The sequence below is a fragment of the Miscanthus floridulus genome, chromosome 1, assembly GCF_019320115.1.
Source record: "Miscanthus floridulus cultivar M001 chromosome 1, ASM1932011v1, whole genome shotgun sequence".
NCBI classification, from domain to species: domain Eukaryota; kingdom Viridiplantae; phylum Streptophyta; class Magnoliopsida; order Poales; family Poaceae; genus Miscanthus; species Miscanthus floridulus.
Genome location: NC_089580.1, coordinates 180,874,220 through 180,935,167, shown reverse-complemented (window position 1 = coordinate 180,935,167; position 60,948 = coordinate 180,874,220). Strand labels below are relative to the sequence as shown.

General features: G+C 46.4%; 3 protein-coding genes and 2 long non-coding RNA genes across 6 annotated transcripts; 1 reads left to right on the top strand and 4 right to left on the bottom strand.

The window, feature by feature from the left end:
- Positions 1–6,408: 6,408 nt before the first annotated feature.
- Positions 6,409–16,396, top strand: LOC136550144 (26S proteasome regulatory subunit 6B homolog). Its single transcript, XM_066541635.1, has 6 exons — positions 6,409–6,995; positions 10,864–11,094; positions 11,941–12,099; positions 12,412–12,564; positions 15,176–15,259; positions 16,056–16,396. Exons 1-6 carry the CDS (start codon positions 6,495–6,497, stop codon positions 16,188–16,190), a joined length of 1,263 nt encoding a protein of 420 aa, XP_066397732.1. The 5' UTR covers positions 6,409–6,494; the 3' UTR covers positions 16,191–16,396.
- A 1,412-nt stretch (positions 16,397–17,808) lies between these two features.
- Positions 17,809–23,954, bottom strand: LOC136504121 (uncharacterized). Of its 2 annotated transcripts, none has more exons than XR_010770778.1 (9): positions 23,571–23,954; positions 22,858–22,981; positions 20,170–20,425; positions 19,960–20,062; positions 19,609–19,674; positions 19,464–19,499; positions 18,889–19,023; positions 18,287–18,557; positions 17,809–18,175 (listed from the first exon to the last, which is right to left on the bottom strand). It is a non-coding gene; the product is annotated as an uncharacterized lncRNA (long non-coding RNA). The 2 variants fall into 2 exon arrangements; XR_010770777.1 differs by having other exon boundaries at positions 17,809–18,191; positions 23,571–23,951.
- A 3,518-nt stretch (positions 23,955–27,472) lies between these two features.
- Positions 27,473–32,323, bottom strand: LOC136504110 (beta-glucosidase 6-like). The gene is made up of 13 exons (XM_066498979.1): positions 32,056–32,323; positions 30,727–30,793; positions 29,927–29,985; positions 29,750–29,825; positions 29,520–29,591; positions 29,335–29,422; positions 28,991–29,246; positions 28,767–28,882; positions 28,449–28,672; positions 28,318–28,349; positions 28,122–28,224; positions 27,919–28,027; positions 27,473–27,844 (listed from the first exon to the last, which is right to left on the bottom strand). The coding sequence occupies exons 1-13, from the start codon at positions 32,200–32,202 to the stop codon at positions 27,670–27,672; spliced, it is 1,524 nt and encodes a 507-aa protein (XP_066355076.1). The 5' UTR covers positions 32,203–32,323; the 3' UTR covers positions 27,473–27,669.
- A 1,804-nt stretch (positions 32,324–34,127) lies between these two features.
- LOC136504107 (uncharacterized) lies at positions 34,128–35,435 on the bottom strand. The gene is made up of 3 exons (XR_010770773.1): positions 35,387–35,435; positions 34,270–34,644; positions 34,128–34,180 (listed from the first exon to the last, which is right to left on the bottom strand). It is a non-coding gene; the product is annotated as an uncharacterized lncRNA (long non-coding RNA).
- Positions 35,436–39,961: 4,526 nt separating this feature from the next.
- LOC136504098 (beta-glucosidase 6-like) lies at positions 39,962–45,431 on the bottom strand. Its single transcript, XM_066498966.1, has 13 exons — positions 45,116–45,431; positions 43,503–43,569; positions 42,584–42,642; positions 42,397–42,472; positions 42,190–42,261; positions 42,020–42,107; positions 41,655–41,910; positions 41,441–41,556; positions 41,139–41,362; positions 40,923–40,957; positions 40,716–40,818; positions 40,503–40,611; positions 39,962–40,397 (listed from the first exon to the last, which is right to left on the bottom strand). The coding sequence occupies exons 1-13, from the start codon at positions 45,308–45,310 to the stop codon at positions 40,223–40,225; spliced, it is 1,575 nt and encodes a 524-aa protein (XP_066355063.1). The 5' UTR covers positions 45,311–45,431; the 3' UTR covers positions 39,962–40,222.
- Between the last annotated feature and the right edge of the window lie 15,517 nt (positions 45,432–60,948).

The following is a 60,948-nucleotide window of genomic DNA, read 5'->3' as shown; positions in this document are numbered from 1 at the left end:
CTAACCAAGTCGCGCCAGTCATGGATTTGCGAGGGAGGGAGATGCTCGAGCCAGGCTCGTGCCGAGTCCGACAAGAGCAAAGGGAGACTGTGGATGATGAGCAGGTCATCGTCCGCGCCACCTAGCTGGCAGGCCAGGCGGTAATTGGCGAGCCAGAGTTCCGGGTTGGTCTCGCCGCTGTACTTCACGAGATTGGCCGGCTGTCGGAACTGGGCGGGGAAGGGAGCAGCGCGGATGGCCCTGCTGAAGACCCAAGGGCCTAGCGGCTCAGGGGAAGGACTATGGTCCTCACCGCTATCGTAGCGACCGCCTCAGTGTGGGTGGTAGCCCCGAGCGGGCCCCCCGTTGTCGTGGCGTCGTCGCCTGCTGACCACCTCATGGTCTCCCTGCACCTCGCGTCGATTGCCGAGGCGGTCCAGAAGCACGGGGACCCTGTGGGCCATTGGCGCTCGGTCGGGCTCGGGACGAGCTGGGGCTTCCCTATCCTGCCGAGGCGGTGCCGTGAGAAGGTTCAAGGCGCCCCCGCGCCATCGGGAGGCGGAACTCTCGGCCTGCTGAACCACAGCGGTCTCTAGGAGATCGCGGAGCTCGCCGCGGACCCGCCGCCCCTCCGTGGTAGAAGGCTCGGGCATTGCGCAGACCAGCATTGCCGCAGCCGCGATGTTCTGGCTGGCACAATTGAAGACTAGGGGTTGCTCGCTCCCTTCATCGTCATGGATGCGGTGATGCACATCGCGGGCTCTTTGTCGGGCTCCCCCGCCTTCGCCGCGGCCTCGCTGTTCCTGTTCGAGAGAGTCTCGAAGCTGCTACAGAAGGAGTTGGTCTTGCTCGACCTTGGCCTAGAGCTCACGGAGCTGCTCTAGGTCTGGGCGCTGAGGTCGTGCAAGAGCGACGTTCTCATTTCGTGCGGCAGGCAGGACATTGCGTGGGGGCGTGACGGCGCCCGCCCCTGGACGGAGTGGGGAGCAGCTACCTGCCCCCTCATCCTCTTCGCCTGCCCTCGGCATCCCGAGCCCGACGTGGAAACACTCGCGAGTGGGGTCGTAAGTGCCTTCATCGTCGGAGTCGGAGTAACCGAAGCAGTAGTCGCTTGCGGCCAAGAACTGGCGCAAAATCCCAGGGTCATGGAGCCCGGAGAAATCCACTCTAGGCCATGCCTCGTCCTCCTCCGAGGAGTCGGCGTGGGTGCTTAGGTCGAGACCGAAGCACTGGCAGTGCTCTGAGGGATCCTCACGAGCGGCAGCGTAGGTGTAGGCGTAAGAAACAGCGGCATTTCTCAACCCAAAGGGGTATGGGGATGGTGCCGTCGCCAGATTCTGCTCTGCCGGGGTCAGTTCTCCAGGGAGTGGTGGAGTGGAGCTTGACGACTGGGCACCATCGCAAGCCACCGGTGTTTTCCCTTTGTCCAAGCTCAGGCCAGACAGGTCCCCAGCCAGGGACCCTATACCAACAGCTGGTCGTAGGGTATCGGCGGGGAGTGGCGTGCCGCCCTGGGTTTGCGTAGCATCGGGGTGGCCTTGCTCGCATCGTGCCTGGCGAGCGCGGCGAGAGCGGCCGCCCGGGCGCCGCCTGCGCCTGGGCTACCGGTGCGTAACTTCATCGTCGGACGGTGGGGCTCGAGGAGTGAGGAGTACCATGTCGTACTCATGCCCTAGAGACATGAACTCCTCCCGAACCAAACTACGGTGCCGAGACGCAATGGTCGTGCGGGGTCTGCCATCCGAAACCTGCTGGGATGATGAAATCGACACACAGTTCCCCTACCTGGCGTGCCAACTGTCGGTGTTTCGGCTTGGGGGGTTCTCAACCGACTAGTGAATTTGTTCTACGTGATCCCGAACCGGATGGTGATGCAAAGAGACACAAGGTTTATACTGGTTCAGGCAATCGGTGCCCTACGTCTAGTCTGAGAGATCGAACTTGTATTCCTTGCACCGAAGTGCTCGTAGTAGGGGGTTACAAGCTAAGGGAGAGAGGGAACTAGTCCCAGGTCTCGGCAGGGTGTCATGTGGACCGTTTGAGACGTTGCTCTCAAGCGGCTGGAATGTGTGCGTGTGTGTGTGTTATCCCCTCTCTTTTCTCCCCCCCTGAGTGGCCCAAGTCCCCTCCTTTTATAGTTGAAGGGAGGACAAGGGTAGTACATGTATTACTATGCGGCGTCGTGCCGACAGGGGCGGCATGTCCGCGCCCTGTGGCCTGTTCCTGTGGCGGCGTGGTCATCGGAGTGGTCCATCGTTGGAATACTGGGCGGCGTGGTCGTCTCATCAGATCCTGTGCGTCGTGGGAGCCCCGGGAATGTCTCGGAGCAGACGTGGCGGCGAACGTGCAAGCCACGGTGGACAGATTGTGCGCGAGGCTGAGGCCTGGTCGGTGCCGAGGCTTGTACTGCGGTGGGGGGTCTCGGCAGGCACGAACCCCGAGACTGTCGAGGCCCTGGTGTACAGTGCTAAGGCCTCGAGCGGGCGGTGGGTCGTGGGCACAGTGGCCGGTAACCCCCGTCATACCCTGTGCCAGGCGCTGATCGTGGGCATAGTGTTGGGACATAGTGGCCGGTAATCCCCGCCGTGCCCTGTCCTGGTCGGTATGGCGCTGATGCGACTTCGGGTCGCGTCGGCCATTCTGTGACGTTGAGCCGCTGTCCGGCTAAGATTGCGGGAGTGGTTGAAAGTATTAATGAGACGTGACGCGCTGTCGGGAGGGTCGGCCGAGGCGTGGGGCGAGGGACCGCGGACGAGCTGGCCTCGAGCGACACGGAGAATGCTCCTTGCCGAGGCCTCATGCGAGAGGCCTCGCGCGATACGGAGAACGCGGCCTCGAGCGAGACGGAGATTAGGCTCCTTGCCGAGGCCTCGCGCGGAAGGCCTCGCGCGATACGGAGAACGCGCCTTCTGCCGAGGCCTTCTGTGGAGAGCCTCGGGTGAGGCGGAGACGGCGTTCCCTGCCGAGGCCTTCCCTGGGGAGCCTCGCCAGGATGCCGAGACCTCCTTCTTGGGGCTCGAGGCGAGGAGGAGGAGGACCCAGTGGGCCTGATCGCGACGGGGAGGGGCCCACGACTTACCTTTTTGCTTTTATTATTTTTTAGATGGGACTTGGGCAACCCATTTGATGTTTTGCTTGGGGTACCCCATTCCAAGGTACCCGACAGAGCGATTCTAGTGCGATTGCATCGTGAGGTTGCATCGAGTGGTACTAGGTGACCGAGTTGCAAGCCGGTGGTGCTTGTTACTCTTAGAGGTTGCCACCTCCTAGACGGCTTGGTGGTGGTCTCCGTCGAAGCCCGCGAGAAGCTTGTGCGGCGCTCCGGAGAAGTACTTTGTGAGGGGCATTGTGCTCGCTCCGCGGGAGCCGCGAAGAGCAACTTTAGTAAAGCGTGTCATTGAGCTACCCTCACTTCTAGGGTAGGTTCTTGCGGTGCCTGATGTACGAGCTTGGTGGGTGATACTAATTAACCGCCGAACCACCAAGTGAGCGGTCGACACAATGGGGACTAGCGTATTGGCAAACACGTAACCTCAGGAGAAAAATCATCGTGTCAACCTTATTCTTCCCGTTGGTTTGCATCCCCGTTATACAAGCTTGCGATTACTTTAATATACATTGAGCTTATGTTGTTGCTTTTATAATTAGTTAGCTTGTGTAGCTTACTAGTTACCTTCTTGCTTGTGTAGCATAGAAGTAGCTCCCTTGTGTGGTTAATTTGGTTTGTGTAACTTTGTTAGTCATATTGCTTAGTTTGTGCAGCTAAGTAATTACGCTATCTAATTTAGTATTGGTTGCCTTGTTATTGAGCATTACTAGTGAGCATTAGGTGGCTTTATGTTTTTGCTTACTAGCATGTGTAGGAGCTCCCTTGTTGCTTAAAGTACTAGTGGTATAGGTTTGTGTGACCTTGCTCCTAGAATTGGTTAGGAGAGCTCTAGCTAGCCCAGCACCTTTGTTGCTCAGTTAGTATCTTTGGAAGGTGCTAGAGAATATAGATAGTGGGGTGTAGTCTAGGCTAGACCGATAGTTTTAATTCCGCACTTATTTCGGTTAGTCAACGTGATTAATTTTAAAAAGGACTATTCACCCCCCTCTAGTCGTCATCTCGACCCTTTCAGCTGGTCAGGATCCGGTAACTGTTCGGACACTGAACAGCGAAATGACCGGACTCTGGGCACCAGCGTCTGGTCAATATCAGTAATGTTCCAGAGAGCAGTTTTCATGACCAGACGCAGGTCAGAGTCCGGTCACAACTTAACGGCTCTTTGGCGGGGATAACTAACCGGAGCGTCCGATCACCATGAGCGGAGCGTCTGGTCACCCCGCAGAGTGCTGACTCAACCTCCTAACTGTCCGTTTTGAATGAGGGGGTATAAATACTTCCTCTATTCATCCAAGGAAGATCTCTTACTCATTTATTTAGCTAAGAAACACCCTTGAGAGTGCAAAGGAGAGCAAGAGCCTAGTGAAGTGATTAAGATTTGAGAATCCAAGATTAAGACCTCATTAGTGCAAGGAGAGTAGCAAGTGTGCATCCACCCTTCTCATTAGGCTTGTTGTGGTCAAATGAGAGTTCGTGTTTGTTACTCTTAGTGATCGCCATCACCTAGACAGCTTGGTGGTGATCGGGAGTTTGGTGATCATCCAGCAGAACTTGTGGATGACCCAACTCAAGTTGTAAATGGTTGTGGGCGATTCACCGCAACGGGGTGTCAAAGAATCAGCCCGTAGAGAGCACTTGATCCTTGCGCGGATCAAGGGGGAGCTACACCCTTGCGCGGGTGCTCCAACGAGGACAAGTGGGGAGTGATGACTCTCCGATACCTCGGCAAAACATCGCCGCGTTCTTTCTCCTCTCTTTACTTTAAACATTTACATTTGAGCAATTCAATTTTTGTCTTTATATTCTTATAATTGCTATGCTTGAGTAGGATTGGAACCTAGGATACAAAACTTTTGTACGGTAGAATAATAGGAACACATTCTAGGCATAAGGGGTGAAGTGTGCTAAGTGTAGGGTTTAATTATTATAAATAATTTTAGAATTAGCCTAATTCACCCTCTCTTGGGCATCTTGATCTTTTCACAAAGTTCATCGAGTAATAAGCCAGAACCGTAAGTGGGTGGGCAAGGATGGTCGGCCTGCAGTGTCTGCCTGTCGGCTAAGGCCTCGTTCGTTTCGCTAAAAAAACAAACCAAAACACTGTTCCGGCTGATTTGTTGCGAGAGAAAAACACTGTTCCGTCTGAAAAAAACAAGCTGAAAAAGACGGATTATAAGAGAAGTGAACATGGTCTAAGAGGTCCCGACGGTTGACTGGGAGGCACCAGGTAGCCGGTCGTGTCTGGCTGTCGTCGGTTCCTGCAAGCTAGAGGTCGGTAGGACGGTCAATGGAGGCGGTGGCGACCTAATTGTGTCGAGGGATCGCGACGTGGCGCCAAAAAAATGGAAGAAAAAAGTGTGTGGGACCATAATTTTGATATTTTGAAAGTTAAATTTGAGATACTCTTAGAGATGATCTTTTTTTTTCTTTCCATACTTCTTTGGGAGTTGACAAAACAGCATGGGAAAAAGTCTACTTAACCCCCCACCTATCAACCATGGTCTACTTCACCCCAAACTATAAAACCGTCTATTTTACCTCCTCGGGCGGTTTTCGACGATGGTTTTGCTACAGTAACGGTGGTTTTGCTACAGTGATGGTTGTTTTGTCTTTTTCTTTTTTATTTATTTCTGGTGAATCTTTAAAAAATCATAATAAATCACAGAAAAAATTATAAAATGGAAAATCTAATTTTGTTGGACTCCACATGAGTAGATCTACACAATGAACATATAATATGATATGCTTTAGTACAAAATTTTTGCTGTAGTTTTAGATTAATTGGAAAATTCAATTTTGTCTGTAATTAATTGAAATAATTCATAGCTGCAGCTTCTGTGGTCCAATTATGGTGAAATTTTTATAGTAGGCTAATTATTGTATGCTTGAACTATAGTAAAAATTTCGTACTCATTGGACCATGTATAACTTAGTTATAGATAAATTCCAATTAATTACAGACAAAATTAGATTTTTCAATTAATCTAAAGGTACAACAAAACCTTTGTACTAAAGCATACCACATTATATGTTAACTATGTAGATCTACTCATGTGGAGTCCAACAAAAATTGGATTTTCCATTTTATGATTTTTCTATGATTTACTATGATTTTTCAAAGATTCAGCGAAAATAAATAAAAAGAAAAAGATAAAACCACCATCACTGTAGCAAAACCAAAGTTCAGGGGGTAAAATAGACGGTTTTAAAAAGTTCATGGGGTAAAATAGACGGTTTTATAGTTTGGAGATGAAGTAGACCATGGTTGATAGGTTGGGGGTTAAGTAACTTTTTCAAACAGCATGAAACAAATTTTGGAGTACTCATGCTCTTAGCCTTCAAATCGAGCTCCTCCCCGATCCCCAAAGTCGAAGCCACCAAGTCGAAACCCTAACCTTCGCCCTTCTCGATGTCGGCCGCCACCACCGGCCCAGCCCCTCCGGTGGCCACTCCGATGGCGCCCCCTCCGTCCTACCCGGCCTCCTCCACGGCCTCCGCCGCCGTCGCGGCGTCCGTCGAGGACGACGACGACCTCTATGGCCGCCTCAAGTCGCTCCAGCGCCACATGGAGTTCGTCGAGATCCAGGAGGAGTACGTTAAGGACGAGCAGAAGAACCTCAAGCGCGAACTCCTCCGTGCGCAGGAGGAGGTCAAGCGGATCCAGTCCGTACCGCTCGTCATCGGCCAGTTTATGGAGATGGTCGACGGCAACAACGGCATCGTGGGCTCTACCACGGGCAGCAACTACTACGTGCGGATCCTCAGCACCATCAACCGCGAGCTGCTCAAGCCGTCAGCGTCCGTCGCCTTGCATCGTCACTCCAACGCTCTAGTCGACGTGCTGCCGCCTGAGGCCGACTCCAGCATCTCCTTGCTGGGATCGTCGGAGAAGCCCAACGTCACCTATAACGTAAGTTTATCCTTGAATTTGCCGGATCCGCATGAAGCCCTTGGTTAATTTGACTTATTATGGATTTGATGATAAAAATAACTTGGTCGTTACATTGTTATCCCGAATCATATGTGCTTATTAGTTTATATATCCGTCAGGTTGGGCCCTAGATCTTTCTATGTTTCCATTTGCAGTAGAGTTCTGCTTCTTCATTGGTCAGGCTCCACATATCTGTCGATGTTATTGATTGCAGTGGGCGTCTTCCTTGTTACGGTATACAAATAGGCAAAATCTAATTTTGAGAATTTACAAAAGGCTGCATCTTTTCCTATTATCGTTACTAGCAAACGGTGTCCATGTGATGCAATGGAACACACATGTTATTGCGCACACCTGAATGACTTGTGGCTCGTATATTTATATAAGAGTTAAATACACTGGCGGTCCTTAAACTTGTGGCTCTGTGCCACTTAGGTCCACGAACTCTCAAAATCGAAATTCGCCTCCCTAAACTTGTTAAGCTGTGCATGGCAGGTCCATACCCTTTGGGAGCATGGTGACTAGGATAAAATTTTTTATAAAAAACACCCTGCCATGGTCAACTTCTACCTTAGCACTCCTTCCCCACCCCTTGGGATACGCTGTACGAGTACGACGTGAACGCCATGATGGCCATCCTTGAAGAGTTGGCACTATGGCAGCGACGGCGAGGTACAGGAGGCAAGCCCGCCGCACGCGCGCGGGCACATACAATCGCAGTCCACATGCTCACGCTCCTCGACCTCACCGGCTTCAGCCTGACCATCGTCGCCACGCCCGCCACAGCTCCTGTCTGCACACTCCCACCGACGCCGTTCGCGTGCTCACGCTCTCGTTCCCCTCCCACCATGCCCTGCCCACGGGCGTCGAGAGCACCAAGCACCTGCCCTTGGCGCTCATCGTTGCCTTCGCCTGCTCTCTGACTTCTTCTGCGGCTAGACGCAGCTGCTGGAGGCCTCCGCCCTCCGGCGGAACTACCTCTTCGACGTCTCCGAGGGCCTCTGGCGGAACTACCTCTGGAAACCTCGATGGCTCCGGGTTCGTGCTCAACTTGTTCCGCCGCCTCGAGGGAGAGGTACTTGGAGGCCACGCTCGTGGACATGGGCTTTTGGCGTGCGCGCGGTCGGCCCGCTGTGCTTGACTGATTGGTTGGATGGACGCCTCCGCCGCACTGGAGCCCCTCGCGACGGACAAGCTCACATTGAGGTCGACCACGAAGTCCACTCCTCGGCGGGCCACAAGAACTGCAAGTCTGCAACGGGATGCGCTCCTCCTGGTTCAGCACCTCCGCGTCAAACACCACAAGCGTCACCATGCCGGGAACCAGTGGTATCACTATCAGAAATCCTTTCCAAGGATCAGTAAGAGTGCTTGCTGATGATCTCAAGAAAATGAATGTCTGCCAACGCCATGCTGCAACGGCAAGGCTGCAGCAGAGCAGAGCACATGTCCATGTCGGCATGTCCATGCCAAGCAAGACGACAGCACAGGACTAGCACTACAACCTGCTGCTGCTGCTGGCGCCCTTGCGGGTTGGCCCCATCTCCTTGGCAAGGTTCCGGAGCACGTACTTCTGGATCTTCCCGGTGGAGGTCTTTGGCACGGACCTCGACCCCAACCCCTCCTCTTTGAGTCTCACGAACACGCACGGCGTCTCGCCCCAGAACTCGTCCGGCCTCGCCACCACCGCCCGCCTCGTTCACCGTTTGGTAGTCGTAGAGCACGGACCCCACCTCGACTCTGCTGATGTTCTCCCCGCCGCTGATGATCATGCCCTAGTGGCCTTCTCGTCGTTGAGGTAGCCGAGCATGACACAACCCGCCGCGGAGCACGATCTCGCCCATCGCGGATCCGTCGCGGGGCACGCTGCGGCCGGTCTCGCCGTCGACGATGTTGACCTCGGCCATGCCGGGCGTGCGCACGCCCTGCCTCGCCTTGATCCGTGCGCGCTCCAACGTGGGCAGCTTGTTCCACTCCCTCTTCCACGCGCAGCGCACCATCAGCATCGCCGTCTCGGTCAGCCCGTACCCGTGGGTGACCTCGAAGCCGATGGACTCGGTGCGGTGCAGCACGGCGGCTAGCGGCGGCGCGCCGGCGGGGTGAGAATGCGCACCTTCCCCGGGAGCAGTAGCCGCGTGGCGTGCGGGACGTTGGCCAGCATGTTGAGCACGACGGGGAAGGAGTGCTAAGGCAGAAGATGACCATGGCAGGGTGTTTTTTATAAAATTTTTAACCTAGTCACCATGCTCCCAAGGGGTATGGACCTGCCATGCACAACTTAACAGGTTACGGAGACGAATTTCGATTTTGAGAGTTCGTGGACCTAAGTGGCACAGAGCCACAAGTTTAAGGGCCGTCAGTGTATTTAACTCTTTATATAATGGTCGAGTCATCAATATGTATTAGAATTGGACTCCCTACCATCACTGGACGCACCAACACACGCGATTCTGACTTGTATAAGCAAGGGTCATGAGTCTTGTCCCAGACGAGACAGAGATGTGCAAGGGCATTGTGGGAAGTAAAAAAGACTGGACGGAAGAATCACTAAAGTTTTAAACGACATCAAATCAATCAACCTGGAGGACCACAGAAAACAAGTTTTCGAGCATGCCCTCAAACAACAAAATGGGGATGGTTTCACTTGGTTCTGTGCCAATTTGTAGATACTAGCAGGTTTTATTACGACCTCAATAGATGAGTTTTGGAAAATGGTGGAAATTTGTGCAGAAACTGGTTCAATTTTCATGTAAAATATCACGGTTCTGCTGCAATGGAAACCATATTGATTTCTTCTTTTTTGTAGGTTCAGTGGGTTTTAAGTATATGTGCCGCACTAACGTTGGATCTGTGCTTCAATTGTTTTAAGAATTTCTTTGAATAGGAAACAAAATATGGCTCTTTGCGGTTTTGTTTTGGCATCTGAAGTGAAACGTGTCTCCTAATTTCTTGAGTCAATTCCTTACAAGCCACTAGAAAAGTTTTGAATTCCGTCTTGACCACTGAAAAAATTCATGTCTTCTGTGCCATCATTTCATTTTTTTGCACCCTTGACCCTTCTATGCCATTGTTGTCATGCTCTAGTGTAACGGTCCTAACGAAAGGACGAAATGTCCATTTTACCCTCAAATGAATGTGGCCATGGATGTTTGGGATCATTGCAACATTGGCAGTGGTAAGAACCAGAGAACAGGAGAAGCAAGATTTGATAAGACTAGTGATTCATCGTCAACATGAACGGCCACATGAACAGGAGAAGCAAGTTGTAGATGCCGCTGCTGTAGCAGTCCCCAGTGTTGAAGAACTCAACGCTGTGCTGCATGACGTGGCCATGCGGCATAGTGACCTTGTCTGTCCCTTATGTGGCTTGTCAAGTGCGCGAATCGAGCAGGGCGACCCCTGAGCTGCTCCCCGGCCCTGACGCCTCCCTCACTCTTCTCAAGCGGATCTCCATCTCAAAACTCTAGAGCAGACGCTCCGCAGGCGGAGCTGGTAGGATGGCAGATTGATGGGAGCAGAGGGGGAGTGGGGAAGATGAGAGAATGAGTGAAGATGAAACAGACTCTAGGCCTCCAGTCATTGCTGGGGTTAAAATGGGCATTTAAAAAAAACTGACATCCACGTGTGTCGTAACGGCATCTTCAACTAACAGACAAGACAACAGCGGCATAGAAGGGTGTGAAAAAAAAATGAAATGATGGCAGAAATGACATGAACTTTTTCAGCGGTCAAGACGTAATTTGGAACTTTGCTAGTGGCTTGTAAGGAATTGGCTCTAATTTCTTGAAGTATATCTATGCATTTAATTTCAGTGCATTACAATTTATTGGTTTCTTATGGTTTGCAGGATATTGGAGGATGCGACATCCAAAAGCAAGAAATACGGGAGGCGGTTGAGTTACCCTTGACTCATCATGAGTTGTACAAGCAGATTGGTATTGATCCTCCAAGAGGTGTGCTTCTGTATGGCCCTCCGGGTACTGGCAAGACCATGCTTGCCAAAGCAGTTGCACATCACACCACTGCTGCTTTTATCAGAGTCGTCGGTTCGGAGTTTGTACAGAAGTACTTGGGTGAGGTAATTTGGGAGCTATTACAATCCCAATATGAATTCCTTTGGTTTGGATATAAAATGTAGTGAATTGATGCATGTTATGAGGTTAATGAGTTAATTTATGCCCACTCATGCTTTTTGGATAATAAAATATAGTTGCTCAGTTCTTCTGGTAGTGTAGATACTGCTGTCATTGCTTTTTTGAAAAAGGTTGGGGAGAAACTGATGGGTATCTATATGCATCCTCTATACTGAAGTAAAAACATCAAGTAGAAAGGTGTTCATAGATTCTCTAAGTTGTCCAGTACAAGCTTGAATGTGCTCTAAGCTGTGTCAAAATTATTGGATTCTGGTTTCATGCTAGCTTTGAAACAGTATCTGTGATGGTCCATAGAGCTATTGAATGGGCTCTTCATCTGTGTCAAAATTGTTGCATTCTGGTTTCATGCTAGCATTGGAACTGTATCTGTGATAGTCCATAAAGCTATCTCCTTAACCCAATCTATATTGGGTACTCCATATAATGTAACCAAGGTAACTGGTACTTCCCTGTTCCAAATTATAAGTTGTTCTGGCCTTTATAGATACACAACTTAAACTAGTGTATATCTAGATGCCTAGCAAAAGCTATGTATCTAGAAAAGCCAGAATGACTTACAATTTGGAACAAAGGGAGTAATATTTTATTATTTTTCCTGTATCATGTTTGACTAGTACAAGCATTATGCATGCCTTATTTTTTTTTGTATGATTAGTGGTCACTCATAGATACTTGTCGTCGACGTAAAAATTTGCAATTTGTTCTTTTCGGCTGTTCAATATTTGTCAGTCCTATTCTTGGCGCGTTATGGTCTTTGTACTCCTTTGTAGGGCCCTAGAATGGTGCGTGATGTGTTCCGTTTGGCTAAGGAGAATGCCCCAGCAATCATTTTCATTGATGAGGTTGATGCTATAGCCACTGCTCGTTTTGATGCTCAGACTGGTGCTGACCGAGAAGTTCAGCGTATTCTTATGGAGCTACTCAATCAGGTAAAGCTTAGCTATTATAAGACCAGGATGAACTTTTAGGGCTTAACAGATTTATTATTTTGTTAGAAAACATTTAGCAACAGACCTGAAACATTGAAGAACTGGTTATTTGCAAGTTAAAATAACCAATTTTCATTATATTATTCAATTTGAGAACCTCTATTTTATTAGAAAAGAGAACAATGTGAAATGAATTTAGAAAACAACTCTTTTCTCTAAAAGCTAACTTGGGGAATTCCTACAGTTTCCTAGATTATAGTTCCTACTAGTTCATTTTATTTCTTGTTAGTAATGTGGTTATTTATGTTGCAGATGGATGGGTTTGATCAAACAGTGAATGTGAAGGTTATAATGGCAACTAATCGGGCAGACACTCTAGATCCTGCTCTGTTGCGTCCTGGTAGACTTGACAGGAAAATTGAGTTCCCTCTGCCAGACCGGCGTCAGAAGAGGCTTGTTTTTCAAGTAAGTTATGTTTTGTGATAATGTTACAAGAGCTGAGTTATAAGTATTTGTTGATTTGTATAGTATTACTATGTAATTATTTGGTTCTTGCTCATTCACATGTGGTCATATCATATTGCACTTCAAAGGGATAATAACATAAGTTTAAGGGAAAATTGGTTTCATAGCATCGAAAGATCACGACATTCAGAAAATACCATCGAAAGACATCCGTTACGTAAAATACCACCGAAAGAATGGACTGTTACCTTCAAATAGCATTCCGTCACGGTGGCCGCTTTTGCCGTGAATTCCTCCGTTGAGGCACATTTGTTCCCCTATTTCAGAGAAACAGAGCACACACGCCGACGTACAAGCACAACCCGATTCGCCCTGGAGAGGGCACAACGGCCGTGACTGACCAGTCGGCGGCCTTCGCGGTGGCCGGCCGCACCTATCGATGTCAGTGGCGTGGCCTGATATAGCTCATAGGAGCATGGCCCCGTGCCCGCGCGGCATGCAACACGGGAGACGGCGGCGGCATGCAGCAATGGCGAACCCGACGACTACAAGGTCGGCACGGGTACACGTCAGGTGCGTGGGGGTGCTAGAGGGGCTGTTCTGGGCATGGCTTGTGCGGGGTTGAGTAAGAGCGATGGGGCGGCTCACCATGCGGAAAAAACAAGCGTCTACGGCCGGCGTCGAGTAGGACGGAGGCGGCCTGCGAAGCAGGGCTGCCGGCGGAGTTTCGGCCGAAGGAGGTGCACGCGGTGGTGGTGGACGCGGCAGTGTAGCTGGCTTGGTGGAGGCGCCTTCGATTGGAGCTATCCGCGGGAGTCCCCCGCGCGGCGGCCATGGCGAGCAGCTGGAACAACGCACCTGGCGGCGGCAGGATCCAGCGTCCCAGAGCGGATTTGCCCAGTTCAGGTGAGCTGTGGTCGGAAGAAGTCCGGACGGACGTGGTGGTACGCTCGGCCGAGACGCTGGTGGTCTACACCCATGGGAACAGCGACGGCGGACTGAGAGCCGGCCATGGCGGCGGACGGCAACAGTTTTGGCGACATGGCGTGGCTCTGGCCCGGAGTTGTTTGCTATCGTGCACAGCGGTGAGAACATGCTGGCGGAGATGGTGGGGCACACGGCTCGGCACGGTGGTGCCAAAGGTGGGGAACGGTGGTGGTGAGAGCTAAGAGCAGATCGGCGGCTCCGAGCTTGGCGTCCAGGCACAGGCACAGGCGAGTGGACTAGGCACAGGCAACCGTCGTCCCAGGTCCCAGCCATCGCGAGTACTCCTATATGCATGCACGCAAACTCGATTGCTCTTGCATGCGCCGTGAGCTCATTGATAGATGATCCATGCACGTACGCACAATCGCACACAGGGCATTGGTCTCCTGCAGTGTCCACGGAGGTGAGGGCATGAGGCAGGTGCGGCCGCCGCTGTGCGGACCCGGCGCGCAAGGGCCGTGCGAGGTAGCCACGCGACGTAGGGCATGTGTCGCTGCCTATCAGCGTGTCCATGCCCAACCAGGCAGCTGGGTTGAGGAAGAAAGGTGTCTCGACGGAGGAATTCACGGCAACAGCAGCCACCGTGACAGAATGCTATTTGAAGGTAACAGTTCGTTCTTTCTGTGGTATTTTACGTGACAGACGTCTTTTGATGGTATTTTTCGAATGTCGTGATCTTTGGATGCTATGAAACCAATTTTCCCTAAGTTTAATTAGGAATAAAGAGTTCCTTTGGATACACGACCAACTTTGAGCAATCTAGATGTATGAGTTGCCTAGTGTTAATAGCTATTTATTCTACACGGAATTATTTATGGAAATAACCATGCATCCTATTACGTTTGTCCTAGATACGATTGCTATAGAGTTGCTTCCTTGGTGGGACCATGTGGATAATTTCTGAGCAGTGTTAGGCCAGTTCCAGTGGGAGTTTCATTCCCATTTAATGAGGTGACCATCAGCAAAAATGTTGACGTGGCATGGGAATTATGAGAGAGGATATGAGTTTTATCTAGATGAAACTCAGCGCACACCATTTCCAATGCATTGGAAATTGAGTGAAACTCCACCAGGAGCGGTTTGTTTCATCCCTGCCTGTTGGAAATTGAGCAAAACTCCACTGGGAGCATCTCATTTAAAAAAAACATGCAACATTTTTTAAATACAATAGGCCTATGAAACTGTGTATTGTGGGTCTTATTTAATTTTAGCACCCACACCTCACTCTTGGAAACAGTGCAATAGAACTTAGCACTGGGAAAGGCTTTATTGGCTTCTGTGTTATGGGTTGTACATGTAGCATTTTTCATTACTCTATCTGTGATAATTATACATGTAGTGGGATTGTCATACCAACAACAAGACTTGTGATGTATAGATATGTACCATCTTTAAATTATCTTCATGCTATAAAAAGTAACAGTTTACTTGTTTGTTTCTGTGTTATGGTTTCTCTATCTAGGATTTACAAATAATTCCACTTTATTACAATTCTGTTTTACCACTTTTACGTTTTACAAATTCGTTTGTCAACTCATGCTGTTTGGTTTTGGTTTTCTGGGCCGCTAGATTTTCTCGTGTCATCTATTTTTCGCACTTGATAGTTAGCTCATCTAATCTTCAGGTTTGCACTGCCAAAATGAACTTGAGCGACGAGGTTGATTTGGAAGATTATGTTTCCAGACCAGATAAGATCAGTGCTGCTGATGTGAGTCTCTTTTCATTGTTACATTTTAAATTAATAGTATAAATACACTTGAAATTCATTGCGTCCGATGCCACTTTCCCCCATAGTTTTTGACATGTAATTGGGTGCTTTTGTGATTTCTATTGCGTATCTAGTACACTTATATCCTACTCCCTCCTTTTCTTATTTTTATTAAAGGTGTGTGTGCAACACAGTATTCCAAAGCTTTTTAGATTGTACCATACGATTTTACTATTGTTTAATTCATATTAAAAGCACTTTCATATGATATCAATTTCATGGTTATTAGAGTTGTAATACAAGAGATAATAGTGTTCAAAGTGTGGTGTTAACTGCACCACTTCAAGGTACACCTTGCATTTTGAAAATTTAAAAGTGAGGTAGTATTGATGAAATCTATATCCAGTAAACCTTGGATCCAATAATGCACATGATTTGTTTAATGGGGATGGCCAAACCACATTACAATGGTAATGCTTATGATCCTAGATCTTTTATTGTTCTTAGCATGATAGACCATAGTCATGTAAACACATATTAGTAAATTGTTTTCCTCCTTACCTCTGCAGTAGCAGTAGATATATTTTCTTAGGGCATTTGGTGATGTAAATCAGATAATACTTTTATGCCAATCGCATTAGTTATTGATAATTGATTTGATGATGTTTAATGAGATAACCTTTTTTTCCCTGTCACCCTCAATGCTCCTCGCATTAGTTATTGATTTGACGATGTAAAATCAGATAATCTTTTTTTTCCTGTCACCCTGAATGCCCCTCGCATTATGCTTTTACAGATTGGTGCTATATGTCAAGAAGCTGGCATGCATGCTGTCCGTAAAAACCGATATGTCATCCTCCCCAAGGACTTTGAGAAGGGCTACCGAACCAATGTGAAGAAGCCCGAGACAGATTTCGATTTCTACAAATGAGCCAACCTGACTGTTGAACTGGTTTCTTGCAATCGAATATCTTTTAGCATCAAGATGAAGTTTTAGGATAACTGCCAATATCACGATGTTCAAGTTGCTCAATGGTGATATGTGTTCTGTAATGAATTTCTGGATAGTTTGCCTGTCGCAATGTTTATGGTGATATGCTTCATCAGATTTGGAGTCAAATGTTTTTACCTGGTGAAGCTACGTGAGTGTTATGGAAGTTTTGATTATTTAAAGTAGATTAACCTTTTTACCGGCTCGGCAGGGCTTGGCCTTAAGCCAATCCTCACTAATCAAACTTGTAAGATTATGCACAAGATAGCCCAATCCTCACTAATCAAACTTGTAAGATTCTGCACGAGATAGTAGATTGATTATCCGGGATATGAGGTTATATATATGAGAATTTGTTGAATGTCATTCCACACACTGCCCTGGGGCGCTCTCCCTTGAGGTACTCTATGGTCGCGCTCCACGTCATTTCGGTATTTCTCATGACTCTGTTTCCCCTGTCCCTGATGTGGCATCTATGTTGGTTGAGCGCTCCACTATGCTTGCGGCGGTGCGCCAGCATTTGCTCCGCGCGCAGCAGCGCATGAAGCACCAGACAAACAAGCGCGGCGCATGAAGCACCAGGCAGACAAGCGCGGCTCTAAGCGGTCCTTCAACATTGGTGACTACGTCTACTTGCGCCTCCAGCCGTATGTCCTAGCTTCCTTGGTGCCACGGTTGCATCACAAGCTCTGCTTCAAGTACTTTAGCCCGTTCTATATCGTCGACAAGATCAACGAGCGTACAAGCTTCAGTCGCCAGCAGCCTTCCACGTATCCCTGCTCAAGCCGTCGACCGCTTCCTCGCCAACGATCTCCGCTTAGCTTCCCGAGCCTGACGACGCCTATCAAGTACCAGAACGAGTGCTGCAGCGGCGCCTTCATCCTCGCCGCTCTGGATCCGTGCCTCAGCTCCTGATCAAATGGTCAGGCCTCGACAACAGCCTCACCACTTGGGAAGATGAAGTCGATATGCGGCAGCATTCCCGCTGCGGCATGGGGACGTGCCGCGGCCCAAGGAGGAGGGGATGCCAGCAGCCCACACCCAGGTGATCCAGCTAAGCCCAGGAAGTCAGGAAGAGCCAAGTCCAAGAATGTGCGTCTGAGTGGATCTAAGTGGGCTTGTAACACTTGTAATGCGAGGCCCAAGAGAAGAGAGGATAGGTAGACTGGGAGAGAGAAGCTGTACTCAAGTTTAAACCTAAGAACAATCCGACTCTTCTATGGAAGAGGCCCTCTGCCGACGCTTTATCCTCTCCTCTGTCCCTGCTCTGCTCTTCTTCCTCCTATCCGATTCTCTCCAAGCGTCGCAGCAATCGCGCGGGGCTAACATGGGGCCAAGCGGCGACCATGTCCCCGACAAGGTGGGTGCGAAGACCGACGTGCGCTGCGTCATCCGCACCTTCGCCACTTTCTTCATTTTCTTTTCACAACGACCCAATCCCACGCCGAGGAGGGAGGAGCGTGCGGTGCCCCTCACCTTGTTTCAGACATACTCCCAAAATAAATATCATTCTCGTTTTCCGAGTTGTTAAACGCTTTTTACTTTGACCAACTATATATAAGAAATATATAAATTCATTAAATATATTGTTGAATCTATTTTTCATAATAAACTAATTTGAAGATACAAATATTAATAATATTTTTTATAAACCTAGTCAACTTAATAAAGTTTGATCGGTACAAATACCGTCGCGACACTTTATTTTGGGACGGAGGAAGTAGCTCGCAGAGCAAGGCCGGGTTGGTGAAGCTGCGAAGCCACCGGCGGCATGTCACGGCGAACATGAAGAGATCCTTGAAGTTGCCCACGCGGAAGAAAATCCCGTGGAGGACGTGCTCCGGCAAAGCCGAGAGATGCCGCCGCCTGTGCATGTCCGCCATCTCTTAGCAGCCGCGTCCAACATCCGTGTAATGTAGTTCTTCCTGCAAGCTCGCGCACCTTTTTTATATACACATACAGAGAAAGTATATAAGACTAGGAACAGGTAGCAAATCAACCTCAGGGAGGGAGGACAGTCTGTTCCCGTTGCTTACCAGGATAGGATAGAGCAACGCGCGGAGACACGGTACCTCCCGGCGTAGAGGCGGCGGCAGCGGAGTCCTCGTTGGTGACGCCGGGAATCCGGACGACGGCCCCGCTGGGAGCTGGATATATACTGTCTCCTCTCCTACCTAATATATCTGTATTATAATGTGGCCATCGAAATATGGAAAGTAATCATACCCTGATCCTTCCTAATTTTCTGGGAACGGGGGTATAAGCCACGCAGCCGCCGATGATGGCTGGCGTAGTGATTGGTGCGCCCTGGACAAAAAAAAAAAAAAAAAATCAGAATCAGATCAGAAGAGGCAGAAATTTGAATGAAAAAAAGAAACGGCACAGGTCACATGCAGATGCAGCCACCCTCGCGAGGATGGAAACTGAATCACGCAGGTGGGGCACGGGTCACATGCAGATGCAGCCATGCATGCAGGTGAACCGTGGCTAACTTGCGCTAATCAATCTGGCTACGACGCTAATTAACCTAGCCAGCCCCGACGCGAATCGGGGAAACATATATAGCACTAGCAGGAAGCCCCGCGCAGTTGCGCGGGCTAGGAAGCATCACAATATGCAATGTTTTCATTATAAGTACCCGAGGTGTCATAACGGTTCTACGCCTGTCCTCATGCAGATGTGGGCTGTTGTTATGAACAATATTGAACACTTGCAATCAAGGACGATGTAGATGAGGTTTTCCCTGGACTGGTGTTCGCCATGGGCATGCGAGCTGTTGTGTGGATTGGCACATAAGGAAAATGTTTTAGTAGGTAAATAATATTTCTGATTAGAAATGGTACGCCACAGATAATCCTAGTCGTACAGCTGACCACTGTACAAATTGATTTAAAATGATTGTAATACGTACCACATCATGAAGAAATGATTAATTCTATCATATGGCAGAGATATTCATATGGATCCTCTAACTAAAGAGGATGGAATCATAAATGACATTGGTAGGGTGATGGCAGCAAAGCGCATATCCGAAAATGGGGCACTAATGGTGTGTTGTAGGGACATCATTTACGAAAAGGACCTATACAGAGTCCATGTATATATCTATACAGGGATTGTTGGTTTATAGTCCTACAACGGTACACATGGCAGGTAGTAAAATTAAATAAGCAACTGAAACACAGGAGGAACAACAGCAAGTTAGGAGCTTACGACGGTGTCGATTGCACAGCAAGGGCGCCGAATTCTCTGCAAGTAATATATATGTGTGAAGGAATACTGATAAAAGAGGAAGTGTTGGCGGTGTGTCATGGAAGAGCAGTGCTGGTTGTTTGGCTGGTAAATTATGAGCACGTACCCTTTTTTGCTCCGGAAGCTATAACGGATGTACGCCTTTTGCGGCTTTCAGTGGCAATGAACGACCCTGGGCGTGGCATATGTATTGCAAAGAAATAACAGAGATTGGTCAGTATGATGACATACGTAGTCTGTGCTGGCATAGCTTGACGAATTTTACTGACTATAGGAAGAATCATCCTACTGATTGTAAAAAAAAATATATTTGACAGGTCATAGAAGAAGCAGGCAGTAGTCTCGGCATGGTTTGCAAAAATGTGAAACTTGACATCCGAGACAGGAAAGCATTAGATATGATATACATAGAAGTAGGCAACATCACAGGGGACTAAATATTAAATTCTAGAATCACCTAGCCGGTCGCCTGACCAGGTGTGTTTGTGAGACTGCCATTCTCGAATCCGAAGGTGACATAGAGGAAGCGTCACAACGTAGTTGTCCACTGGTATGTCCAGCTATATCAGAAAGGGAAACTAATGAATGCCTATGTATATGCCTATGAAGGCAAACACTGAATCAGCAAAGCAAATGGAAGCAGCAGCGTTGAGAACGACAACATTACCTATATGTGTCTCATCAACATGAGCAGGCCCGCACTTACGGCCTTTAACCATAACTGAAGGAACTACGCCACCGGGAGTGGGAGGGCGACGAACAGCACAGTAAGCAGACTGATAGAGTGTTTGAAATAGCAGGCTGTTCTCACAGCTAGTGGATGAAGAGACCTAATAAACTCTGCATGTTTGTTTGATGGAACAGTAAACATATTTCCGTTCGAATCATTTTCATCTCTGATATGGCCTCCAACAGCGCAGACCCTGTACATAGTGCATGCAAATGACATTTGCATATCAATACTAAGAGTACTATAGAAGGTAGCATCAAACTCTTTGAATGAAACCTGTACTGCCTAATTAGAACTGATGTAAAAAAAATTCAAACTCTGCATCCCTGTAACCTATTTAGGGGAATAGACATTAGATCATGTGAAATTGGTTGCAAAGGAAGATAGAACTGGTTTACGTCTAGGTGTTGAACAGGGATTCAAAAGTATTAAAAAAGGATGTACCCAGTTGAAAGCTCTAGTTTGGTTTTGGTCAATTGATGAAACCCTAAGTGCTAACCTAGTTTATCAAGATGATTATGAGATAGGTAGCACTACTCCAAGTGATGAAGCAATGGCGAAGATCATGACAATGGTGATGGCATGGTGATGGTCAAATGCTTAAACTTGAAAAAGAAGAAAGAGAAAAACCAAAAGGCTCAAGGCAAAGGTATAAAATGTAGGAGCCATTTTGTTTTAGTGATCAAGACACTTAGTGAGTGTGATCACATTTATGATAGATAGCCGTACTATTAAGAGGAGTGAAACTCGTATCGAAATGCGGTTATCAAAGTGCCACTAGATGCTCTAATTCATTGCATATGCATTTAGGATCTAGTAGAGTGCTAACACCCTTGAAAATGTTTGTGAAAATATGCTAACACATGTGCACAAAGTGATACACTTGGTGGTTGGCACATTTGAGCAAGGGTGAAGGAGATAGAGTCGAAAAGGAGTTAATCGCGCTGGTTACAGAGTGACCGGACGCGTCTGGTATGTGACCGGGCACGTCCGGTATTTTGGCGGCAGACTCAGCGACTGGACGCGTCCGGTCGCCACACCGGACGCGTCCGGTGTGAATCAGAAAAGGCAGCAGACGGCAGAGCAGCCGATCGGACGCTGGCAGCGTCCGGTCCGGTACCACCGGACGCGTCCGGTCGGGCGTGGTTGCTTACTGTACTCCACCGGACGCTACGGCTCAGCGTCCGGTCATTTGTGACTCTGCGTCCGGTGTGAGCGTCCGGTTGTCGGCAGAAGGGGCAGCAATGGCTAAGTTTAATTTGAACTAGACACGTGGCAGTCTGGGGCTACCGGACACGTCCGGTATGCCGACCGGAGCGTCCGGTGCAGTATGACCGGAGCGTTCGGTCGACGCGCAGTCAGCCCGTTTTTTTGAGCCAACGGCTCTATTTGATGGGGGCTTCTATTTAAAGCCCCTTGGCCGGCTCAAGCCACAACTCTTGCACATTTTCATTGACATAGCAACCTTGTGAGCTTAGCCAAAGTCCTCCCACTCATCTCCATCATTGATCCATCATCATTGTGAGATTGGGAGAGAATCCAAGTGCATTGCTTGAGTGATTGCATCTAGAGGCACTTGGTATTCGTGTTGCGCTGTGGATTTCGCTTGTTACTTTTGGTGGTTGCCACCACCTAGACGGCTTGGTGCAGCGGTGGAGGATCGGCACGAGTTGGTGATTGTTCGTGGCTGTCTCCGGTGATTGTGAGGGGAGTTGTACCTTCCCCGGCGGAGCGCCGAAAGGTAACTCTAGTAAATTGCTCGTGTCTTTGAGTTACCTCACTTGCGGGTCGGTTCTTGCGGTGTCCTATCGTGTGGACGAGGTTTGTGAAACACCTCTTAGCCGCCGAACCACCAAGTGTTGATCGACACAACGGGGACGTAGCGTGTTGGCAAGCACGTGAACCTCGGGAGAAAATCGATTGTCTCTTGCCTTTGGCATTCTCCCGGTGATTGGCTATATATTCATCTTGTGATTGGTTCATCCCCTACACGGCGGTATAATCACCCTACTCACTTATTTACATTCTTGCAAACTAGTTGATACAAGCTCTTTAGTGTAATTAGAATTGAGAGCTTGCTTTATTATTTACATTCATCTAGTTGAACTCTTTAGAGTAGCAAGTTTGTGTGCCTAAGTAATCATTGCAACTAGAATTGTTGGATAGGTGGCTTGCAACCCTTGTAGAGCTAGAGCAAGTTTGCATTACGCTATTTGTCATACTAATCAAATTGCTCTAGTTGGTTTATAGATTTTTAAATAGGCTATTCATCCCCCTCTAGCCATATTAGGACCTTTTACCAGTGCAGAGAGCTCCCGCTCTGTGCGGGGTCTGGGGAAGGGTGTCAGTGGCAAGCCTTACCCTCGCCTGTGCAATGCGAGGAGACCACGACTCGAACCCAGGACCTTCCGGTCACAGGCGGTAAGACTCTACCGCTTGCACCAGGCCCGCCCTTCCCGGGACTCGAACCCGGGATTCAAAAGTATTCAGAGGGAACAAAATCAGTAGGAAAATATCTATATGACATGTCAGAGGCTTCCCTTTTTTTGTGTCCTATCTTGAAACTAATTGGTAAATGTAGAGGACTAAGGGTCAACTGACAGAAGTAAAGTGCTGACTACTCACCAGCTGGTTTCACAGTTGATGCCATCTCTATTGAATATGAAGATCTGTTGAGCATGGACAGCTAAGGATTGAGGTTGTAGTGTGAGCGGGAGGAGACATAGGCACCGACCGGGACTCAGCAGTCCTGCTCATTTAGAAGATATGATAGAATTAATTAACAGGAACATGTAGATTAGAGGAAATTTTGTTCTTGAAAGAGACAAGAGAGACCTATGAAGTGTGCTATACCAAGCACATGAGAAGACAGATTTCATGACAAATTTTGAACTGCCTAAAAGGCTCGAAGGAAGATCCACATTACTGGCAGGAACTCATTATATAATATATAATGTAACACTAACAAATCTTACAATTTTTTAATCATACGTTATTTGTACCAAGACCCCAAGAGTCTTTTTTCATTAGATAAATTGGAAACATAATGTCATACTATGTTCTTTCCTTCTTGTGGAAAATGTGGAGCTCTTCGTAGTGAAGATGTAACCTAGAATATCGAAGACATACAAATCAAAGTAATGACGGAAGTAGGAAAAATATGCAAGGATTAATTGCATACTGACACACTGAAAGTTTGGTTGTGCAGGTGACGGCTGTATAGGCAGCATCTTTTTCTCCGTTCATTTTTTTTGTTTGGTTTGGCATTCCATCGAGCGATGGAAAGGCAGAAGACAGAAAGGTGAAAGACGAAAGAGAACAGGGATTCAAGGCCTTACCGTGTATGGGGAGGAGGAAGAACGCGGAGCAGGGCTGCCCCTCAGGCTGGCGCGGCCGTGAAGCCGGTGGAGATGGACGGCGGCGGCGGCGGACACCTGTTGTCTGAGGTTTCCGGCAGGGGTTACATCCCGTCGTCTATGGCCGCGAAGACGAAGGGGAGACGGCAACGGAAGGATCCGGACGAGCAGGTGTCCGCGGCTGTCGGTGGTGGCGCGGGCGTCAGCAGCCGGCGGCGTCCGCCAATGAAGACGGAGGTCGCGGTGTTGCTGCCTGCTCTGCTGTGCCTATGTGTGCTTAGACTCTTTCTTCGCATTGGTTTGTCATTGGGTGTTTGTCGTTGCCGCTGTCGTTCGGTTCTTTGCGGATGTTTCGCCGCTGTTGCTGCTTGGGGCGGATGCTTGGCCACCCCGTCGCTTCGGTCTCCACGCTCATTCAGCTGCAGAGCGTGTGATGGTCCTCATTATGGATGCTTCGCCGTAATGGTTCTTTTTCGGCGGATGCTTGGCCGCCGTGGTCGTTTCTCGTGCGGATGCTTTGCCGCTGATGTCGTGCCGGCTCCCTTGGCTTCCTATGGATACTGGCTATCGCGGCTACACTATATCTTAGGCTACCAATGTGTTTTTGTCTTCCTCTGATAGGCTTAGTCTGTAAGGGTTTGCTGGTGGAGGCCCCTCTCTCCCGTGCTTTCTTACTGTATCGTTTGTGCTTGTGGGATTACGCCGATAATTCTAGGATTACCGGCCAGTCCTTTCTAAAAAAAACTCTGCTTCTGGTTAATGAAATCCGTGCCTGAGGCACCTTCGAGAAAAAAAAGACGGAGGTCGCGGTGAGGGGAAGGAGCCGGCGCGGCATCGCAGCGGGGATGACCGGAGCGACGGCGGCGCTGGCAGGGGCGGCGAGCGGCGCGGAGGGCACGCAGGCCGTGGGACAGCAAGCGGCGGAGGGCACCGGGGCGCGAGCGTCGCAGCGGCGAAAAAGAGGCTCGCAAGGCAGAAGTCCTGTTGACCGTACATGAGGTGTGGAAGTATGAGGTGGAGGCGATGTTCTGCGGGCCATTGATTGAAAATCTAATGGGCAGGGAGAAGGGGCGACGTGGCCGCTTGTGGGTTAAAAAAAGAGAGTATAGGAATAAGGGTAAGGTATAGGCCGCTTGTGGGTTTAAAAAAGAGAGTAGGAATAAGAGGCTTTTACACGTACGTCATTAAAAAAGTTTATAATTATACACAAGTTATTAAAAAAATTGATCGCACAAGAGTGTCATCGTTCTGAACTTCTTTGCTCTCCAAGCCATCCCGTCGGTGTTATGTTCGTTTTTCACCGTTTGGGAGTACTGACAAGTGGGTCAGGTCAGTCAAAACGTCCATAATACCCCTCTCATCCCTATCCTCTCTCTCTCAAACTCTCTCTTCTCGTGCGTGCGGGGCGAAGCTCGCCCGCGCCTGCGCCCGTGGCGGCTGGCCGGGGCCGAGCTCGCCAGCGCCCGCGCTTGCGGCGGCACAGCGCGACGGGCACGTCCACGGCCGTGAGCACGAGCGCTGACGAAGGGGATGACGGCCGCAAGCTCGAGCGCGAGCTCCGCCGAGCGGGGCTCTGCCGGCCGCAAGCGTGAGGGGAAGCCCGGCGTGGACGAGGACGCCGCTGCCGGAGGGGATGGCGGCTGCGAGCGCGAGCGTGAGGCCGGGCGTGGACGACGCTGCCGCTGCCGGAGGGGATAGGCGAGCACGAGGCCGGGCGTGGACGCCACTGCCGCTGACGGAGGGGATGGCGGCCGCGAGCTCGAGCGCGAGCTCCGCCGGTCGCGGACGCGAGCGGTGTGGACTAAATAAGCAATAGGATATGACGAGAGAATGGTATTTTGGACCTTTTTACTGACTGGGCCCACATGCAACGATGAAAAACAAACAGAACACCGAAGGAATGGCTTGAAGAGCAAAAAAGTTCAGAACGATGGCACTCATGTTCAATTAATTTTTAACAACTTACATATAATTACTAACTTTTTTTAATAACATATACGTAAAAGCCTCTACGAAGTCTCTACGAATAAGGGCCGTCAGGCAGGAGCTGAAGGTCCGGTGTGAGTGTGACGGCCCTGACCATGGACCGGTTGCACGGGGCCCCATCCATCAGCAACAAGTCAGTGGCCAGCAGGCTCCCGAGGAAGCCGTGCGGGTCGCTGTACACAGCACGGCGACTAACAAGGGAGACGTCATCATTGACTTCCTTGGCATGGTGGTCCCCCTTTTCTACCTCAGATGGCTGTGCATTGGGTCCAAATCTCTTCCCAGATCTCCCTCGGTCCTTTTGACTTTACAGGCCAAGACGTCCACAGTGGAATTGTCAGCCAGCAGGTCCGGCTGTGTTTAGTTGTGAATTTGGATTTCGGGGTTACTGTAGCACGTTCGTTTTTATTTGGTAAATAATGTTCAAACATGGACTAATTAGGCTCAAAACGTTCGTCTCGCAATTTCCCATCAAACTGTGCAATTAGTTTTTCTTTTCGTCTACATTTAATGCTCCATGTACGAGCCGCAAACATTCGATATGACAGATACTGTAGCAACTTTTTAGAAGTTAGAAGTTAAACTAAACAAGGCGCCTGGACATCCAGGAGATGCGCTTTCTGCGCCTGGACATCCTGCCCGTCAGCGCGTGGGCTAGCGCGCTCGGCACGGGGCCCCACCTCGACGTGTCGTCCAATGATGAACGGACACAATCGAGGCCCACGGCCACGCGACTGGCCGCCTCCGCCGTCAAGGCTGGAATGATAACCGTTGTAGTTGCTACTACCAGAGTCATCGTCATCCCCGGCACCTCCGCCGTGGCCCTCGTCGTCGGCAGAGGACGGCAGCGGAGAGTTCCAGTCTTGGTACTCGACAGCGCAGCCCAGGCAGCTTGTCGTGGACGATCTCATCGGCGTGGAGGTAGAACGCCTCCCCGGCGACGCACACATTGGGTTCTGGGATGAAAATGATCTTCTCATCGGGTATGAACCTCGGGTGTAAGCACCAAGCAGCGACAAAGAATTCACGGTCATCATCGGCCGGGGCAACATCCGGCGGAGCGAGCACGACGCGGGCGCATGCCGACCCCAGGATGGTCCGCGCCACCGCCACACTCCTCGCGTGCAAGGGAACGCGCCGCATACCAACCAGCACCCTGAAATGGAACGAGCCGGCAGATGCAAGCGACGTCCGGCGCCATGGCCGCCAGATCAGGGAGAACGGGGCGCCATGGACAGGAGTGCGTAGCACCACCTAGTCCTCACGGCGTGAGAACCTCACGACGAAGTCCTCCAGGTCGTGGCGCCGCACGGAAGCCGACACCCCACCGATGCCGAGGTAAGTGGCGAGGTAGGCGCTGACCATGGCAGGAGACACCGGAGGTCTGGTGCCAGCGACGACAGCAACCAATGCAAGCCTGAGGTCTGCTCCCGCCGCCTCAAGCTCAGCAGAGCGAGGCACGACAACCAGCTCCATGAAGCGCCGCGACACCCGCGCGTCAATGGCAGCCTGCTCCTGCACCGGGGCGTCCTGGACAGGGCTAGGAGACCCATCAACCGGGGCCGGTGGTGGGGTAGGCGGGGCACAGCAGCGGGGCACTGATGGCGAACGGCCCGTTGAAACAGACCGAGCGGAGGCCGTGTCGTCCGCATCAACCGGACGCCACCGGGAGGACGATCAATATAAACAGACGGAGTGAGTAGATTCTAAATATCAAATTCGTGTTCAACATTTTAAAAATTTAAATTCTAATTTTGAGCTTTTAGATTTCAAATGCTGAATATTTAAATGGTCAAAATTCAAGTGTTTAAATGTGAGAGCCAATTTTTTAAACTTTAAATTCTGTTTTTTTATTATTTTTTTGAAAATATAGTTCACATGTAAATTTCATTTTTAAATTTTGTCACTGAATTGAAATGCTTAATAACCCGGAAAAGGTTCTAAAAACATGCACACTGCAGCTCGGCGTGCTCCATCCTACACAAGTACACATGGACCTGGGTACGGCACAATGTACATGATTTGAGATGGCCGCTTGGCCAGGCCCTGAAGAAGAAATGGCAATGCGAAACAGAGCAAGCCATATATCCAGCCGTCAGCTAGAGCCCAGCAAGTTTTTGAACCACTGCACCGAGCTCTTGGGGTATCTCTTGAGGTTATCCTTGTAGTCCACGAAGTAGAGCCCGAATCTGGAGGAGTAGCCAGCCGTCCACTCCCAGTTGTCCAGCAGCGACCACGCGAAGTAGCCACGCACGTCGCACCCGTCCTCCCTGCAGACATTCCTTGTTATGATTATGAATGCCAAACAAGTTAAGGAAAAGCCCGTGATCAGTTCTTTGAGTACTTTATGGAGGCAGCCAGGTTGGTGAGGTAGCCGTTGTGGTACTTGACCCTCTTGCTGTCCTTGAGCGCGTCCTTGATGGAAGTGAAAGGGCTGTTGCCGTCGTCCATCCCTGCATCAGAATTCGGTAGCGCAATTCTAGAGCACCCATATGATGTAATCCAGCAAAGCTAATATAATACAGGTTTCACAGCACATGGCCTTACCGTTTTCGGTGATGTATACCGGTGGGCTGTTGTACCTTTCCTTGACGTAGTTCATCAGGCTCCTCATCCCGCTGGGCACGATGTACAGCCATATCGAATTGGCCTGCGCAACGCGGTAACAGTTTTTTCTTTTCACATAAAATGTCTACACCATATTGCTCTTCTATGTGCAAGGAGGATGTGCTGTCGAACTCACCCTGTCACCGATGGCTTTCCCGTTCCTGAATGCTGCAAAATTGCTGAAACCGTCAGCAGGGAGTTCTTAGGTTTCATGTCAGGTACAAGTGTACAACTGTACAAGATCAGGCGAAGAATATGGCAACTCACGAAGGCTGATGGTCCCGGTGTCTGCCAATGTGTTATGCAGCAGGCGGCCCACGAGGTTGGTGCTGTTGTGCTTGGTGTAGTAAGTGGTGTAGTGGTTTATGCCAACGAAGTCGAGCGCCCCCTTGACAAGGGCAGCCTCATCCGCTGTGAACTTGGGGAGCCTGTCCCCGACCCGTGATCTCATCGATGCAGGGTAATCGCCAAAGAAAAAAGGATCCGCGAACCTTCAGTATATTTAATTTTGCCAACTCAGCAATCAATCATCCATGTATAGTTTCAGAACAAACATTTCCTGCCAACTGGAGTTTATAGGCTCACCATCCTAGCTGAAACTCTTGCCCTCTCTTGGCAGCTTCGATATCGGCAGTAGTATTCGTCATCGGTTCGAACCACATGACGTCAAATGCTATCCCAAGTTCTCCATTCTGAGTTGCCTACAATTCCATGGAGGAAAGATCAGCAACTCATGAGCCTTGTCTTTTAGACAAATCAAAGTGGAACTGTGTAAGATTTTTATAACATGTGTAGAAAGATGTGCTCACCTCGTAATTCCTTCTGTAGATGTCTGAAACCGTCGCGTGAGCCAAGATGAAGTTGTGGGCGACAATGTAGGGCTCAGTGCCTGAATTCCCTGACTTGCAGTAGAGATGGAGCAGCAAAGAACAGCGCCCCGGTGCCTGAAGCCCGGCGTCGTAGCCCTGAATGGCAACCGTGTGCGGCTCGTTCAGCGTGATCCAGTGCTTCACACGGTCTCCGAAAGCCTTGAAGCATGTCTCGGCGTATTCGGCAAAATCATTGCTGCATGTTGGTCATGAAAATGGTTACTAATAATTATGTTAAGAATGATCAACTAAGGAGGTGAGGTGACAAAAGTTAAGGGGCTCACACTATCTGCCTGTCCAGCCATCCGTTGTACCTGTCCTCCAAGGCCTGGGGGAGGTCCCAGTGATAGAGGGTTACATATGGCTCAATCCCTGAAAGATTTCACATATGTCACTAACCTAAGTCAGCAGCTGTAGCCATTTATTTGATTTAGTACTACAGCAACAGTATTTCTGTTTTCCCGTTTACCTTTGGATAGCAATGCATCGATAAATCTGTTGTAGTGGTCGATGCCGGCCTGATTGACTTGGCCAGTACCATCTGAAGAACAAACGACAACAATTGAAGGATGAGACTAGTATCACAACGGTAGCTGAAGAAACTGTTAAAACCAAAGAAGATTCTTTCTGCACCAGCCGTCAAGATCAGTCTGAAATCATCGGCAGCGTCGCTATTTCTTTCGTTTCCCAAAAACTTACTTGGCAAAATCCTCGACCAGGCAATCGAGAACCGATACGCATCCATCCTCATGTCTGCCATGAGCTGTATATCCTCCTGCCAGGAGCCATTTGAACATGTCGAAATAAACCGATTTTTGTAATGGGGCATTAATGTTATCAGGATTGCAACGTCAGGCAATAGAGCCCAGTACTCACCTCGAAACGGTGGTAGTGATCGACTGCCACATCAGCATTACTGAAGTCGGCAACCTTCCCTGCACAATAGAAGAGGAAAATGGAAAAAATTAAAAGCAAAACTTTTGGTTGTGGCTCTGATCAACTTGCTGCAGCCTCTACCATCAGTAGTCCCAGATCACTAGATCAGTCAGTAATCCAGTGTCTGAAGTCTGAACAACTGCTAATATAAAAGCCACGCATGGAATTCAATGACAGTAATTGATTGATTGTGATAAACTGTTTTAGTCCAGATGAGTGACCAAACCAAAATGCAAAAGCAAATGCGTCTTATCTGTTCCTCCCGATCACTGGCGTGCATATGCTCATTGCAAATGGTTGGTGAGATATATCGCTAGCACGATTGCACGAAGCATATGAGTGCACAACCATGGTCTTGTTCTGCTCCACTATATGCCCAACTTTAGGAAAAGAAAAGGCATGATTGATGCATCAGCATATATCAGATATGTAGTGGCATGGTCAGAGGGAACTACTGTCCTAATCTGCTAGAAGACACGCAGCTTAAAAGTGTTATGGGCCAATGATGGCTATCTTGGCCTGTCAGGCTGTCACCTTTAGTGCAGTAACATATATATGTCTGTAACATGTACTGCCGTAACTGACTGTAGCCCAAAATGGGAAATTCTGGAGTACTGATAACGGAGTCATGCATCCTTATTATTGCTGGATTGATATGATACGATGCTACACGCATGAAAGCCGGCCTGTTTGAGCAGGTAGAGATGCATGCATGAGAGAATCGAACCAAAGGTTCATACCGAACGTGTGGGCGAACTTGTCCCAGATGGTTTTCCCTCTCCCGTCCTCCTTCACCGCTCCCTCGTACTACAAAACAGAATCAAGAAACAAGTGTGTCAGGCGGCTTTCAGGCTTTCAGCAGGCAGCAAAAACACAACTCAAATGTCAAATCGAAAAGATCACTAGTTGCCCTGTTTGGTTTGTGCAGTGTCTCCTAAAATTCCTGTCACATGAAATGTTTAGACACATACATGGAGTATTAAATATAGACTAATTACGAAACTAATTGTACAATTTACGACTAATTTGTGAGACGAATCTTTTAAGCCTAATTAGCCCATGATTTGACAACGTGGTGCTACAGTAAACCTATGCTAATGCCAGATTAATTAGGCTTAAAAAATCGTCTCGCAAATTAGTCTTCCCCTATATAATTGGTTTTGTAATTACTTTATATTTAATGCTCTTTATTAGTATTTAAACATTCGATGTGACATGAATTTTAGGAGCGACCGGAGAACAAACACCCCCTGTATATGGGAGGAGAGCAGAGGATACGATAGATCATACGGCAACTGCTGGCTGGCTAATCCAGAGTCCAGCGATGTGGTGGGCAGCGGCAGGGCGGCGCGAAGCTCATCATGGCGTCGTACGTCGCGACTCGCGACGGACATGCGCTCGTGAACGGGGGACGCGGCGGGATCGGGTTGATGCCATGCGAGGCTGGCCCCTAGTCTGGCGTCTATGGCGATCGCAACCTGCGCAAGCGGGCGCTGACGCTGGCGGCTTCGGCTGTGTCCGCCGAATTTTCTTTCCACGGCGAAACACGGACAGACAGGTCGGTTTCGGAGAAAAGGAGGACGGCTCCAGCCCCACTGGATTATTGCTGTGCTGCTGTATTATTGCTGTACGTATACTAGTTACTGTACCCCGAACATTTTTTTGTTAAAAAAATAAGATAACAGTATACCTCAACATGCATATGCATGCATGCGGTATCTTGGTCACGCACACGCTATCGAAATTGCCATGCTGCTAGATCATGAGCCTCATGTTATTACTCATGTAGCTAGAGCTAGACTGTGTTTCAGCTCTCGGTTGAGTAGAGGGTTCGGCCGTTCGGGTCTCTTTGAAATGCTGGTCCGTTTACAAACCTCGAGAGGCAAAGTAAACAAACAAAAAAGAAGAAAAAAAACACAGGAGGAAGAAACAGGGGAAAATATTTCCACTCGCCAACAACATCTAGATGACTAGATAGCTAGAAGCAGAGATTAGATATGCTCCGTAGTACAGTTACGAGGAAGATGAGCGCTGATCGAGATAGTCGTCGAAGAATTGAAGTCGCAAACCTGGTAAGCGGAAGAGGCGGTGCCGAAAACGAATCCCTTTGGGAAGCTCCCCCGCGTCAGCCCTCCTCCGTCCCCGCCCTGCGCAATGCATCCTTGCAGCGACACGCCGAGGATGAAGAGAAGCAGCAGCAGCCTCGTCAGTTCCATGGCGTATATCTTGCCTACTTCTCCCTCCCTCTCTCTCCTCCCCTTGAACAAAAGACGGAGAGAAACAGAGAATTGGTACAAGGAAAGAATCGCCCAGTGGAGGGAGGTCTGTGTAGTGTCCTGTGCCAAGCTGCAGGCAATTGTATTTATAGTATAGCTAGTGTGATGGATTATGGGTCAATGCACTAGCTACGCCATTTCCACTGGTAATCTGGCAGTCAGCACAGTGATCTCTTGCTTTAAGGGATGAAACTAGTGCGCTGCTCAACGAGTTATTGAGATTTGTTGGGCAGAGGGAGAGGGACAAAAAGTGTGAAAGGCAATCAGTTGCCTGCTGCAGTTCTGCCAAACGTAGGAACCTTCTTTGAGTCCTATGATTGATCAAATGCGAGATGCATGGGGTACTAGATTATTGTTATCAATCAAGGAATATGGTTTATTTCTAATAATGACAGCTGTTCCACATGCACAAAGAATGCACACGGCAGATGTGAAAGCAATATATAATAAGACTGAAATAAAACCTGAAAACTATACCCTTCATCATTTTTGTACAGGGTATAGTTTGACCCTACAAATTCATGTTTTGACCGGCAATTGCTGCGTGACAGAAAAATGATACTACATTGATTTATATGAGTAGTATGGCTCTGTAACTATATTCATGAAATATTTGTGAAAATAAGGGTCAAGATTCGGTTTTGCAGAGTCAAACTACACGGGTTGAGGATCAAATGGAGAGCGGAAATGACGCGTCCCATCGTCTGGACGTTTCCGTTCGCGGGCCGCGATACTAGCCCGACGTCTAACAGTCGTATCCTCTCGTTCACTCGTCTCTAACCATAACTTGTTGTCTCCATTCTTTAGAAGGCTCCCCAACGCAGCGTCGCAACTGTGCTCCACCACGACCGCGCTCCACCTCAGCGTTCTCCACGGCATCGTTGGGCCCGCTGGCCGGCATATCCGCCACGCCCGAGCGTGGCCGATCACCTTCGTGTATCTCCATCGCACCTCCTACCCGACGCGGCTTTTTCCAGTGCACGGATCGCCTTCTCCACCGGAGCGGTGACAGCATGCGCTAGATCCGCCGCGGCCTTCTCCACCGGAGCGGCAAGCTCTACACCCGTGAACTCCGCATGCCGACGAGCCTCCATTCTCCCAAACAGCAAGGAGATGTTACGCTGAAAGCACATGTTGCAAAAGTATGTTTCAGATGTTTTAGAGATATGTTGCAAATGTTTCATACGAGTGTTGCAAAAGTAGATTGGGATGTTGCACATGTTGCAATGGCTATACACGTATGTTACAAGAGTTTGTTCAAAATGCTTATTTTGATACAAAAGTTACAATTATGTTTATCTGGATGTTGTATATGTTTCACATATGGATATTGCATATGCTTGCAATGGCTTTAAGTGTTTTTCAATTGTTTTTCAAGTGTCTTAGACGTATGTTGCAAGTGTTTCAGCTGTTTCGGACGTATGTTGATGTTATAAAAGTAGATCGAGTGTTGTACACTAGTGATGGTGCGCGCAAGTCATGGCCGCAACTCTATCTAGGAAATGGAATAACGTTGATAAAGAATGAATATGACAGGCTCTATCACATGAGGTATTTGTTTCCACCACTCAGACCACAGTTAGGCCAACAACACGGCAACACACATGCCAAATCTCAAACTGAGTTTCTAAAACAGTTATGAGATGTTCATAGCCTACATATTACATGAGATAGAGGGTGTCTAAATAGTACTATCTTACATGAAACTGTCCCACACCGGGATGGTAGATGTCCAAATAGTACATAATTTTACATGAAACTGTCTTCGGATAGAACACCAAGGAGGCACAGTCTTTGAGATAACACACCACAACATACCGCACATAGCAAAAGTACAGTAGCAGATGATTAGACATAGCTCTTAAGGAAAGTGGCATTAGCTTCTGAGGTTCCTCTGATCTCTAGCACCTCCGAGAAGCTGCATATACCACAACAATTATTACTTAGGAGCAATTCATGTGTAAGCACATCGCTAAACACAATCCACAAACAATAAACAGGCATAACCTTATATCTCTGAAGATAATGTGCCTGATGAGTGTAGGAGCAGGTTTGTTGGGTAGGTGAAGCATGCAAGGCTCCGACACTTCCACCAGCAATCCAATGGTATCTATAATTGTATCCCTATTAGGTTAAAAAAAAGAAAGGAACACACTGGATGCCTATAAACTCACCAAGGAAAATTCTTGTGTCACCAGCACATGAGGACAACAGAGACCGTTGTGCGCAATGTAAATTCAACCATACAGTGGGAGTCAACAGGTCTATAACCCAATTTTGCATTTGAAACTCTGAAACTACTGAAAACGTAGATGTCATCCTCCAGTATGAGTGCTTCTTGGTTTCCACCTCAGGACCTAGGATTTCACCATACATGTTACCCTGCGATAGACATGGGAGCAAATATATAAGTATCTGTATATACATGTGAATCATATGTAGTTGGTACTATAGCAAGAAAGATAAGTCAAGAAAGTTCTAAATAAAAACCAATAGTCCATAAGCAAAATGAATGTGTTACTGGGCTCACCAATAGTCCAAAACCGTGAGCCCCTTAAGCACTATTGTACTACATCAAAGCCCACTGATTACATATTCTAAATCAGCCAACTCGCTAATAGACTACTGAAACCAGGATCGTGAACTTCACAAGTTGATAGATCGAAGCAAACTTCAGATATTATTTCAGGAGACCTAAAATTGTGGTTTGTATCCAAAACGTAATTAGAGAAATCCCAAAATGCTTCTTACAACATAAAGTTCAACATGGCACAACACATATTCAGAGTTATTTCAGTTCAAACCATTTTAATTTGATGGTAGTGGCTAAATACATTATGCAATATACCTAAATTTTGCAGCTTTTTCATATGAAGTTATTCAGGGTCTAACTTCTTCTATATCAATATAATATGTAGCTTTCCCACCTGTCCACTTTTTTTTAAATGGAGTATTGAAATTATGGACAGTCCCAAACTCCTATAACTGAAACATGATATTTCAAAGCTCCAATCACTTAGCACATGTGCAACTTATTTACAGGTAAGCACGAAAATATTCAGTAACTTATATAATGCATACATGATGAAAACCAAGAAAAAAATGGCAGGAGCATTGGTAGTACCATTTCAGGTTGAGCTATGAGCTTCAAAATTCCAGTAGTTGTCAGACCTTTAAGAAGCATACATCCTGCATTGCCGTCATCATTCATTAGTGCCATAATATTTGGTACAAAACCTGTCATCACCAAATCCAAATGTAAAAAATCAGAAATCACCACATCCTACCTCACACACGAAATCAAAATCAGAATTACCACAACCATCTCGTCTCCTAACCCCGCCATCACCAAATTTCCAAATCATGAATTACCACAGGTTGCAGCCCACTCCACATACCAGATCGAAAAAACACCAGACACAACGGATCGACAAAAGGCAGAGCCGCAGAGGGTCAAAGGAGCAGGCAGGAGCCCACAGCTACATAGGTGCGAGCGCGCAGAAAATTATTTGGAAATGCTAATAAGGAACTATATAAAGTGGCAATCCAACAAGGCAATTCCTGAAGAGTGAGCAGCAAAAATCGAGTTGCAATTCAGTAACACAAGCTGTCAGATATAGAGATCTTTTGGGACTACGCTCTAACGCGTCGACTCTATCTGACACAAGCAAACTTATATAGAGGGGGTGGAACTCAGCCATGAAAATATTACTAAAATGTGCTATGGCATATATAAAATGAGATGAAGACATATTTGCTTGTAGATCTATATTATTTCATTTTAAGTATAAATAGCTTCTCAAACTGTGCTACTTTCCCTTTTCTAAAAAATTCAGGAGGGGGAGAGGAGGGAAGGGAGAGCAGCAGTTCCCTGGCAAGCATAGGTTATCAGGAGAAAATTTGTTTGAAAGAAAATTAAACAGGAAAAATAGAATGTTTAAAAAAGAAGATAAGCTGCTAACCTGCAAATAATATGACCTGAGATATGATAAACATAAACATGGAATGTGATACTAACACAAGGCTGATACATAGGTCACTCAGTTGCTGCAAGATTAGTCCAAATTGTTTCTACATGCAATATTTCCAACATGCTGCCCAAACACTATCAGAGTATATTTTCTCACAAATCGCTCATAGATCGATACACTAAGCATAAAAGCACGAAAAAGGAATCTGAGACAAGAAAAGCGAAAATATATAAATTATAATAGACCAAGAAAACCTACCAAAACAGAGAGCTTACTCACGCCACAACGAAGAGTAACAAAGGGAAGCCTCACATCCCGTATTACACAGAGATCTGGAGAGGGAATGAACGGATCCAGCAGCGAGGTGGGATGGACAGATCTGGTAAATGGGATGAAAAAATAGAACAATTAGGCACACTTTATTGTTTTAAAGCAATGAAAAATTCAAAGTGTCAAACAAACACATGAGACATGCATATCTATCAAAACGAATTAAGTATTTTGAGTGACTGGATTGAATACGGCATCACCATTTTGCTGCCGGGGTACCTTGCACTCTCTCATGTTATTCATTTTCTTGTACCATTTGGGACCTGCTCTACTTGCTGAAATGCTCTCTCTCATATTCTTTTCGATTGGAGCCAATTTGTCTTCACACCTGTATGCTTTGTCCATTGTTTTCCATAGCACCTAAAACCATATTTCAAATCTAAATATATTAGTTACAAACCTGCTAATCACAATACAATACCACAGAAAGTGCATATGTATGGCAGCTTGTTAAATTTACATCAAAACAAATTAGCTGATTGCATGTCCAACGTCTATTTTTTAGAACATGATATAGGGGTACCTTAAATTTACAGCAAAATAAATTATGTTCCCAGGCACACAGGGAACTAAATAGCGGAGCTCTAAACATCATAAATTATTTAAATATTTGCCACATCCGCCCAAATTAGTTTAGTTTAGAAAGGACAAAGGGAAAAGAACACAAACGATAAATTAAGAACGGAAAGGGAGATAAGATATGGAGGTGAATGCATACCGGTCTAATAGAACTACAGAGTGTAAGTTCTTTGTTCAATTCATAATTAGTGCTCTTCTTTTACCACAGTGGGTCAAGCTCATGTGAAATGCTAAAAACAATCCTTTAATTAGCAGGCACATGAGCAAATAAATAGCAGAACTCTAAACAGCGAAAATTAAATTCAAATATCTCGCATATTAGTGGTAGTTGACTCGTTCAGCTGGAACCAAACTTGATAAATCTCTTGGTGAGAGGATAACTACCAGCAAATCAAGAACTTAAAGAAAATAGAAGCAGGCAAACAAGAAGAAAGGAGATGAGAAGACTTACCGGGATGGATGGATCTGGCTATGGAGGCACCGGATCGGGCATGGAGGCACCAGATCCGGCTGTGCAGTCGCCGGAGCAGCCACCAATGAGCAGCCCATGGTGCAGCCGTGCAGGTAAAGAAGAGAGGGGGACCCGCCTGAGCTCACGTCCACCCTTGGGGCTCACCCCGCCACCGCACCACCGTGCCGGGGAGAGCACTCACTCAGCACCGCCACACCGTCTCCGCGTGGGAGCCCGCCCTTGCTGAGGCCATGATGCCGGGACGCTGTGCGCTCGGCCCGCACTGCCGCGCCACCACACCCGCTGCGCACTCACCCCGCGCCGCCTCCGCGTGGGGCCCGCCCTAGGTGAGGCCGCATGCCGGGGCCGCTGTGCCGCCCACTAGAGCCTCCGCCGGATCCGTCCATCCGTATGCCCGCACCGCAAAGAAGAGAGAGAGGGAGGAGAAGTGAGGCAGAGAGCGGAGCCAAGGAGAAGCGAGTGGAGAGGCAGATATTTTTTTAGCCAGCCCAACAGCGAAGCACCGACCGTACGGTAACGTCCTTGCTCCATTGGCCACCGCATGATTTCAATCAGAGAGCCAACAAAATTTTTGCTAGCGTGGCCACCGTACGCGCGCGTCGTGGCCAAACGCTCTCTTGTCTTTAAATAAATGTTGCAATGTGCGTGAAAAATCTGAGAGGGCGCGAGCGGTCCTCGCGTGCGGTTTGGTGGCACGGGCAGAGACGTGTTGGCGCGGGCGCGGGTGTCAGATGTCCGCACGCTAGCAATATAGCGATAAAGAGAGAGCTTGTGGATCTGTACGAGCACGAGGGTACGACGGACAAATTCCATTTAAATGCCTGACAAGATGCTGTGAACATTTGCATAATGATGAAGGATGACCAGCGTAAATGTGCTCACCGCGTAAGCCTAACGATAAATAAACAGTAAGATCCGGCAGCCGGCCGCACGCTGGAGGCGGCCCGGACGCCGGCCGGGACCGCGGGAGACTGACTATCCGTAGGGAACAGCGCCGGCGACCACGCCGGGGGAGAGGGCTCAACCCGTCTTTGCGGCGTTCCGACTTGCAGCCCGCCCGTCGGCATTCTTTGTTTGGGCCGCGCGCGCGCGCGGCGCTCTGCGCTTGGAAGCATGTTGGGTTGGGCGCGCCGCATAACTGGAACGGGAAGGAAACCTGTCGGCTGGCGCCGCCGCTGCCACCTGCCAGCTTGTGTCACGTACTGTACTCACATAAATACACTGATGAACACAAGGAACGTAACGCCATTTTAAAAAAAAAAGTTCGAGATGACCTGGCCTACGTACGGAGGGGATAATGACGATGCATGGCTTGTCTGAACTGAACTAGAATAATCGTCGCAATCAGACGACAGCAATAATCACAGATCGATTCACCGGTGTTCGTTCTCCTGCCCTCTGGGCGACTGGACCACATGTGTTCATACACGCACCGTCGGCGCCGAACTCCCGGAACCGGCGATCGCAAGGGGAATTCGTTTCACCCATGGAAGAAGCAGGCTGCAGGCGTAGGAATTCCCGAGTTACGCGCGCGGAGGGAGGGCTGCCTCGTGCCTCTAGCCAAGATGCGCTGCCGGCCGGCCGGCAGGTCCTGGGCCATCGATCGCCTACGCGCCTACGGGCTACGGCATCCCATGGCCACGGCGGCACGGCTGCGCGGCGACACGAGGGCGAGCGAGGACCTCCAGTTGGAGGCTTGGATTGGACGACGACCTGCGTTCCGCTCGCCAGCCTCGGATGCTTTGCCAATGGCCTGCACTTCCGTACAAATCCGTTCTGACTTGCGAGGTTGAATATTATTACAAACTATTTTTGGTATTGTTATTATAGTTTTATTTATTTTATAGTTGATGATGACACTGATATCTCGTACCGTACGGTGCAGAAATCGATTTCGATTTTCGACTTCTAACAAAAGTAGAGAAAAGAACAAAAGGAGAAACAAAGCATCTCCAGTTCTCCACCCACCACGCAATTGGGCTTGGAGGTTTCCTTCTCAAGCTGGGCCTCGCATTGGAAACGAGCCCACATGCATTGGCTTTCAGCTGGACGCGCAGAACGTGCTGTGTGTTGAGGAGACAGGAGGTGAGCTACGTTCCGCTACGTAAAGCGACATATGGCAAATCATATCTTTCTCAACGTTTGGCTAAGATCAAGTACAATATCATGCGTCCCATAGATATTAGGCTTCTGTAAACCCGGTTAACCGGATGTAAAACTCTCTTCTCTATTGATGAAACTGGCGCGATCTCGTGTCATTCATTCAAAAAAAAAGTATAAGAGCTGATTGCTAAACTACATATCTTTCACTCGCGTCGGTCAAAAACAATACAATTAGCATGTTTATTAAAATTATTTACAGCCATCATGAAATATTACAAGTGTATTTCAATACAAATCCAGACGTGTAACGTATGTTTTCAAACGAACTAAATTTGAAGTTATTGATATCTGTATACCTTTTAATGTGCAACTAAATGTAGTGCTACACGACATGTTCTTCGACTAGAGGGGATAACATTTACATTGGAGCTTGACACACTCTTTTATCTAATCGGAGTATGGTATATCGGATAAATAATCAGCCCAGTGACAATCCGTGACGCCTTCAGCTGGAGCCCAGCAGGGTCTTGAACCACTGCACCGAGTTCTTGGGGTACCTCTTGAGGTTATCCTTGTAGTCCACGAAGTAGAGCCCGAATCTCGAGGTGTACCCGGCGGCCCATTCCCAGTTGTCCAGCAGCGACCACGCGAAGTACCCACGCACGTCACACCCGTCCTCCCTGCAAACAGCATCACGCTTCCAGGTATCAGGCATGTATGCAGCCAGGGATCGCAGGAAATTAAACTGGAAATTAAACATGAGGAAGCACAGTGATCCTCAGTACTTTATGGAGGCAGCCAGGTTGTTGAGGTAGTCGTTGTGGTACTTGATCCTCTTGCTGTCCTTGAGGGCGTCCTGGATTGAAGTGAAAGGGCTGTTGCCGTCGTCCATCCCTGCATCAGAATCCATCCGTAGTGCAGTTTCAGAGCACCGATGTAATCCAGCTTCCAGCAAAGCAAAGCTAATATAATCCAGGTTTCACAGCACATGGCCTTACCATTTTCAGTGATGTAAACCGTTGGGCTATTGTACCTCTCCTTGACATAGTTCATCAGCTTCCTCATCCCGCTGGGTACGATGTACAACCATATCGAATTAGCCTGTGCAGCGACGTCAGAGGAGTTTCACATTGAGAGATTTGATACGAATGTGATATTACTATGTACTATGATGCAAGTAAGTTGTCATTTTTTTCCCAACTCACCCTATCTCCAATGGGTTTCCCGTTCTTGTCGAAGGCTGTGAAATTGCAAAGTATCAGTCAACCACAGTTTCAAATTTGAAGTGTCACTAGCAGTTTTTGTACAATCAGATACGAAACTTAGCACGTTTGAAGTTTGAAGGCTCAGTAGCAGGATAGCAGTTTTTAAGGTTTCTCATTTTCAGTTGAAATGAACGTGCAGACATGATGAGAACTCACGCAGGCTGATGGTTCCGGTGTCTGCCAAAGTGTCATTCAGCAGTCGTACGATGATGTTGGTATCGTTATGCCTCGTGTAGAAAGTGGTGTAGTGGTTTATGCCCATGAAGTCCAGAGCCCCCTTGACAAGGGCAGCTTCATCTGCCGTGAACTTGGGCAGTCTTTCTCCAACCCGAGTTCTCATCGTCGCCGGGTAATCTCCGAAGAAGAACGGATCCGCGAACCTTCCATTCCATGATAAACCGAGTGAGAAATCATCCATGTAATAACTTCCCAACAATAACTTCAGTTTAGTCGCTCACCATCCTAGCTGAAACTCTTGTGCCCTTTTGGTAGCTTCAATGTCAATCGTGCTGTTTGTCATTGGTTCGTACCAGATGACGTCAAATGCGATCCCAAGTTCACCATTCTGAGCTGCCTACAATTTAATAGAAAGAATACCAACTTATTAGCATAGTCGCATAGACATAATATTAGAACTCTGATATATTGAAAAGGTTAGAAAGAGGCGCTCACCTTATATTTCCTCCTGTACATGTCTGAAACGGTGGCATGAGCTAAGATGAAGTTGTGAGCAACGATGTAGGGCTCAGTGCCAGAGTTCCCTGTCTTGCAGTATAGATGGAGCAGCACTGAACAGCGCCCTGGAGCGTGAAGCCCAGCGTCGTAGCCTTGAATGGCAACCGTGTGCGGCTCATTGAGCGTGATCCAGTGTTTCACACGGTCTCCAAACGCCTTGAAGCATGTCTCAGCATAAGCCGCAAAGTCATTACTGCATTTTGAGCATTGACATTTTTACTTATGCTATGAAGGGTCAATGAAGTGTCATGAAGAGTGTGTAACTGCTGACTAGAGTAAGAGTTGCAGTTTGAGGGGCTTACACTATCTGCCTGTCCAGCCATCCATTGTACCTGTCTTCCAGGGCCTGGGGGAGGTCCCAGTGGTACAGGGTTACATATGGCTGAATTCCTGGGGGAAAAAAAATCAAATGTAAGCAGTTCAGACCATTTACTTTGATTCAGTATTCAGGTTCTGTTTCCATTCCATTCACCTTTTGATAGTAGTGCATTGATCACTTTGTTGTAGTGGTCAATGCCAGCCTGATTGACTTGGCCCGTACCATCTGTAGCAACAAGAACATTTCAAGCCCAAAATGAGTAAAACAACAGTAACCGAACTGTTCAAACGAAAGAAGCTGAAAGATATGAGGATTATGACACCAAATTAAAGGACCATTGCTATTCCAGTCATCACGTACTTGGCAAAATCCTTGACCAGGCAATAGAGAAGCGATAAGCATCCATTCCCATGTCCGCCATGAGCTGCACGTCCTCCTGAAAACAGAAATGCCAAAACGTCACGTAGATCATCCTAGTAGAGGTCATAAAGATCATGCGGTGCAGATTTGCACACACGCCACGCTGAAAGTGAAAGCAAACTGCTACCTCGAAACGGTGGTACTGATCAACTGCAACATCCGCATTGCTGAAGTCAGAAATCTTGCCTGCAGAATCAAAATGAAAATCAAAAACCTTTTTGCGTTCAGCTTCCTGCAATCACAGAGCGGACACTCTTGCATTGGTCTAACGGTCATGGCAAGTCTGAACAAATGCCAACTGACTGCCCATGCTGAGTCCAACCCACTGTTTTAGGTTGGACAAAAACACATTCATTTCGTCCATTCCCCCAATCACAGGGGCACAGATGATGGGCCATGCACTCATTGGAATGATGTAGGTGGAGCATATCACCTCGCACGAGCACAATTGCGGTCTTGTTTGCTGCACTATGCGTCCAACTTTAGCAAAAGGAAGAATGCGTGCGCCACATATACTCGCATGGTGATATGGCACAGGTGGACAGGCAACATGCTATAAGTGCGGTGGGCCAATGGTCGGAATGCCACACTATTCTTCAGAAAATGGAACCGGGATTTTGTATTTTTGTTAGCCCAGATAATGGCAGCTAGTGCAGCTGTGCAGGTGCAGCTGCCAAAGCGTGTAGCCATGGCAAATGTAGATGTTTATCCTTAACCATAGAAGCCTTCTATTGTGGGTTTGAATTTTATCAGGAAAGGCAGGGTTAAGCGACAGTGAAAGAAGGGGAAAGGTGAGCAGAACAGAAAGGACAGAAAACCGGAAAGGAGAGCAAGCGTGCAAGTTTGCACCATGCAAGTTTATGGGACTCGAGTTTTCATATCCAGTTACTTGCATATAGTATATAAATTATAAAAAAGTGAGAGAGTTCCAAACATTTACAAGGCACGCCAAACGCCAGGGAAAAAACAAAACGATGGTCGTACGAAGAAAGAATCATCTGCTTGTGCAAGTGCAACCAGAGAAAACTCAGCGCATATATACATACCGAAAGTGTGCGCAAACGTGTCCCAGATTGTCTGTCCTCTGCCATCCGTATTGACGGCTCCCTCGTACTGCAAAACATTTCGTTCAGATCAGAATCGAAGATGTGGCAATGGGCTGTGTCAGGCTGGCAGTAAACAGCAGACGAACAGTCTGTCTAGTGTTTGCTTCCATGCAACAACTGTTAAAAAGAAAGACACTTCTCCATGAAACAAACCCGTTTCGTTTCGACGCCGATCGCCGATCGATGTGCCGAACGGCGGGGTGGGGGTAACCGGGTAAGGCGAGCAGCGAGCTGAAGGCCGGGCCTGCCTCCGTGGCTGCGGTGGCCGGCGGTGACCGGGTGGGCACCGGCAGGCAATCCGGCCGGCGTCGGCGTGCGTGCGTCCTGCTCTGCTCAGACTAGCCTCAGAGTCTCACAGGTTGGTCCGTCGGTGCCACGTGGCGGGCGGTGGGGTGGGACCGTGGCCACTCACGGGCACGGCAGCGGTGCGGGTTGCTTGTACGGAGCCTGTTTCGACGCAAACGGACGCGGCACGTGAACCGTGAACGCCCAGGATTCCTGTCGTTCTGTTCCCGTCGAATCTTCCACGACTGGACCCGGCACCACCTGCCACCCCCGGCCATTGGGCTGGGCCTGTGGGCCAGGCCAGCTCTCTAGATTATCTGCGATCGTTTAGTCTGATGGCACTGGTAGCCTAGATTTAGGCATACCGCATACTTTGTACGCAAGTAGTAGCATTTGAAAAAAAACAGGTCGAACATACAACTGGCCGCCCAAGATGCACCCTATGCAGCTATGCTCTTCGGTTTCGAGGCTGGAGACGGAAATGTTTTCATCAGCAGAGCCCATTGTCCATCGAGTGCAAATTTGCCGTATACGTACGTGCGACGGTGCGACTGCGACGCGTATACTGACAGTTATGTTAGAGGTGGATGGAAAAGGCCGCTGGATAGGAGCAAGCTAGTAGTATTTTATGCAGCATATAACAAATCAGAAGAAGGATCCAAAGGCAAACGGGCAAACCCAAGGCCACAAGACAAGAATACAACTTAATTTGTGTCTTTGTGGCAAGAACAAGAAAGCCAGAGAGGGGAAGAATAATCATATCGCACTCGATCGGTCGGGCATCAGTCGGGCACTCGTCACTCGTCATCAGAAAGGAAAAGCGCGGACTTCTTTTTTCTTCTTCGTCGTCCTTCCATTGCGCGGTCCTCTCGGAGTAATTCATCTCCCCTTAGCTTGATTTTTGTAGCGGCAATTGGTTACTGGTGCCAGCTGTTTTGAAAAACCATATAGGAGTATATCACTAAACATTTAAGGGAAGATATCACTGGTTTCTCTTGTGTGTTCTAGTAAGGTACTCCTACAATTAAATGTCAAATGAATGTGGCCGTGAAGCAAGTCCAAGAGAAGAATGCAAATACTACCACTCGCGTGATCGATCGAAGGATTACTCAGGGTCGCTCCAAGTACTGAGCAGATCAGGGTCATGAGGTCATCCATACACCACAACAAAGCGTACGTCTCAGTGCAACGGAGAACAACCAACCAAGAAACCGCCATTCCTTGGGGAAGACGATCGAGGAAGAGAGATGGCGACAGAACCCACCGACCTGGTAAGCGGCGGCGGCGGTGCCGAAGACAAAGCCCTTGGGGAAGCTCCCCCGCGTGAGCCCTCCTCCTCCGCCCCCGCCATGGCCCTGCGCAATGCATCGTCCTTGCAGCGACAGGCCGAGGACGAGGAGAAGAAGCAACAGCGGCGGCGGCGGCGGCATGGTGCGTCGGCCACTCTTTATCCTCCTCCCCATGGGCCACCAAAGGCACGCACGCCGGCACGCGCGAGCGAGCGAGAGGCCGAGGTGGGCTCCAAAGCGCGGCGAGCAAAGAACAACCGCCGAGCGGAGAGTGGGTGCGCGTAGCCGCGTAGGCTGTGTGCCAAACTGCCGATGCGTGACAGCTTGAGCTTGTGGTATTTATAGGAAAAGCAATGGGCCATGCACACCCAATAGCTAATGATCCACCCGATTTCGCAGGGAGTCTGGCCAGTGGACCAGATCGGGCAGTCACAGTCACTGTAGTTCTCTTGCTTGAAGGGATGGATGAATATGTGAACTAGAGTATATATGGGCATGTCAGTGGAGGTTGGTTATAGCCATGGGGGTGAGAAATGGAACCAAAAAAAGGTGAAATTAATGGGCTGATGTGTACTATGCAGCTATATATATGCATCATCCAGTGTGTTGCTTGTCGTCTGTGCAACGTTCTAGCCAAGATCGGCAAGCCTATCGATCGTCAGCTAGTAGCCGTGCAGGACTTGCAGGCACAGTGCAATTTCCCCTACTCAACAACTTTAACTATATATATATATATTAAAAATACTATTGAAGAATATCTTTAAATCTAGTTTTTTAATAAATTTATTTAAAGATACACACATTTTTTATAAATCAAATCAAACTTATGACACGCACACTAATGACAACAGTTATTTAGGGATGAAGAGCAGTAAACCAGAAGAGCAAGTAGCTGATTGATGGTGAAAACTACCTGCATGACCATAAATTTACTGACAACACAGCTGCATGCTTCTATCGCCTGTTGTGTCTGCACTGTGACCACCCACTGGCCACTGTTACATGGGATCTCTCTTGTTTCAACGAAGTTGGAGGCCCGTACTTGGACGTCTCAGTCACAGTGTTTAGTTTGGCATTGTGGAACCATCGATATCAGATCAGATTAATAAGATTCCTTAGCAGCTTGTTCGTGCTGCTGCTTCCCAGGCTGGTTAATCACACTGTATATTGGCTCCATTTGCCATAATAAACAAATGCATACTTGGTAATCAGCATTCATTGCACGGATCACCGATGGAGGATCAAGGCACGCTACTATTACTTGCGCTGCTAGCTAGCTAGCACTGCTGACAGGCAGGCTAGCTACTATAACTTTTTAGGACTGCTGACAGTAACGCTATTACGCTGCTATAATAGCTCTGTTTGCTTGAGCTTGTTGGACTCATAAGTTATAATAAAAATACCATCGACTGATTTGATATAAGAGAAAAATATTATTTATTAACTAAAAAAAATGATTTATAAGTCAAATAATCTCAAACGAACCGGGTGAATAACATGCTAGTCTTGCCGATAACGAACCGCTAGCTATCTACTGGTAGCATTTTTGCGTCGTGGTATGGATTATGGAATCCGGACAGCAACGCAGAGATATGTATGGATTTTCCATGGAGCACAGAATCAGGCCACCCGTACGCCTTGTGGTTGTGGCCTACTCCCTCCGGCTCTTTATATCTATCGTCCTTGGTGTGCGTGTCAAAAGTTTGACTTGATTTATAAAAAAATATGTGCAATATTTATATCTATAAATAAATTTATTAAAAAACTAGATTCAAAGACCTTTCCAATGATATTAATTATATACTATAAATATTAATATTTTTTAATATATATTTAGTCAAAGTTATTTCTCAGGAAACGTAAACGACAGATATTTAGAGACAGAGAGAGTAGATACTACATCCGTTCCCGAAAGAATGCAACTTATAGGTTGCGTGCCACGTAAAGTGGTTCACGTTTAACTAAGTTTCTAGTAAATAGTACTTCCTCCATACCAAATTATAAGACGTTTGATTTTTTTTACCTCAAGTTTGATCACTCGTCTTATTCAAAAAATTTATGTAAACATAGTCAAATTTAAGTCATTTTGAAGAACTTTTATTAATAAAGCAAGACATGACACTAGAAGTGATATTTTATACAAATTTTTGAATAAGACGAGTGGTCAAATTTAGTGTCAAAAAAGTCAAACGTCTTATAATTTAGGATGGAGGAAGTATTCACATTAATGACTCCAAAATAATTTATTATGTAAATATATTTTGTAATTAATCTAATGATATTTAATTGATATTATAAATATTTATACTTTTTATTTATAATTGGTCAAAGTTGATATAATAACACGTGACACGTTGATATAATAACACGTGACACTATTCCAGAATTGCATTCTTTTGGAGACGAATGGAGCACACCAGTTGGCCCCTAGCCTGGATTATGTCGTGCCAAGAAACCAATCAACACACTAATAATTCTCTCCATACTTACGAGTCGTACATCCATGATGATATCCGAAACCATTGCAAATATTGTTTTGTGATGTTTTTTTTAATCCGTGATAGAAATTTTCCATCATGAATTAAGAGGGTTCTATAGTGATCAAGGATAAATAAATAATGGACATGATGTTTGAACATGCATAAGCAGTATTTTTCAGCACTACTTCAACAGTATTTTTTAGCAAACGCATAGTGTTTTTTATCACAACAAATCAGCATAAACAGCAGCGTAAGCCAAATTTCAGCAAAACGAACTGGGCTTGATGGTTTGTTTTGCACTCACATAGTACTGTATCGACTGCCCTTCCCAGTTCCCTGCATGCTCTCTGGTCCTCTCTGTGTCTCGTGCATGTCTGATCTGGAAAAAAAAAATATGAACCCGAAGTGTGAACTGAGCTCACGCGGTTGCAGACTGCTCGTACGTTCGCCTTCCTCGTGAGCTGTAGAGACCTGCTGCAACTGCAAGCAGAAACAAAAAACGCCGCAGCCACCGTCGCGGTGTTTCACATCCAAATGCAAAGAATGGAAAGAAGGCACGCAGCTAGGTCCATTTCATTCTTTCTGCACCGAACGCTACCCAGCGCCACTTGTTCTTGGCCTAATATTCCAACTCCTCTGTACACACGACGACGGCGACGACATTCTGGCCGGCCCGTTTCCGTCCTGATCAGACGACTGCAATCCACTGGCAGGGTATGTAACTATGTAAGGACTGTGCGTCGCACTCGCACCATTACTTTCTTAAAAAAGGAAAAACGAAAACGTCTGATCCCGTACGTGTTGCATTAAGAAGGATCAACAGTACAATGATGTAGCTTTGAGAAAGGCTTCGAAGCACGATTAATCAAGTAGCATAGCAGAGGCAACCACACAGAAACGCAATACGCCACAAAACATGGGAACAAACTGCTGCACTGCACGACACAAGAAACTTCAAGTCTAATGGTGCAGAGGACCACCGGCCCAGCGTGATCGCCCGCCAGCTCGGCGGTAGCCCGGTAGGCCGCATGCGTAGTGGGCCGGCCCCCCGCAACCATGAGGATCGAGCACGTGCTCGGCCGCTTCTTCCCGGGCCTGATTTGACCAGCCGGATCAAAATTTCAAAACTAGAGCATAGCGAATTCAGTCCAGCTGGGGAACTTCACGGCCTTCCTGTGGCTCGCTCTGCGACCGAAGTAATAGACGGCGGACCGACGGCACAGGCACGCACGGTCTAGACGCCAACGAGGCATGCTTCCAGGAGTCCATAGACCACATCGCCGTCTCATGCTCCTTCCGCAAGCAGGTATGGTGGAACGTTCTCGTGGCGCTCGGACAACCGCAAGGTCTCCCAAACCTCGAAACAATATTCCGAGCACTTGGAGATCAATGTGGACCATCACCAATAGGCGAGGAGCTGATACCATCTTCGCTCTAGTTGCCTGGAGTTGTGAAAGGAGAGAATCACGAGAAGCTTCCATTGCGCCTTCACCCAGCTTCAACAGCTGCTCGTAGTTATTAATCACGAAGCTGAGCAGTGGGTGCAGGCCGGCGCAAACACATCGGGTTGTCTCCTCTCCGCTATAATAGCCTAGGTGTTTTGGGCCCAATTCGTTTGAACTTTACAACGTTTTTCTCTTACAACAAATCGGCTTAAGTCGGCTTATTAGCCGAAGAAACTATCAGTCGAACAGCTCGTTGATCATTAGGGAGGGCATGAGCTTCATTGTAATCTGATCTAGCCCCCCTATAGCGTTACCATAGTGTTTGTACTGCAAACTCTTCCTTAATACAAAGACGTGCAAGCCTTTTGCATGTTCGAGAAATTTTTCGTGTAAAATTAATGAATGGTCCTTGATTGTAGCAAATACTATAATGCTTGACTTAGTTTTAAGTGGTGTTTCCTAATTATTATTTTTTACCTTTTTTCTAACTCAGAACTCCTTCAAATACTGAAATGTTTGACTTAATTTCAAGTGGTGTTTCCTTGTAAATTTAATTTTGCCTTTTGTGTAACTTAAAACTATTGCAAATACTATAATGCTTGACATAATTTGAAGTGGCGTTTCCTCTAAGATTTGATCTTACATTCTTGTCTAATTAAAGCCCCCCCTGCAAATGCCTGGTTAGCTTCATTGGTCATTCACGCCTTTCACATATGTGAAATTGCATATCAAGAATGATCACATCTTTGCTCTATCACTTTGCGGTCTAAGAATGTACGATTCCCTGGTGGAGATGTGTTTCACACACTGCGTGGACATATTCCGTCGCAACACCCTGGACAAGCAAGAGGACTCATGTGTTCGCCGTTACGCTGAGAAGTTCCTGAAGCACTCCACGAGGGTTGGTATGAGATTTAATCGTGTCTTGTGGGTTTCATTGTCCCTGCCAAGTTTCTAACCTTGGCAATTTTGTACCACTGATTTGTAATCCTAAAAAGGTTTAGCATTTTATGAGATTCACATGTGGTCATAAACTAGAATCCTATTCACATGGCTATCAAGTACAATTCATCTTTTTTTTATGAAACTGGAGGGGGGCACCCCCTACAGAAATTTATTAAAATTGAAACAGTACAGTACAAACAGAATAAAACTAGACTAAACTAAACTAAAGAACAGGGCTCAAGAAACAAAGAGAGAAGAAAAAAATAAGCAAAATCAAGAAGATTACAACAGATTTTGGATCCATAAATCAAATGTGACTGAAACATTAGCCTTGGCTCCTAGGGAGAGTAATGACAACTCCTTTTTGAATGTTTCTTTGGCTGCTTGAACACTTGGTTGGACATTCTTGAAGATGAAGTCGTTTCTCACTGTCCAAATTGCCAGCACATTAGTATTGCCACCATCATGTAGAAAACTGGATGGGTTTGAGTTTTGAGCTGTGTAACACAATCTGAGATGTTCAGTCCCATCTGAAATGAAATGCCCAGCAGGTTCCAACAATCTTTTGCAAAAGGACATCCAATGAAAAGATGTTCACAGGTTTCCTCCATTGACAACTGACATAGATCACAGTGGTAAGAGTCTAATTGCATATTTTTTCTCTTTAGAATGTTCTTTGTGCTTAGTCTGTTTTTAGTAATAGCCAAAAAAACACCTTGTGTTTTGGCTAGCAAAAACTTTTTCAAAGCCAACTGTAAATCTAGGGAACATTTGTTTGACCCATCAGTGGTCTGTAGGCTTTTGATGCTGAATATTCCCCCAAATTGTATGACCATTTATCATGTTGATCTGTTAAGGGAAAGTGTTCAATAAAGAAATGTACTAACTGAAACTGCTGGAAAGCTTCAGTAGATAGAGGAATACTGTAAATCTCTTGCAGTTGCTGATGTGCATAATAATTTGTAACTGACACATTGTTGTTCAAGGCAAAAGAATAGAGCTTAGGGTAATCTTCTTTCAGAGGTTGCAAGAGGTTGCTGTAATCATTTGTCATGCCAGAAAAGGCATGTATCTCCATTTTGTACTTGAATAGTGGAGAAGGATTTGAAAGACTAGTAACTGCAGAATGTCTCTCCACCAAAATGACGCTCTTCTTGTTATATTATTTGGAAGCTTTCCATTGCTATAATGTTTTTCCCAAATCAAAGAAACCCATGGTATATCCTTTTTATTATAGAACTTGTTCAAGTTTTTCATTAGAAGGACCTCATTTTACTTTTCTAGATTTATTATCCCTAGTCCACCATCTTCTTTGGGCACACAGACCATTTCCCAAGCTGCTTTTGGTGGTTTTCTTGAGTTAATATCAGCCCCCTCCATAGACAATGTTTTTTGAATTTATCAATCTGTTTGATAACTCCCTTAGGCAATGACAGAGCACACATGTGAAATGTAGGCAGGGCAGAAAGAACAGCATTTGTTAACTCAATTTTTCCTGCCTGAGATAGGAATGAAGATGTGCAGACCAATCTTCTCTCACATTTGATTACAAGGGGCAGGAAGTCTTCAACTCTTGGTTTGGTGATCCCAAGAGGGAGTCCAAGGTAGGTGAAAGAAAATGTCCCTTTTGAGCATCCAAATGTATTGGCCAACTGATTAAACTTCTCAGGAGGGATGTTGATGGGAAGCATCATTGACTTGTTGTAGTTGACTTTTAAACCAGTAGATTCAGAGAAGGATTGAAGCACTGACTTCAGAAAATGAAGTTGCCTAGCATCCCCTTCCATCACAATGGGGGTATCATCGGCATACTGGATTATAGGAAAGTCAGGGGTAGCATTTGGTGGGATTGGGAGACTAAGGAGCCCAATGTCCTTGGCTTTGTTAAGGAGAGATTGGAGCAGGCTAGCAGCTAGAACAAACAGAAGTGGTGAAAGAGGGTCACCTTGTCTAACACCTCTTCTGCAGTGAATTGTTTTACCTGGAACACCATTCAAAAGAGCTTTTGAAGTACTAAAGGACAAAATGTTGGTGATCCAGGAAATCCAGGTTGCCCCAAAACCTATGGGTTCTAGTATCTTTATGATAGCTTGGTGCTCTATTTTGTCAAATGCTTTTTCAAAGTCAAGCTTGAGGATGATGACTTCCTTTTTAGAATGGTGACATAGGTGCAGGTATTCAAAAGACCAGGCAAGGCAATCCTAGATTGTTCTGGTTTCGATGAAGTCATATTGATTTTTGTGGATCAGAGAAATGATGACCATTTGTAGTCTATTAGCCAACAATTTTGTAATAATTTTCATTGAGCAATTAAGAAGTGAGATGGGTCTGAAATCAGAAATACATGAGGGGCTTGTAGTTTTAGGGACCAGAGTAATGAAAGAGGAGTTGATACTTTGGAGGCAAGTATTGTTGTTTTGGAAAGCCCAGCACAGATCATAGAAGTCTTGTTTAATAGTTGGCCAGCATTTTTTTATGAATTCATTTGAAAATCCAGTAGGTCCAGGGGCTTTGTCATTGGGCAGCTTCTTTATAATTTCATCAATTTCTTGAGTAGAGAAGGGGTGTTCAAGAGACTCTAAATCTTGGACCTGATGGATGAGAGAAGGAAGATCAAAAAGGATTTCACTGAATTCAGTTTGTCCCAACCTCTGTTTGAAGGCTTCCCAAATAATTTTCTCCTTACAAGCATGTTCAGTTTTAAAATTCCCAAAATCATCCTGTAGCTTTGTAATCAGGTTGCTTCTGTGTCTAATGGTAGCATTAGCATGGAAAAATTTTGTGCCAGCATCGCCTAGGGTCACCCATTTGATGCTTCCTCTTTGTTTCCAGTATATACTTTGTTGCTCTAGCAAAGAAAGCATTTTCTCTCTGAGAATAGATCTGAAGTTCCACTCTTCTAGACTGAGATCTCTGTATTCTTCAATTACATCTAGCCATTGCAAGGTTTGGGAGATGTTAGCAATGGAGGATTTTAGATTAGAAATTTTTGAACTCCATGTTCTTAGAGCACTTCTCAAGGACTTAAACTTTTTGGTAATGCTTCTAGCTTTATCAGGCAAGGCAATGGTGTTGTTCCAGCTTTCTAACAATATTTTATTAAAGCCTTGTCTTTGAAGCCAATAATTTTCAAATATGAAGATATGAACTTTGGGGATAGCTGTAGGCCTGTAGATATGGTAATGACCATGGGGTTGTGATCATATATTTCCATCACCAAAGCTTTGCAGGTGGTGTTGGGGAAAGAAAGGGTCCAGGAAGTATTTGTGAAGACCCAATCAAGCTTTTCAAGGAGTGGAGGGGATTGCATGTTAGACCATGTGAAATTTTTCCCTTGAAGTGGAGTCTCAATTAGGCCCAACAAACTGGTGGTGCTATTGAAAAGGAACATATCTGCATTATCTGTCCCTGGTCTGTTTCTATTTTCTAGCACTCTATAAAGGTTGAAATCTCCGAGAAGCATCCAATCTTCCTCTTGTGTTAAGTCCAGGACTTTAGCTAATATGTAAATTCTCTCTTTCCCTCAGTTGTGCATGGACCATATACATTCATTAAATTCCAGGTTGAATCATCATGTTTTGAAATAAATTGAACAGCCATGGCAAAAGTGTTGGAAAATTTCAGAGTTCCTTCAAACAAGGATGACTTCCAAGCAACTAGTAAACCACTTGAGGCACCTTCAGAAGGGACAAACAGAAGCTATCAAAACTGACTGGTAGAATTTTCCTGATGAAATTTGAATCAAAGTAGTCCTTTTTCAACAACAACAACAACAAAGCCTTTAAGTCCCAAACAAGTTGGGGTAGGCTAGAGTTGAAACCCATTAGAAGCAATCAAGGTTCAGGCACGTGAATAGCTGTCTTCCAAGCACTCCTATCTAAGACTAAGTCTTTGGGTATATTCCATCCTTTTAAGTCTCATTTTATTGCCTCTACCCAAGTCAACTTCGGTCTTCCTCTGCCACTCTACCACTTTATTTCTAGTAGTCCTTTTTGGATCCCTGAAAACAAACCACCTCACAGCTGGCCTCTACCACTTTATTTCTAGTAGAATCCCATTTTCTAGTGGCATTCAAGCCCCTCAAATTCTAGCACAGCATATTCCAGGATTTATATAAATTGGCACTCTGAAAGCTCTAGTTTGGTTTTAGTGAATTGATGAAACCCTAAGTGCTAACCTAGGTTATCAAAGTGATTATGAGATAGGTAGCACTACTCCAAGTGGTGAAGCAAATTAAGATCATGACATGATGATGATAATTCTATGGTGATGATCAAGTGCTTGGACTTGGAAAAGAAGAAAGAAAAACAAAAGGCTCAAGGCAAAGGTATAAGTGGTAGAAGCCTTTTCGTTTCGGTGATCAAGACACTTAGCGAGTGTTATCACATTTAGGTTCGATAACCGTACTATTAAGAGGGGGTGAAACTCATCAAAATACGGTTATCAAAGTGCCACTAGATGCTCTAACTCATTGCATATGCATTTAGGATCTAGTGGAGTGCTAACACCCTTAAAAATGTTTGTGAAAATATGCTAACACATGTGCACAAGGTGATACACTTGGTGGTTGGCACATTTAAGCAAGGGTAAGAAACTTCACCGGTGGAGTGTCCGTCCGTAGAGTACGGATGATCCAACGGTGCCACTGGTGCCCTATACAAAAAAGATAAGATTTCATAGAGTGCACTGGATGCTGGCTTCAACTAGACCGGTGCATCTGGTCAGTGGAAGTAGTGAAGACGCTGACATCGGTCTTTGACCGGATGCTGGATCACTTCATGACCGGACACTAACGGGGTGCATCCGGTCCTGCTGACATGGAAGCGCATAGAGAAGAGGGTGACTGACCGAACGCTGGTTGAGTCCGGTCAGGGGTGACCGGACGCGTTCGGTCATGAATTTCCACCTCTAGAAGCTTACTAGAAACGACCGGACGTTGGGGTCCTGTGTCCGGTCACTTTGAGCAGCGTGTCCGGTCACTACTTAAATGTACGGATGACCATTGAGATCGGACGATCAACGTTTGAAGCCGATGACACATGGCAAGCATCGGGCGACCAGACGCTGGGGTCCTACATCCGGTCGATCTGATCGGAGCATCCGGTCACCCTGAGCAGTGCCTAGTGAAGGAGTACAACGACCCTATTTCATGGGGGGCTTCTATTTAAGCCCCATGGCCAGCTCAAGCTCACTCTCTTGGCCATTTGTATTGACATAGCAACCTTGTGAGCTTAGCCAAAGCCCTCCCACTCATCTCTATCATAGATTCAACATCTTTGTGAGATTGGGAGTGAATCCAAGTACATTGCTTGAGTATTTGCATCTAGAGGCACTTGGTGTTCGTGTTTCGCTACAGGATTCGATTGTTACTCTTGGTGGTTGCCGCCACCAAGACGCTTGGAGCAGCGAGGATCATCGAGCGGAGGTTAGTGATTGTCTCCGACTCTAATCGTGGTGATTGTGAGGGGTTCTTGACCTTTCTCCAGCGGAGAGCCAAAAGTTACTCTAGTGAATTGCTCGTGGCTTGTGTGATCCTCATCTTGTGTTGGTTGTGTGGCACCCTATTGAGGTTTTGGCGTGTGATGTCAATTAGCACGTGAACCTCCAAGTGAGTGAATCGCCACAATAAGGAGTAGCTTGTCGGCAAGCAAGTGAACCTCGGTAAAAAATCATTGTGTCAACATTTGATTCCGAGGTAATTGGTTTTCATTGATATTAATTCTTTTGATTGATTGGTTTATTCCTTGACTCAGGGGTATAACCATCTTGCTCTCTCTCTCTTTACATTACCACAAACTAGTTATCAAGCTCTTTAGTGTAGCTAGTTGTGAAAGCTTGTTAGTTTAGTTAGTGTGGCTCTTTAGTTAGCCTTTGAGAGCACACTAACTTAGTGTAGTGACATAGCCATTGTGTGGTTAGAAACTATAGAAATTAGAATTATGGTAGGTGGCTTATATTTTTAGTAGGCTAGCGCAACACTTGCTTCGCCTCATAATTGTCTAACCGGTTTGTTAAGTGTTGTTGTAGATATTTTAATAGGCTATTCACCCCTCTCTAGCCATTAGGACCTTTCACACTCATAATTAAACAATAAGATAACTGGTAATCCCTTAAACTTTATATGGTTCAACTTAGTGACCACTGACTGACATGTCTGCCCTATTTCAAACATCTTACAGGTCTCTTGCCTAATACAGACTACTGATAAAAGAAACTGAGATTGACTAGGATCTACCATCCTACGGATGATGCTATAGGGGAGATCAGATAAAAAATATGTTCTGAACATCTTCATCATTTCTTCCTTTAGGCTTCATCTTCAAAATCATGGTGATCCTGATGCTTCTCCAACAAATGAAGAAGAGCTTGAGTTCCTTCTTCTGCAACTTGTTCTTCTCTAGGGATGTTGCTAGATTCACCATCTTTAGGCTGTTCCTGACAATTCTTGCTCTGGCTACTGGATGAGTCTTCTTTCTCTTTGTCTTAGTCTCAACCATTGCTGGGCTGTTTGTACCAGCTCTCTTTTTTTATGTAGGAGAGGTGGAGTCCACCATTTCCACTGCATGTTCCTCCTGCTTTCCCTTTTCTAGATTCTAGTTTTTTATCATCTTCTACTGGAGAGAAGAACAAAATTTAGTGTAGTGTGGACAATGATGGTCCCCAACAAAATTCAACATTAATGAGATTTGCTGCCATTGTTCATAACCAGGTAGAAGCAACTAAATAGTCCTGTGGGTTGATCCAATGACCCTTGATCATGATCCACTGAAGACATAATAAATTCATGAACTAAATTTTGACAGATTGCGTATGAAACAAACGCTTTGCTCACCGAAGCATGAAAAGTAGGCATACTCATATCTCCATAGCTGAAACGCAAAGCCAAGGAGCTTCTCACTATGTTTTGAAGAGAAAAGTTCTAATCTCGAACTATGATTGGGTTTCCTATCAGCATCTTATCATGAGTGAAATTTCCATGTCATCCTCTAATACTAATGGACAATTTCACACTAAGGAACCAAATAATTGCAAACATCGGACCTCAATCAATCCACAAAGAAACTTCCACATTCAGAAATCCATGCACACACTAAAAGAAAAAAAATGAAGAAAGAAGAAAGAAGATTCTATTCACCTGGATCCATTTCTTGTTTAGCATTTACTAGCATAATAGTACGGTATATAAGCCTACAATTTAAATAGCTCGGCAAACAAAATTGTTCTTGATTTATAGTCATGTTGTTTGCTGCTTGTTGGCGGGTTCATAATTATGCACGTCACGAGGCAACAACTGAGAAACTATCACACTACGCATCACCCATCATTGGTCGATTGTCAATGGTGATGCACGGAGCCAAATCCTTTCACGATCCCAAGGGTCCAGCTATCTGGGGCCCTAGTCCGACGAGTCAAATCTTTCTTTCGAGTCACTTGCGTTGGCCTACACGATCTTTGTTTTTATCTTTTGATTTTTGGTAAGGCCAGTCTCAGTGAAAGTTTCACATGGGTTTCAATTGCATTAAATAGTTTGCCATATAGACATTTTTTTATGACATAACAGTGTATTTAAGAAGAGAGAGAAGAAATGAAACTCTCTCGATACGATTACCAACTCTCTATGAGTCTAACTAGTTTGTTAAGTGTTGTTGTAGATATTTAATAGGATATTCACTCCCCTCTAGCCATTAGGACCTTTCAAGTGGTATCAAAGCCGAGATCACCGTGATTTGAGGCTTAACAATCTTCGGTGTAAAAATAGCTCAAATGAACAACACCAAAAAGCAACCCCAATTTGATGGCTCTAACTATCCCTATTGGAAGGCTAAGATGACAACTTATATCAAGTTAATCAATAGGAAGGTTTGAAAGGTGGTAGAGACTAAAATTGAGATTGATGATGAAGAGGCTCCCACCGCCGCCGAAGAAATGCTACTTCAAAATAATGACATTGCTCTTAGTGCCATCCATGATGCTTTGGATGAGAGAACATTTGAGCAAATCAAGAACATTGAAAGAGCTCATGAGGCATGGAAGAAATTGGAGGAATCATTTGAGGGCAATCAAGCCATGAAGGGTGCAAAGGCATACATTCTCAAAGAGAAGTTTACAAGCTTCAAGATAAAGGATGATGAGAGTGTGCAGAAGATGTTCCATAGACTTCAAGTGCTTGTCAATGATCTCAAAGCGCTTGGAGAAGAAGTGAAGGACAAGGACTTCTCCCACAAGTTCTTAAGATGCTTACCTTCAAGATTTGGCACATTGGTCACTATTCTAGTGAGGAGTGGTTTGGACACCATGACACCTAACCAAGTATTGGGAGATATAATGACCGATGATACATATAGAGATGATGATGAGAAAGAAGAGAAGAAAGAGAAGAAAGATGAGAAGAAGAAGAGTGTGGCATTCAAGGCCATGTCATCCAAGGGCAAGGCAAAGCAAGAAACATCAAGTGAAGATGATGGTTCATGGGATGATGATGATGATGAGAAGATGGCTCTCTTTGTCAAGAGATTTGGTAAGTTCATGATGAAGAAAGGATACCGTGCTAGAAGGAAGAAATCTTCATTCAAGAACAAGGAAGAGTCAAGAAGGTGCTTCAATTGTGGAAGCAAAGATCATCTTGTTGCTCAATATCCATACAATAGTGACAAAGATGATGACAAGAAGAACAAGAAGAAGGACAAGAAGGAAAAGAAAGAGAAGAATGATAAGATGGCCTTTAAGAAGAAGAAGGGTGGGTCATATGTAGTCACTTGGGATAGTGATGCTTCCTCAAGTGATGATGATGATAGTGATGATGCCAAGACCACCAAGAAGAAGGCACTTGCAAGTATTGCTATCAATGAGAAGCCTTCTCTCTTTGACACTCCATCATGCTTCATGGCTAAGGCTACTAAGGTACAAATTTGTGATGGTGGAAGTGATGAGGAATATGACAATAAAAATGAAAATGAAAATGAAAATGAAAGTGATAGTAATAATGATAAACCTACTAAGGATGAATTATTTGATACGCTAGAAGATGCGAAAGAACACTTTGACATTAATAGAAGGGAATGCAAAAGCTTACGTAAGGAACTAAAAGCCCTTAAGCAAGCCTTTGATGAGCTCAATGAATCTCACGAGAGGCTAGAGAAAGCCCATGAGAAGCTTGGCAAGGCTCACAAGAAGCTTAAAAAGGCTCATTCCTCTTTGCTTAATGAGCAAAATAAGAAGAAGCATGTTGAGACTTGTGATGTAGGCTTAACTTGTAATATAATTTATGAATCATTGTCTACGTCTATTATTGTTGCTCCCGCTAACCCTTCTTGTAGTACTCTACTTCTGCCTTATCTAGTAGTGTTGGTTTCACTTATGGTGCCTCACTAATGGTTGAGAAGGAGACCCTCAAGAAGGAGGTTAATAAGCTCACTCACACCTTGGCTAACGCCTATGGTGGTGAGGACCGCTTGCTTATGTGCTTGGGTAGCCAAAGAACTTCTCTCTATAAAGAGGAATTGGGCTATACCCCCAAGAAAGGCAAGGCGGCCTTTGCTCCTCACAAGACTAGTTTTATGAAGAACAATGGTCGGTTTTGCACTAGTTGCAAGCAAGTTGGTCATGTAGAACAAAAGTGCATGAACAAGAAGTCACAGGCTAATGTATCCTCCATTAAGCTTGATTCTTTCTATGTGTTTACCAAAGGTGCAAATGGTGTAAAGGCTAAGTTCATTGGTGCACCATGGATGGGCTCAAAGAAGAAAGCCATTTGGGTACAAAAGAGCTTAGTGACTAACCTTCAAGGACCCAAGCAAGTTTGGGTACCTAAAAAGAATTGATCTTCTTTTGTAGGTCAATTACAAAGCCGGAGGAAGGCATTATGTTTTTGATAGTGGGTGCACTCAATACATGACCGGTGATACAAGAATGTTCAACTCAATCAACACCAATGGCAATGATGGTTATGATAGTATCATATTTGGTGACAATGGCAAAGACAAGGTCAAAGGGCTTGGTAAGATTGCAATATCCAATGACATAAGCATTTCTAATGTGTTGCTAATTGAGAGCTTGAACTTCAGCTTGCTATCCGTGGCTCAATTGTGTGATCTTGGATTCAAATACATATTTGGGGTAGATGATGTAGAGATCATAAGTGTAGATGGCTCTAACTTGATCTTCAAATGTTTTAGATATGAGAATCTATACTTAGTTGATTTCAATGCTAGTGAAGCTAAATTATCTACATATTTGTTCACTAAGTCTAACATGGGTTGGTTATGGCATAGAAGGCTTGGTCATGTTGGAATGAAACAATTGAATAGATTGGTTAAGCATGACTTGGTTGGAGGCTTAAAAGATGTTGTGTTTGAGATGGATAAACTTTGTAGCTCTTGTCAAGCCAACAAACAAGTTGGCAATACCCATCCTAAGAAAAGCATGATGAGCACTAGTAGAGCATTTGAGTTATTGCACATGGACTTGTTTGGGCCAACACAATACACTAGCATTGGTGGTAACAAATATGGCTTTGTGATAGTGGATGATTACACTAGATACACATGGGTATTCTTTCTAGTAGACAAGAGTGATGTGTTTGCAACATTCAAATCATTTGTCAAAGGCATTCACAATGAGTTTAAAACAACCATCAAGAGAGTTAGAAGTGACAATGGTAGTGAGTTCAAAAACACTAGAATTGATAAGTTGTGTGATGAATTTGGAATTAGACATCAATTCTCGGCCAAGTACACTCCACAATCAAATGACCTTGTTGAGAGAAAGAATAGAACACTCATTGATATGGCAAGGTCTATGCTTAGTGAGTATAATGTGAGTCAATCTTTTTGGGCCAAAGCTATCAACATGGCTTGCTATTGTAGCAACCGCCTCTATTGTCAGCCATTGAAAGAGAAGACACCATATGAGCTCTTGAATGGTAGAAAGCCTACATTGCATA

Coding starts and splice junctions, on each gene's coding strand:
- LOC136504098 (XM_066498966.1), bottom strand. CDS start 45,310: ATGGGGAGGAGGATAAAGAGTGGCCGACGCACCATGCCGCCGCCGCCG. Junction 41,363..41,440: donor CAAGAGTTTCAGCTAGGATG/GTGAGCGACTAA, acceptor ATGGAATGGAAG/GTTCGCGGATCCGTTCTTCT. Junction 40,819..40,922: donor GGAAACCCATTGGAGATAGG/GTGAGTTGGGAA, acceptor GTCGCTGCACAG/GCTAATTCGATATGGTTGTA.
- LOC136504110 (XM_066498979.1), bottom strand. CDS start 32,202: ATGGAACTGACGAGGCTGCTGCTGCTTCTCTTCATCCTCGGCGTGTCG. Junction 29,592..29,749: donor CTGGTCGAGGATTTTGCCAA/GTAAGTTTTTGG, acceptor TTTGTTCTTCAG/ATGGTACTGGCCAAGTCAAT. Junction 28,673..28,766: donor CAAGAGTTTCAGCTAGGATG/GTGAGCCTATAA, acceptor AATATACTGAAG/GTTCGCGGATCCTTTTTTCT.
- LOC136550144 (XM_066541635.1), top strand. CDS start 6,495: ATGTCGGCCGCCACCACCGGCCCAGCCCCTCCGGTGGCCACTCCGATG. Junction 12,100..12,411: donor TTATGGAGCTACTCAATCAG/GTAAAGCTTAGC, acceptor TTTATGTTGCAG/ATGGATGGGTTTGATCAAAC. Junction 12,565..15,175: donor AGAAGAGGCTTGTTTTTCAA/GTAAGTTATGTT, acceptor TCTAATCTTCAG/GTTTGCACTGCCAAAATGAA.